A 72,089-nucleotide genomic window follows, 5' to 3' on the forward strand; every position below is an offset into this window, starting at 1 on the left:
CTTAGTTCATTAACGAAAATAATGGAGAAAGTGATAAAATTTCAAATTATTGAATTCTTTGACTGACATGGGATAATAGAAGACCACCAATTTGGATTTCAGAAAAATAAATGTACTGATGATGCTCTAATCCATTTCTCAAATTCTGTGGCAGATTTGTTAAATAAGGGAAAGAAAACTCTTGCGGTTTTCCTTGATCTAGCCAAGGCTTTCGATACTGTGGCTCACAACCAACTACTAAATAAACTGGATCGAGCAGGAATCAGAGGTACAACTCTGAGATTGTTCCATAGCTACCTTGCACATAGATCACAAATTCTCACACTTGATGACTGTGTGAGTGATCTGCCTCTCTCCGGTTATGGTCTCCCTCAGGGAACAGTCTTATCACCAATCTTATTCCTTCTTTATGTAAATGAGATACTCAGATTAGACCTGAATTCTCATTTGTGTGGTATTCTCATTTGCTGACGATACTGTGCTGTTGTTTGGAGAGAGCACCTGGCATAGAGTATGGAGCCGCCTCCAGAGGCATCTCCACTCTGAAGAAATGGTTAGATGTTAACTCCCTAAGCTTAAATATTAAAAAAAACAAAATATATCGCCTTTTCAAGAAATATCTCTGGACATGAAGAGACAAATTGTTCACTTAAATTGCATTTAAATTGTAATTTATTAGACGATGCTCCCTGTAGATGTCCTGAGATTGAAAGGACTAGTCAAATAAATATTTGGGTTTGATAATCGAGAGGGATTCAAGTGGAGAAGGCATATTGAATACCTATGCCATAAACTAAGGTTTGTCTCCTATAATTTTTATAAGTTGAGGTCGATACTTGATTTATCAAAGTTGAGAATGCTTTATTTTGCAATTGTACAATCTCTATTAAATTATGGCTTAGCAGTTTGGGGTGGTACTTATGACACTCTTTTGTTACCACTATTCATTATACAGAAAATGATCATAAAAACCATATTAAATAAACCCATATTGTTCCCCTCAAAAATTGCCTTCAGTGAATTGAGAGTCATGTCAATCCGTCAACTCTATGTGCTTAGCATATTTAAATATTTCAATAAACATAGAAGCTCATTTTCAAGAATCAATGTAACTCATAGAACAAGATACAATCTACATAGATATGTTACTTATGATTCGAATTTAACGGTTATTCGTAAGCAGCTGGTATACATCGCTCCAAAGATTGTAAACTGCATCCCGAACGAGCTCATCGGTGTACCTATTAAGTTTGTACCAATAAATATTAAAAACTGGATACTTCACAACTATTATTTCCATCTTAATATTTTATGAGTTCAAAATTTTTTTCAGCTTTTAAAACTATTCATTATTGTCTGGATTAATTCACAATTAATAGCATTTATTTGAAATATAATTACCATTGTTTGAATAAGAATATTCCATTTTAAGTTATTAGCTTAAGATTTAGAAACAGTTACGGTAAGTCTCTACTCCTACTGGCGAACAAGTGTTTCACTTATGCCAGTAGTTCTTCACCTCCAGCCGTATTTTACAGATAGATGATATAGATATTTAGAATAATAACTATTGTTTTTTTTTTTTTTTGATTGTCACATCTTTGTAAAGTTTTTGTGTTTTGGTGAAATAAATTGAATTGAATTTCTCTTTATGTTTAAATGTTTATATGTTGCGCATTTACAGCGAAACGCAGCAATAGATTTTCATAAAATTTGACAGGTATGCTCTTTTTTAAATTGCGCGTCGACGTATATAGAAGGTTCTTGGAAATGTTGAATTTCAAGAATAATATAAAAGGAAAAGGAGCCTCCTTCATACGCCAATATCATAGTGAGGTCCACGTTATAATGGCAGTGGATAAAGATGGAAGAATAGCGATGCCGATTCTCTGCATTGATTAATTATATTTCTACACTATCAAAAACATAATTGGCAACGTTGTGGACCTAAAAAAGGATAGTACCACCGTCTATGTCGAATGATAGATAAGGATAGCAAAACCAAAGTTGATCAAATACTGTCATTATAACGTGGACCTCACTATAGAGTAAAAATCAGACTATAGAATTATTCATCATAAATCAGCTGTCGATTGGATTATAAATTGCATGCCATGACGCATGCAATGCAATATCTCAATGTAACTTGGTAAAAAAATCAGCTGCTGTGTGGACTATTAATTACATGCCTCATTGAATGCAATTTTTATGCACTATTAAATGAACTATTGATTGCATGCAATTAATAACTAAAATAACATAGTATTGTCTCTCGACCTTTCTCTGCTTTGAACTCTGGCTGACCTGTTGCCAGGAGGCCCATGTCTTGGAGGAGATTAGCTTTTGATTTTTGCATTTTTGATACCCCAACACCAACAGCCATTAGCCGTTTTCACACCGATATCTCGCCGACACTACATACGGAGTGATCCGTGGTCTAGTGGATAGAGTGCTTGCGTAGCAGCATAGAGATCCCGGGTTCAAACCCTCTCATTAGGTACCAAAAATTTATTAACTAGATCACTCCTGTGTCATCGGATGTTCACGTTAAACTGTCGGTCCCGGCTGAAGTATGACAGTCGTAAGGCCCATTGACGGCTTAAATTATATATTCAGGCGGTGGGACCTTCCCGCAAGGTACTCCCCACCAACAAAAGCCATACGAATTCACTTTACTACATACAGACAGGATTTACTCTGATGGACAATATAAGAGGAGGCTGTGGTTTATACCTGCGCGAGGTCTACTGTTCACAGAACTACTAGTTATAGTAGAAAACATTCTATTCCGTAATTTCAAACTTTTTGCCGCTCTAGATTACTAGAGCTACCTGGTGGGTGGGGATGAAGGTAGATGTTGGAGTTGCGCGCGCAGTTTTTTAGTTGGCTTCACTTTGAAACCCTTGCCTGTTCATTCCTGCTCTGCTTTTTCGTTCAGTTTCGTGTTTCGGTATCAACAATCCACGTGTTGTGTAGGTTATTAGCGGTGTGCTGTGCAATTTATTCACGTGTGTGTGTTTCAAGGTAGCAGTCAACAATACAAACTACTTTAGCTGGATGCTAATTACGGAGTTTCAAGCAGGTAAATAATTAACAGCTTTATTATTCTCGTGCTATTTTTGTATTCAAAACAAGCATGGGTTTTGTTTCTTGTGTGAGATAATCATTGTTGAGTTGAATTATGTAGTGTATTGCATCACCCATATTGCAAATTAAACTTTGACTTTATTGTTGTATCGGGTTTATTATTGAATTGACTTTATTATTGATGGGGTTATCATGCATCCTAATATTATAATATTTAAAGCTATGTGTATCTATAACTTTAATTATATGTGCAAAAAATATGAATTTCTAGTTGCATAAAAATAAAAAATTCAACAGCGGTATACAGTAACTTTACTTGAATGATCCAAAGAGAACCGAAGAACAAAGTTGACGTAATTTTATGGTTGTTAAATTTTATTTTCAATTGTTTCATTTTTATGCAATTGATTCAAAGTGAAGAAATTGTTGAGCGAATCTTGTATTTGTCTAGACCGCTTCCAGCCCAGATAAAAAACAGTAGATTGTTCTAATTTAGGTTATATCCATATTCACATCCACATTGTTTTCACATCAGTAAGTTTATATTATTTTTATATTTCCAATTACAGTATGGAGATTTTGTACGCTTTGTAAAATATATTATTTGTGTATCGTAATTATAATCAAACGTAAGTTATGGTATAATCAAAAACAGTAGGCTACCATAAAATTATTGTTTTACATTGTGTCCGACGCACAAAAGCCGGTTAAATTTTAATCGTGGTCAATCCAACGAGAACCAATTTAGAGAAGCTGTCTTTTCAAAAACGCCTTCTCTGATTGGCTCTTTTGATTCTATTAATCTTATTTCTTTATTTATCACATTGTGTACAAATTAAAATTAATTTATCCGGCTTTTTTGCAACCGGCACTTTGGCCCGGTTGAATTTTAACCGTGATTAATTCCACAAGAACCATTCAGAGAAGTCGTATTTTCAAAAACTTCTGATTGGTTCGTGTGAAGTTAATCACGGTTAAAATTTAACCGGGTTTTGTGCAACCGGGCCAAATTGAGGGGACTGAAAAGAGTATGCTTATTACCGGTTTATAAACCGGCAATAAACTGTTTTTTAAATACCGTACTGCAGCTTGATTGGTTTTTAATTATCTTTATTGATACAATAACATAATGATATTGGTTGAATTTATCGTTAAGGTTGGATATTCATTAAATAAATATCAGCGCAGCCTATATTAATATTGTTATTATCTTATAACAACAGCTGTATCATTTTAACCATGAAGTGGTCATAGTCTAGTCTAGCCAGTCTACGCTGGCTGTGTAAATCAGAGGCCCAGGATTTGAATCCTGGTCGTCTAGGATATTTTTTCTCTGTTAATACTCCTGTTATTTAGGATGGACATTTCATCGTTGATCCCGGTTGCCTATAAATAATCTTTAGGCCTAAGTAATCTCAGAGACCCTGATATTGATCAGGTATATAATAATTGTAACCTGATTACTCTGATACCAAACCTGGAAAAGTCAGGTCATTTGGCGTTTTTTTAAAACTATTTGGAGCTTGTGTTGAGCATTTTGAGAAAACGATGTTGCCTCTATAAAATCTTAAAAGTTGAAAAATAATTCTCTCAAAAAAATTCTAATTTTTAATCTTCGATTCCATAAATTTCTGTTTTCCATTCAACATTTTGGAATTTAGAAACTCTGTTATCCACATTATGCTATGATATTAATTTGATATCTATTGTAACTTCAATTTTAATAAAAGGCCATCTGAAAAAACAAACCAATTCAATATGTTTCTGTCTTTTTAGTTGAATTTCTGTTTTAGTTGCAAAACTCTTTTCCATATTCAGCCTAATTAATTGTTTGAATATTACTTACTCTATAGACCTAAAACAAGTTGAGACTTGGACTAGATATCGGTGTGCAAAATTTTCAATATTTTTATTCAAACCCTTTTCATATAAAACGACAGGATAGGCCTATTCATATTACATTCAACAACACAGTCAATGCACTGTTGTCAATTTAAATATACTATCACAGAATAGATGTACTACAGTATAGCTAGTAATGTATACTGTGATACTATCTAGTCATATTATAGTGAGGTCCACGTTATAATGACAGTAGTTGATTAACTCTGATGTTTCTATATTTGTGTATCATTCCACAAAGCAGGTAGTAATATCCCTTTCTAGCTCGGCAACTATGCCAAATCTGTTTTTGACAATGTAGAAATATAATTAATAAAGACAGAGAATTGGCAATTCTGTTCTCCTATCTTTATTCACTGTCATTATAACGTGGACCTCACTGTAGGTGCTTGCATTAATGCACAATTTGGCAGCACGTACATTTTTTGTCAGAGTATAAATATTTTCTATATTATTATTACACTCTTATCCACCGTACTTCTCCATCCATAAATTTTATTTTTTTCCAACACACTGATCTGTTCCTATTTTTTTATTTTTTCAGAAAAAAATTAAATTATTAATTTTGTATTCTCAATTTGATTTACGTTACCACCTCATTATGTTTCCCCTTTTTAATTAAAATTCATTTTATTATTTCCCCGTTCCATTCTGCCTCTTCTTCACATAACCCATTTCAGCTCGTGAAATATTCATTGATGGTTGTTCTGTGTAGCCTATAGGTTCATTCATATTCCGTTTACTATGAGAGTTCAAAGTGCTTGTCAAAAATAATAGTAAGCCGAACAATAGCCGGCCTGTTTGACATATTGATTCTCGATGACGTCACAGCACATCCGTCTTGGGGGCACTGGTTTCTGACAATTGGAAAAGTGATAAGACTGTAGCGTGCAATCGATCTTGGCCGAAAACGATGTTTGCGTTCGGTAAACTGATACCTACTCAATGTTGACGACCTTGACATGACGTATGTCGTGACAAAATGCCCACATCCATGTGAAAATCACCGCTGAAAATATAAAATGATGATGCTTGAAAGGTTGTTAAAATAACTGTCATACGATCACATTATACATGAAAAGCATATTACGCTCCTGTGTGTAGGTTGTACACCAAACATCATATAAATACTGTATCTATAGTAAAGAAAATATAGTAGGAGCAAAAATAAAAATTGAAACAAGTTTATTCTACTCCAAAATATATGTAGAGGCTGCAGTATGAAGAGATGGTTTAAAAAGAGCCCAAAGTTATTTATTTATTTATCACATTGTGTACAATTACTTAACATGAGGAAAGGCACAACAGGTTCATGCCCAAAACTGTCCAATTTCCATTTTTTACTATACTGTCCAAATCAAAATGTTGGTTATGTCACTTTCACTTTTCAAAATACAATTACAATACTCAGATAAACGAGCAAATTTTTAATCAAATAGATACCATAGATATTAGGGGTTTTCACAATGTTGGAGTTAGCTGGCTAAGTCGAGCTATTCACTATATCCAGCTATTTGCTAAGTCTGTGTTAACTCAAAGCTATAGTGGTACGTTAGAAAAAAATTAATAGACGAGATAGCAGATAGCGCAGGTTTGAGTCCGATAACTCTAGCTATCTCTGTTAAAACGGCAGCTATATGTTTATAATCTTACTTTTGAGTTATAATAAACCGAGTCACACAAAATTATCCGCTTGGATCGCTACTGGAGTTAGATGGGATCGCTACTGGTTTTAGATGGGGCGTTCACAATCCAGAGTTATCAAATAGCACTTTAGCTGGCTAAAACAACATTGTGAAACCCCTAATATATTCCGAGCTCGGGATTTAGCTAAGTCCTAGACTTTAAACAGCTGGAGTCAGAATCAGAAAATTGGCTTTCCAAAACGGTGCGTAGTCGCAGTCATTGTCATAGTCACGTTTGAATTAAATTTCGAAAAACTAGAAAATTGAACACAAAATAAAATAAAGAGAAAATAGTGTAAAGTTTCAGCTATTTTGAATAATTTAGGAATGTCTAATTTCGTCAAGGAAAAACGTTTCCAATTATAGAAATGTAAAGATAAAAACTACGACTACTGTTATAAAAGCTGCGACTACGCCCCGTTTTGGAAAGCCAATTTTCTGACTCCAGCTGTTTAAAGTCTAGGTGCAGGTTGCACAACAGCCGGTCAAGTTTTAACCGTGATTAATTCCACGAGAACCAATCAGAGAAGCCGTATCTTCAAAAACGCATTCTCTGATTGGTTCTCGTGAAATTAATCACGGTTAAAATTTAACCGGCTGTTGTGCAACCGGGCCTAGAACTTAGCTAAATCCCGAGCACGGGAACCGGCCCCTAGAGTCTAGAATCAAAAAATCTAGAACAGTAACTTGATAAGTATTCAAAAAGTATAAATTTTGAATGAAACTAGAAATTTTTGAGCTAAAAACTTCACACTCTACAGAAAACCACATTAAATATACCATGATATATGGGAATGTTATAATGATGGGAAGAGCATAAAGCTCAAAAAGGGAGTTTCAGAAAGTAGTTACTGTGCTTTCAGGAAGCATGATACTTTCAAAAATAGTAGATACTTTCAGAAATAGTAGATACTTTTAGAAATAGTAGATACTTTCAGAAAGTATTGTTCTGTGCAGTCCATTACTTGGCATAGGTACTTGACTCCAACTTATATTATGTTGAATGTCAGTGATGTAGAGATGATTTTTGAGTCCTTCTAGTCGATAGTCGAATGTTCTTTATTGTACTGTTCTTGGTTGGAAACCAGACTACAGTAAACCGGTCAGGTATTCTGAGAATTGGACTTCGTACACCTACCTGCCAGAGGGGTGTTTGATTGTTTGTCAAACAAACTATAGATGCTATTGTAAAGATTTGGTTTATATATACACACAAAGCAACATTTTTTGCAGGACGATACCTGTGTATTGTCTGAGAACCGTATGTATAGGCTCACAGTCCATTTTTGAGAGACGGTAGTTTTGTTGGAATATGGAGTCTGACATTTTTGGGAAATATGAAGTCTCACAGTAATTTTGTTGGATTCTGTATCTTTTCAATTTATGCCATTAATTATAAATACTATTCAACGGTTTTCTGTTATCTTGATAATAATTCGATGTTTTTGGGGAATTTTAATTCAATTGTCAATGATTTTGGGAATTCGCATGTTTTTGTATACGGTATATATTCGCATGTTTTTGTAGTTGAATATTGAAATGGATGCTAAATGTAGAGAAAAATCAATCTGTGATGTAAATTCGTATTATTAACTGAAAATTCAATGAAGAACTAATAATTGAAATAAAGTTCCAAATATAATTTTGTTTACTTTTCTGGATACCTTTTTCACCTTCTCAAGGATTGAAAGTTTTCCTAGTACATGGGTAACCATAGTTGGAAAAACCCTTCAATCCTCCACCTTTTTTTCGCACAATATTTTCTTTATTTTGTTTTATTGTGATTGTTGTTGTTTGCATGTATTGTTTTTGTTAATTTGTGTAAAACTCGTATGTGGGAAATTGAAATTGAAAAATTCACATAATACAAATATTGTAATAGAAAGGTTGAAATCCGCTACAATCGTAAATGGTATTGCACATCTCAAAAATAGTTTACAACTGTTATTAAGAGTGTTTACAAGTGTTAAACTGTTTACAAGGAAACAGCGTCATTGTATTAGTTTTTGAAGCTCTTTGATGTTGAAAATAAAATTTGAAAATAGAAAAGTTGAAAAGTTTCAAAAATGTTGAAAAATAGAAAAGTTTCAAAAATGTTGAAAAATAGAAAAGAAAATAAAAGTCGAAAATAAAATTATCAGAAAGATATCCTCTTTTAGGTAGTTGAGAGTTGTGTGGTCACTCGCACCTTGCAACCCTGTTATTATTTCCCCCATTCAAAAATGATTATCTGTTGAAAATGAAATTATCTCAACGAAATCATTTTAGATCTACACCTTTTCCAATTTCATTTCATTTCATTTATTTATCGTCACATTACATCAATTTTTGAGTAACACTCATTTGACTGGTGACATGTCAATACTAGAACAAAATTATATTTAAAAGACTTAGTTCTAACTTCTTGAAAGTAAAATAAATAAATACACTCTATGATGTATCTCATCAAATTCACATGGAAATGAAAGTCACAAAAAGTTAAGTTACACTCTACAGCCCCTTTTCACAAATTAAAATTCGGCAGCAGAGTATAGGACTTTCTCTACAACTAGCATTTTTCTGGCTGTTTGTTTGAATTTGTTTATTGAGAAATTTTATTTGAGAAAGTATCAATTGTATTTGAGAATAGTCACTTGTAATTGAGAGAATGTCAGATGTAAATGAGAATAGTCTATTGTATTTGGGAAGTCATCACAAATGTAATTGAGAGTAGTGAGTTGTATTTGAGAAATCGTCAAATGTAAATGAGAAGATATCGATTGAAAATGAGAAATTTTTTCAATTGACATGTGGCTCTTCTGTAGCTTACTGTTGCCTACAGGCTTGATCTGAGCAGAAAAGGATACTCTACTACGTAAACAGTAATCCAATTACTACCATAGGCTTTGCATGAAGGCAAATTAATATTTTCAATGATGAAATTATTTCCCCTGTACTGTTTACGAATGATTAATTAGTATCATTTCCATGTATGTATTGGTAACACGACTTTTTTCTCCAAACATTTTGTGAAATATTGCACTGGATGAAGATCGAATTATCTATGTTCAAGGCGCAATTGAACTTTATCATCAATCAATTGAATTCCTTGATCAAGCAATTCTTCAATGGATTTTGCGGCACGAGAATAATTTCTTATTTAAAAACTAAACGTTTTATTGGAATATTAAATATATTATCATATTATTTTTTATGAGTACAGTTATGAAAAATATAAGTACTGGAAGCACTGGTTTTTTAAAATCATTTCCCAATTACAACTGACAACTTCTCGATTTCAAATCGTATGTTCTCAAATTGAAATGATAGTTTCTCGAATAAAATTCACTATTCTCAACTACAAGTGACGACTTCTCAAATACAATTGACTATTCTCATTTACATCTGACGTTTTCTCAAATACAAATGACTATTCTCAATTACAATAATTGATACTTTCTCAAATACAGTTGGAAAAGGTGTAGTTTATGTGCTACAGTATAAGGATACCTCCTACGGATAGTATAATGGGCCTTATATATTATATTATATACTATCTGCCTTGGACACTCCCATTCTACAACCACATATTTTTCTTCCAATTCCTAGAAATGTTGGACCTGACCATTTATAATATCCGGGCTTTCAAAAGCTATTATCTCCCGATAAGATGACAGGGCATGCCACGTTCAGAGCTCCACGAATTATGAATCTGCAACCTTCCCTGGTTTCTGTAATCTGTAATCTAAAACCTTCCCCTGTTGTTGATACAGTTTTTCTTGTCCACCAAGCTTTGGAGATTGGAGAAGCAGTTCACATTGGAAGAATATTGGAGAACTCCTCAATTTCTAAAATTTGAGTTGGCTATTATTCAGTTATTGGAAGGTGATTTGAAATTTAAAAAGTATTTTAACAACCAAATTGAACAATCTCAGGATGTTTTCTCATTGTGGGAGATTGGCAGTAGAATAGTTGACCACGTGAGTCAACAAAATTAAATTTTGTCCACACCTTTAAAGACTAACCTCTCCATACAAGACTTCTCAGTTATTTGCTGTCTGCTCGTCAGAGACGGAGAAATAGACGACGTAAATCTATTTTTATCCGTTTTACTGGCCTAGCTTCCCCTATGACCAACTATTTAGGGTAGGGATTCTAGTGCATAGTTCATAGGCCTGCCTCATTGCATCTCACTCTATATCTCTCTTTATTTCTATCTTCAGCTCTCTCTGCCAATTTAGGAAAAGGCTGTAATTCGTGGATTGTCGGTGGGTTGAATGTTGAATTGGCGCGCGAAAGTGTTTTATTGTTTTATGTTCTTGACAATCAGCAGTAATTTTATTGCCTGTCTCTTTCCGGTTGGGCCGGAAGTCACTTGAATTCCAGAGCGAGTCAGTTGACACGTGTAAAAATGGTTTGCAGCCAGCTATGAATGTGAACTGTTATTTTACACTCCTATTCATTCATTTTCATTCAGATGTGAGGAGACTGTTGTGGCGTAATCTGTAGTACTTTTACAATATTGTACCTCGTATCTAACAAGTATGTATTGGATCATCTATATAAATAAAAATTGAGCCACAAATTTTGACATTCAATAACTTTTTTATGTGTGCACCGAATTCGATGATTTGTTTTTAGTTGTGTTCGTTATGTTCAGGACCAGGTTTATGGCCTAACAAATTTATAATCCGACTTCAGGACTCTTTCCTACGGTCCTTTAAAGTTTACATGTAATCCTTATGGGAGACGATTTGTGAGCTGGCCACACACAGAAATAAAAATCAGCTGTTCATTTGCGTCATCCAACAACCGTCGATAGATCTGTTTTTCAATTTTCTTTCTACTGATTCACAAAATTTCAATTCTTGATAATTCCGCGGCACGAACGACGTCCAAACTTGGGTCGTAGAACTCGAAATGCTGTAAATTTAGAATATGCACGGGAAATCAGCAGCTAGGAGATATGCCATTCAATTTCCCAGCAAGCTGCATTCAACTATATCTAAAAATACAAACTGCTGTACAACTAAGCACATAGGAAGTCCATATTGAGATGTAAAATACTGATTGTTGGATAATTTTCATAAAAATATAGTGCATCAGATTAAGCTAAGACTAAGCACACCTGAGGAGGCGCGGCTTGGTGATACAAAGTGTTGATCTTATGGAGATTGCCTTATCACACCGTTCCACGCCATCCCCGATCAGTGTGTGTGAGTTGTTCCATTCAAACCAATAAGCAAGATGCTCCTGGATGCAGAATGCCGCATTGCGCCGCGTGTGCATCCAGCTAAAGTTTGTCGTGAGATGCATTAACTATTTGGCGGTACGAAGTTTGCCGGGCCAGCTAGTAGGAAATAGTTTTCTATCATTGTTTATTCTGAATTTATAAGACTGTTTCTTATGAACTTATGACGATACGTTTATTTGAAATCAATATTATAGATGGATCGGCAGCCCTTGATATGAGCTGCACCAATATCTCGTTACTGAGAACAGGTATTCTTACTGTATTTCGGTTTTTAAAAAGAGAGAAAAATTAATGATACAATACAGTTGGTAAAGTACTGGTGAATTCAGTTGATTTTCATAGTTGAGACAGAATGCAGACCAATTGATATATTAATAGATTAAAATGAAAAAAGTATTGTCCAATAAGAATAATTATCGTACATTATCTCTCTTCTGATCTGAATATTATCGACTTTGATACTTTACTTTGGAAATTCTCGATAAATGAATTAAGTGCATAACTCTGTCTGAGTCTAATTGATAAGGAAAAGTGATAACGCGGAAAGACAGGAAACTCATTACTTTCATTCAATGGCACTGCTGTCCTAGTGTCGAATTATTTCTAGCCAATGTTTATTTATGTCTTCTTCATGAAATTTAAATCATTTTTATGAGACGTATTTCCTGTTGAACTTGAACCTAGACTAGACTATACGAAATCACCTAATTAAGTTCGTTAAAAATAGTATGAATTCGTGGGATTAATCAGATAGGATTCTACTTTGATTAATGTACAATTAAAAATGATAATTTTTGAAAGTTTGTTTATTCTTGAGGTGGTTAAAGAACGTCAAACCAAAATTGTATTAATATAAAATTATGTGCAATTCTAGAATATAAGACAATATTTATGTTTTTGAATGGACTGTATATTATTATTTTCATAAATTTTCTATCAACTCACTTTCGTACATGTAAGTTGAGATAAGTTTCATGTCTGTAAACTACACATTTTTTTGTAACATAATTTTCGACCACTTTCCTACTATTTCAACTAGAGGCTTGAAACTTCCAGGATAGGTCAGAACCTGCTGATGACAATACATTCTTTAATTATTTTTATTGAAATTCGCAATTACTAAACTGAATTAATTGGATATGTTTATCTTTGCTACTATTGGTCACAGATTCTTCTTCTGAATAATGTTCACATAAAAATTCAAATTCAAATTTATTCATTCCTTGTACAATATTACAAAAATAATCAATATGACATGTTCAATGTATAAATACAAAAAATTAAAGTACAAGAGAATGTAAAGCTCTCAAGACATGAGTCCGTTCGTGAACTTGATTAAGAAATATTATATTAACTTTAATAGCTAGAAAGTAAAATATAACAAGAATAAAAAAAATAGAATGAAATACAGTTGAATGTAAGTATACTATTGAAATATAAGTATAACAATGTTCACAGTGAAGTTGTGCAGGATAAAAGACGTAAACAAGGATGATTATTCTCACTTGTTTGTTTGTAGAACACATGATATCATCAAAAATCCATGCTCTTGTCGAGATTCGAACAGAAGACTCCGGCATCAATTTTTAACCCTTATTCTTATACAGTAGTTGATAGGGCCTTATGTATAAAACTATGAGCTATCGCAATCCAAATTTGTATCAATAAATCACACTATCGTTGAATGAATATCAAATATATAATTGTCTTTATAAAATAACACATTATAAAATAGGATATCTTGATGCATTGATACTATGTTCTAGTAATACTGTAGCAGAGCCAACTGATACAACTTATCTTATCAAGTTAACTGAACATATCAAGTTAACTGAACTTATCAAGTCAAACTGAACATGCATTTACAAAAAATGGTCAGAATGAATTCTTTCTCCATTTCAAATGTGACGGTTTACTGACTACATTTTGTGGGATATGCTTCAATTGTAGGGAGAGGGTGAACCCTTTTTTTGCAAGAAACCTGTTTCAAGGTAAAGCACATGTTCTCTCTCTCTCTCTCCCTACCTTTCTCTCTTTACCTCTATCTCACCTGTGCTTGGTTCGGTTTAGACAGACGTCTGTCGCTTTCTTGACACGCAGATTCGCCTACACATTTTGCTATTCTTGATTGCCTTTTTCGATCAAGCAGATGTTGATTCGTTTCTTGTTCATATCAACAATATGGGATCGGATTGATATTTCGAACTTGTTTCAGCTGCTACTTCTTGACGATAATAAATTTATCTTTTGTTGTTGTTGTTGCTCTTCTTCTGCTGCTGCTGCTGCTGCTGCTGCTTCTTCTTCTTCTTTTTCTTCTTCTTCTTCTTCTTCTTCTTTTTCTTCTTCTTCTTCTTCTTCTTCTTCTTCTTCTTCTTCTTCCCACAACATCATAGAATCGATTCAAAACTTATAATTGAATTCTTTCATGCTCATTTTCGTTCATTTTTCTTTCATGAAACAACATATAGTTATAATCTGGCTAGAACCAGCACTTGGGGCCGCTATAATTTGTTTCGGCGCAAACAGCTTGTAAATCGTCCCAATACTACGTCCTCAGTGGTTGTCATTAGTTCTGAAAATTTTTTAATGTAGTTATAGGGTATAGTTTGATTTTAAACTCCATTGAAACCTGACCAATTCATCTCAAATTTCAAGCTTTTTTGAAAGATTTGAAGTGGCTTTTCGCTCAAGTTGCAAACAGCTTGTAAATCGTCCCAATACTACGTCCTCAATGGTTGTCATTATTTCTGAAAATTTTTTAATGTAGTTATACGGTATATTTTGTTTTTGAACTCCATTGAACCTGACCAATTCATCTCAAATTTCAAGCGGTTTTGAAAGATTTGAAGTGGCTTTATGCTCAAGTTGTATTATGTTGAGGTATTGAAATGAAGGTACACGACAATCACTCACGGACTTCAGTAAGTAATACACACGTATTAATTATTGTTTGTACAAATGTTTAGTGCTCTTCTAGTTTTGTTTATATTTGCCTCATCTGTCACTTCTTCTCGATAATCAACTTTCATTGATTGTCTTGTCACTTGATACGATGCAACGACCTTGGAAGTGAAAGATAGTGCTGCACTATTTTAATCACATTGTGCGACCTTGAATTGAATATCATTCTGTTTGACTAGTAATAATTGTTACCTCAGTTTATCTAGGTGAGCACGTCTTGTTTCAGATGTACTTATTTTTTGATTTCATTATTGCTCCTAAAATAAAATTATCTCACGTAAAAAATATGTTGGAAAATTAGATATAGGACTAGTATAGTAACATAGAGAAAATATAATTTTTAGATATGCATATTTAGATAAATGAATGTTTTTTAGATATACTGTTGAGAAAATTTTTATTTTATTTTTTATTTTTATTTATTTATTTGCCATATATACAAGATTTATACAATTACAAATCCACATAATAATTGGGTACATCATACAGAAATTCAGAATATACTCTATTCTAGAAATAATAAAAATAAATTAGATATAACATAACTGAAATCCCAGTTGTATTCATTTTACCGGCAGTAATTGCTAGCAGAGACATGTGTCTGATCGCTAGCAATGAGTTCAGTTCAAATCATTGAAAGATTTTTTCTTATTTTTTCTTCTTGACTGAAACACAAAAAAATAGCTTTGTTGAAAATAATTATTTGCACTATTCGCCTTTTGTAGTAACTCTTGTGTATGACCTTCAAATCAAAAGTTTAATGAGATTCCTATGATAAAAATACAAAATAAATGTTCAAACAATTGAAAAATCAGACAACCCGCCAGAAATTTTTCTGTTTTTTCAACCTAATTCTTTGGTTTATTTCGAAACGTTAATTACTGTACCATATTATTATCTACTGTATAATTTATTCTATACTGTCGGCCTATACTATACATTTCATTATAATACTGCACTAAATTTGTTTTATTTTGAAGAATTAATTATCTCATAATACTCTACTGTCCACATTCTTAATTTCTCGATTTATCTTGTGGAATTACCTAATTATCTTCACTGCATCGGTTCCCAGTTTAGTATATTGAGAATGAATTGTCTGTATGCACCTTTATAATATCATAGCATGGTAATGAATAACTTTTTAAAGTTCTAACTTTCCTGTCACCCATCTAAACACGAAGTCGAGTACTCGTGACTCAACATAACGGTTCCTCTCTGAACCATTCTCAACTTTCTCTAATAAAACATATTATTCATAAATGATCTTTTGCCAACTTTTTTACTATAAGTGAGGTCCACGCCATAAAGTCAGTACTTAACAACATTAGTGTTGTTGTCCTTGTCTGTCATTAGACAAAACAGATGGCTCTTTTCTTCTATAGCTCCACAACGAATCTAGATTGCTTTTGGACCATGTAGAAGCATAATTAATAACCAAAATATTCAATCTCAATTTTAAAAATCTGGTGTGCCGCACCCACATAACTTTCCTTGTCGTTATGAAAATTTATCACCTGACGCTAGTGTACTCGCGCATCTCAAGTCTACTATTCAAAGATATGAGACAGCTGGTGATAGGTCAATAACGCTGGAAACACACGAGGTCTGCTATTTTTTCATAGTGAATGATTTAATAACCAACAGTTTGCAATTTAATAATCACATTTTCTCGGATTTCAAGCTTATTTTCAATTCTAGGTGGAAATGTTACTGGACATTAATAACAGAGATTTTCATGTTCAATCTTTTCCACTTGAAATTTTTTGTTCAAATTGTATAATTATGAAGGCTGATAATTGAGAATCTAAAATCAAACTTTGCATAGATGGGGCAAAACTCCTGAAATTTTTACAGATATAGGACTTGTTGCAGTTGATAGAGCTTATCGATGACTATTCCAGGTATAAATTTGATCAAAATTGTTTGAGTCGTTTTCGAGAAAATCGCGAAAACCCCTGTTTTTGACAACATTTTCACCATTTTAGCCGCCATCTTGGATTGCATTTGATCGAAATTATTCGTGTCGGATCCTTATAGTGTAAGGACCTTACGTTCCAAATTTCAAGTCATTCCGTTTCAGTCATTCTGGGAAATGAGATATCGTGTACACAGACGCACATACAGTCACTCACTCTCTCTCACACACACACACACACAACACACACACACACACACACACACCACACACACACACACACACCACACACACACACACACACACACACACCACACACACACACACACACACACACACACACATACATACAGACCAATACCCAAAAACCATTTTTTCGGACTCAGGGGACCTTGAAACGTATAGAAATTTAGAAATTGGGGTACCTTAATTTTTTTCGGAAAGCAATACTTTCCTTACCTATGGTAATAGGGCAAGGAAAGTAAAAATGTATAATAATTGAATGATTGAAAAATATAGTTTCTCGAATAGAATATAATATTGATTATTGTTATCATTAATAACAAGAATGAACTAGTAATATTGTATCAGATATAAGATGTCGGTCCCGGCTGCCAAAAAAGCAGTCGTTAGGTCATGTGAGAGGCCCTGAAATTGATCAGGTGCGACCTGAAAACTCTGACACCAGACCTAAACCAGCCAGGTTACTCTATATTATATTATTATCGGATATACAGAGAATACTATCCACTATAGAAGACAGTGGTAACTCATAGAATCGACAACGTTGTTCCACTGACAATATAGCGTGGACCATGTCTATAGGAACATCAAACTGAAAACTTCAACCTCTTTTAAAAATACTGCAATTCTTAGTAAGTTTTCAACTGTTTATTTTTTAAATAAAGGAAAAATGTACTTTACAGTATTCTTCTACGTATGGTACTGTTGGCAGAGATATTATGGATAGTTTTTAATTAACGATGATTTGCTAGAAAAGTTTTTGTTCAAATTCATACCATGCAATCATAAAAAGCGTGTGATGTATACACTATTCATTACTGTATCGCTACTGTAAAGACCTGGAAATCGTTTCATGAGATCAATTCTGTATTAAACTAGTATATTCTTCCTTCTTCATGTCTTCATTCAAGTATCTCTTCTACTCTTTATCCTTTTTTGTTTCTCTTTGCTTTCTCAATTCCTCTCCATCCATCTCTCATATCTTCTTCTCCCACTTCTTCTGTTTTCTTCTTCTTTCTCCTTCTCATCCTCGTTTTTCTTGATTTCCACTCACCAACTCCTCATCGTCCCCTCCTCTTACACAAAACATTTTTATATTTTCTCCAATCTCTCCTTTATTCTCCTCCATTTTACCTACACCTTCTCATTATCTCCTAATACTCTCATACCTCAGTCTTACATTTTTTCCTCTACATCCTGCTTCCTTCTTCAACTCCTCATCCATCACCCTCTCTCCTTATCCTCTCCTTATTATTTTTTCTCCTCCCCTTCTTCTTCCTTCTCTTCTTCACTTCTTCTCCTTCTTCCTCCTCCTCTCCTTATTCTGTTATTTTTCTTCTCCTTCCTCTCCCTCCTCTAATTCCTCCTCCTCTCTGTTTCTCTTCTTCTTAGTATAAATGACAGTTGTATAGTATAAATTGGAAATGGGACAGTTTTGTGCCTTTCCTCATGTTAATTATTTGTACACAATGTGATGAATAAATAAATAAATAAATTCTTCTTCTTTTTGTCTTCAACTGTTTTTATATATTGTAGAATATAATTCGTTAGTGAATTTAAATTAGCTGTAAATAACTAATAGTGAGTAGGTTTTTGATTTTGTATTCAAATTTTTCAAATAAGCGCAGTATTTCTTGAGTTTTTAATTTATTGTGATGTATTCTGTGATTCATTTAGAGTATAAATTCAACCTTAAAAATTCAAAATATTCAAATCATTATTCCTGGACTGAAAATCAAGCGACGAAGCAGTGTGTGATTACATAACCTTAACTTTTGGACAGCATTAACATTTTATCAAAATCTTTGGAGAGAAATAGTACAGGCTCAGCCTAGTTTTTCCTCCAATGTCATAATTGTATTATGATTATAGTGTTTTATACAATAAATGAATAAAAATGAGTAAATCGCTCCTCCTCCTCCTCCACTCCTCCACCTACCACTCCTCCTCATCCTCCTCCACCACCCACTCCCGACCCCCAACTTCCGTGTCAGCTGTCTGACGTAATAGAGACGAAAATTGCACTGCTGCCGTACAATGTTGACTATTATATTTATAGTGGTTTGTGCGCATATATAGCGTGCTAAACAGCTGTTTGACTTGGTTGCTTTAGATCGAGGGAACACTCGGTACAACTTTGGGGCAGTCTTCTAGACGACTTTGCCTACTAGACTGGAAAGACTATAAACAGCTAATACTCTTTTAACATGCAACTATCATTGCCTCATAATTGCTGTAGAAGTGCAAACTATACTCCGTGCGAATTTACTTGGAGGAATTTGCGGTGCGAAAAATGGAGGGAGATCAGCCAATAGCAGTGATGGATTGAGTCATAGGTGGAAGCGCAGTTGTCAATTTGTCGAATAGAGTCAGTCGAGTCTGTGATTGCAGAGAGGAAACTTCCTAAGTTCAAAATGCGCGCTTGAATACTCACTGGAACAATATTAGAGAACGCTGGCCGGTGCACAACGGTAACATAGCCGCCGTTGTATCCCTGCCGCTGTATGCTTTCTCTGCTGCGCATGTCCATCCCAAGTCAGAAGTAATTCTGAACAGAGTATAATATACTATTTATATACTCTCGGCTGCCTGGTTCCCTAGTTGTCGTATATAGTAATAGAGAGAGGTCCGTCAAATGCAGATTTAGATCGAGATGTTAAATATAATTGACCGAGCGAAGTGAGGTCTAAGATTCAAGTCGACGGTTTGGCATTTCTCTTAATGTTTAAATGTTTATATGTTGCGCATTTACGGCGAAACGCGGTAGTAGATTTTCATGAAATCTGATAGGTATGTTCCTTTTTTAATTGCGCGTCGACTTATATACAAGGTTTTTGGAAATTTGCATTTCTAGGATAATATGAAAGGAAAAAGGAGCCTCCTTTATACGTCAATATTAGAGTGAAAATCAGACTATAGAATTATTCATCAAAAATCAGCTGTCTAGTGGACTATAATACTACCATTCCAAAAACATCGAACATCTTGAAAATTTATGTTTCCATCAACGTTAGTAGACAGTTGACTGACTATAATACTATCCGTTCAAAAACATCGAACATCTTGAAAATTGTATCTTTCCATCAACGTTGTAGACAGTTGCAGCCAGACCTGATAACAGCGCCCACACTCACATTCCGGGACGACACGTCACGGTACGATAGGACAGAAAGCTCTATATTTATTTAGGATTTTTTCTAGACATTTTAAATTGATAAATTATTTATTAATTTTTGAGAAAACATAACAACAGGTCAATGTAGCTTACTGAGCGCGAGGTCTACTGTTCACAAAACTACTAGTAGATGAAGATTTAGATACTCAGGGCCGGTTTCCGAGCTCGGGATTTAGCTAAGTTCAAGACTTTAAACAGCTGGAGTCCGCTTTCAGCAACAGCTGGAAATTGGCTTTCCAAAACGGGGCGTAGTCGCAGTTTTTGTAACAGTAGTCTCAGTTTTTATTTTCTCATTTCTATAATTATTGGAAACGTTATTCCTTGACGAAATGATGCATCATTCCTAAATAATTCAAAATAGCTGAAACTTTACATTATTTTCTCTTTATTTTTTTTCTATTCAATTTTCTAGTTTTTCGAAATTTAATTCAATATTGTGACTATGACAATGAATACGACTACCCGTTTCGGAAAGCCATTTTCTGACTAGCTGTTTATTTATTTATTTATTTATATTTATATTGCCAATTCATAAATTAATTATATTCATATATTACAAAATTTTCATAATTTGACCAATTTTAAAATATAAAAACAATAAACATAATTTCATTTTGTAAACAAAATATTATAAACTAAATAAAATAAGAATAATATATGATTTTACTCTTAAATAAATATTTTTAAAACTAGGCATCACCAGCAAAAAGAAAAAACTCTTTGCCCGCTGGTGAGAGATGCAAAATAACGAAAAAAAAATAAAACAAATAATATTTCGAAAATAATTCTAAAAATTTAGGTTTAAATTCAACCGATAATAAACAATTACAATAGAATCAGCAAAAATCAAACAAAACATTCCAAAGAGCAGAAAAAAACAGAGATCAAAAAACAAAAATGAATAACTATTTAAATGCTATGCTTGATAAGGAAAAGAAATACTCCCTCTTAATCCACTCTTTCATGGTTTTTTATTAATTTTTAAATTTAAATCAAAAGGTATTTCATTGATCAGTTTACTGCTCGTATAAATAAGCTGCCTTCTGATCAATGAAAGTTTTGTAGGATAACTTTGTATTTCTCTATTACAGCTGGTCTGAAATGATAAAGGTTCTTGTTCAGCTTTGGGAAGATACTTTTATTTTTCATTAGGTACTTTAACAGAACTTTGATATAGAGTTGTCTCACGGTAAAAACATCAAAATCTTTGAAAATTAGATTTGTTGGGTATAACCTTGGTTTGTTTAAGATGGTCTTTATTATATTTTTCTGAATGATGAAGAGATTTTCCATGTGCACATCATATGCAGCACCCCATATTACTAAACCATATTGTAAAACTGATTGAACAATGGAATGATAAACAGTTTTAAGTGATTTAAATTCAGTATTTTGTTTAATTATGGAATTTATAAGAAATATATTTTAGTTTTTTACACAGAAAAGAAATGTGAGGCTGCCATTTCAAGTTTTCATCAATTATTACTCCAAGATATTTAGTATTATTCACTTTTTCTATTTCTGGGCAGTTACATATTTGAAGATTTGAGCAAAGTGAATGCAGTCTCAGCTTGAAATGGTTTTCTGGTTTTCCTGTGAATTTGGTGAAAAAGTTATGTATTTTGTTTTATTTATATTTAAACTCATGGTGTTTTATGTCAAGCCATCTTTTTACTGTCAATAGATCACTTTCTGCATTACTAAACAAGCTCCGCCAATCAGCACTATAAAGATTATTGCTGTATCGTCGGCAAATGACACAATCCTGCCATTTTTCAATTTTAATTTCAAAAGATCATTAACATAGATGAGGAATAAACAGGGGATAAGACTGTACCCTGAGATAGGCCATAAGAATTGAGGTTTAAGGTGCTTTTCTGTGAATTTAAGTACAATATTGGGATCTATCCTGTAAATAGCTTTTGAATAAATCTAAAGTAATTCCCCTTATTCCTATTTTTTGTAATTTCTTGAAAAGGGTTTCATGTGGTATTGTATCGAAAGCTTTGATAAGTCTAAAATATTGACATGGTTTTATTTCTGTTGTTTAATTACTACTAATCTGTTTAAAGTCTAGAACTTAGCTAAATCCCGAGCTCAGAAACCGGCCCTTTATAAGTTTAAGGAACTTATCAACCAATAAAATAAATAGAAGCGGCTTACATTGTAAGTTTTTACTTGTTTCGATTTTCATTATAATCTAGAGAAGTTCTGAAACTGAGGAGAGGAGATTTGATGGTAGGTAGTAGGGGGGGGGAGGGTCCATACTGGGGGAATCATGTGGGTAAACCCTAACATAGAGAAACCATATTCGTTCATCTCGGGCCCTACAGTGAGGTCCATGTTATAATGGCAGTCGAGAAAGATAGCAGAACAACGTTGCCGATCCTATGTCTTGTCAATGCCTTCTATTCACGGTAACTGATACAGGTTTATTGATGTAATATCAACTGTTCATTCTCGTTTGAAAATAAACAATTATATTTTATTAAGCAAGAAATTATTTTTTACAATAATTCCATAATGAATTTTCATTGACCGAGCGAAGTGAGGTCTAAGATTCAAGTCGACGGTTTCGCATTTCTCTTTATTTATGTTTATATGTTTTCAAGTTTTTATTTATGTTCCGCATTTACGGCGAAACACAGCAATAGATTTTCATGAAATTTGACAGGTATGTTCCTTTTTAATTTCGCGTCGACGTTCATACAAGGTTTTTGGAAATTTTACATTTCAAGGATAATATAAAAGGAAAAGGAGCGTCCTCCATACGCCAATATTAAAGTAAAAATCAGACTATAGAATTGTTCATCATAAATCTGATGTCGAGGGGATGCAATGACGCATGCAATTCAATATCTCAATGTAACTTATTGAAAACACAGCTGTTGTGTGGACTATTAATTGCATGCAGTGAGGCATGCAATTGATAACTTGAAGTAGCATAGTATTTTCCCGACTTTTCTCTGCTTTCAACGCGGTAAGTTTTAGATGATAGCAGCATAGCTGTTTACATAAAATTATTAGCATTGTCGATACAACAACCCAAACAGCCATTAGTCGTTTATACACCGATATCTCGCCGACACGACAGGACAGGACAGAATTTACTCTGATGGACAGTATTAGAGGAGACTGTGGCTTATAACTGCGCGAGGTCTTCTGTTCAGAACTACTAGTAATTGAGATGAAGAATATTGTTTTAATCAATTATTAATTCCACATTGTTAAAAGACGATCTGGCAACAAAGCGAAGCGAGAAAGAGATAGCGCTATCCGCTTTGTTGAATGATAGACAATGATAGCAATACCATTGCTAATCAAACACTGCCATTATAACGTGGACCTCACTATAGTAAAAGTAGAGTTTCTTTTCCTGGAAACATATCCTGGAAATAGTATATTTATTTCGCACCTAGGGCCGAAAATGAGACTTTTTCATCGTAATGCTCGAAACCTGTTTTCAAGTCCGAGGCCGTAGGCCGAGGACTAGAAAAGATTGAGAGCCGGAAAAACATTTTTCGCCACACTGCACAGAAAGCAGCTGTTTTCCAGTCCCTACGTAGATCTGAAAGACCTTGTTTGCAGACGACGTCAGAAAAGGGTTTCTTTTCCGGGCTAGGCCAGAAAGTTGTCTCTTTCCAGCCGCTCATGGAAGTAGTTAATAAGTCATCCGCTAGATCGGGCGAGTGGCCACTTTCATCATCAGCTGAAGTAGCCATGATTTCAGTTCCAGTTCCGAATCAAACAAATTCGCTTCGCAACCAGTTTTATTCAATTATTTATTGTTGATTAGTGCATTCCGAATTTTCAAAAATGCTTGAAGATGACTGTGGTATTCCAAGTGAAATTTTAAAAGAATCTGAAATCCGGACTGCAAATCTTCTACCACTAAATCAAGAGATAGGTACGATAGCTTAACGAGTATTCTTTATTTTGTATTCTTTATTTATTCTGTCAGCAATACCTGTAGTGTGGCGAAAAATATCGTTCGCACCATGGGCAAAATGTTTTTCCAGCTCTCAATCTTTTCTAGTCCTCGGCCTATGGCCTCGGACTTGAAAACCGATTTCGAGCTGGAAAAATCTCATTTTCTGCTCTAGGTGCGAAATATACTATTGCTCATGGTGCGAACGCTATTTTTCGCCACACAGAAAAATAAACAATATATTATTATATATGAGAATAATTTTTTATTAAGCACTTCTGAAAGCAAAAGTGATGGTCATAGCTGTAGCAAATCTGAGGTAATCTGAATATCAGGAAATTGTCCAGGTATTTTTATTTTTTATTCTGATTTGTCTAAATAACCTAAAAGATTATGTTCAATTATGTGGGAGGTTGAGTTTATACTTTTTTATTCTTCCAAATGACAATAAGATGATATTATTATAAATGTTTCGAATAATAAACACGAATAATTAAAAGTTTTTTGATCAGCTGTTTTAGCACACTTGAAATTTAGCGACCGGAAAGAGTACTCTTTCTGGCCTTAGCCGGAAGGAAACCTGTTCTGACGTCAGACGAGAGTCGTCTGCAAACAATGTCTTTCAGATCTACTTAGGGACTGGAAAACAGCTGCTTTCTGTGCAGTGTGGCGAAAATTTGTTTTAGAGCAGATTTTTGTTGGGTGGAAATTGTTTGATTTATTATTGAATGTTGATGCAGTGAATGTAATTGTTGTTGTAATTACATGTACGGGAATTAACTTATTAACAATATTTACTAATATTGCTCCTACAAATGAGTACCTATAGTGAGGTCCACGTTTTAATGACAGTGGAGAAAGATAGGAGAACAGCGTTACCGAGTCTCTGTCTTGCCACTGCCTTCTATAGAGGGATAGCTGATACCGGTATATCTGATGTAATATTAACTGTTCATTCTTGTTGAAAATGATCAATTATATTTCATTTATAATGAAAATATATTTTTCAGTGATTAGATAATAGGCTACATTTTTATAATTGAGATGAAATATTTAATCAATTATATTTCTACATTGTTACAAAATTATCTGTCAATGTTGCGGAGCTAAAAAAGGATGGCGCTATCTGCTTTGTTGAATGATGGGCAGGGATAGCATCACCAATTTTAATCGAATGCTGCCATTATAACGTAGACTTCACTATAGTTTTCAATCCATCTTTGCAAAAATGTAAGTTATTTGATAGCAAAAAGTTTTAAATGTTTTCGAACAAATTATGATCTGTTGAATATTATTTAATGAATAGTGAGAGAAACTTTTTCCAGTTAATTCTCATGTTTAAAATCCGGATGGTTACAGATTTCTTAATACTAGTCATTCACACTTAGTCAGTGTGCAGTCATCATCCTTATTCTATAAAATGATTCAACTATACTAAAACATTGCTTTCAGAGATTACATGCAGTTGGTGATCATTGGCTCAAGTGTAAAGTCCAACATTAACGTGTCAATTGTATTGGGATTATTATCAATATTTTGTCTTTTTCGCAGGTGGTGGTTGATATATTACATTCCAGGAAAAAATCGATCATATAACATGAGTTTAAGGCCGTCACGTGATCCTGATCTTCTTGATTTAATAAGAAGTCTAAAAGAGATTCCCAGTTATTGGGATCCATTACACCAAGAATTACAGGAAGTTGAATGGAGTGATGCAATATTCAACAGCAAATACCTTCTACCTAACCGATACAAACAACGAGCATCACAAAATTGTGCCATTTCAGCTGCGAGATTCTTCCTCAATTGGTACATTGGCAGGTCAACAACTAATGAACATTTATTAAACGCATTTCTGGCATTAGCTTCGTATGCAAGATACGATGGTGTTCATGTGATAAGTGACAAGTGTTTCTCTGCAGAAGCTGCCGAAGGTAGATGCTTCACAGACTTTCCAGAAGTCACTAAACTCACAACTGTCAGTGTCAGCTATTCTACTGGAGCAAAACATATCCAGATCAAACACTCACGGCAGCGAGTGGATGCGAACACAACAAAAGACTGGTATGACAAGTTATGGAATGTTATTGATGCTGATCCTGGGCAAGATAGGCAACAGGTCGCCAAATTGAATGAGGTGCTCAATTATTTGTTCTTTGTGTCATTGAATACATTCAGGTTGTTGCAGAAACCTATAGGTAGCCTAGAAAACCATATTCCTGCATTTGTGACAGACAAGTTTGTCTATTTTTGGTCTCCAACTTCGAATCTCTTTTCTGAGCCTACCCCTCCACCCATCAGCACAGGAGAGGGGACCAATAATTATGGTTTCAATCGCAACTTCAACAACTCAATTACCTATCTGGCATGGCTTGTTGAGAGCTACATCTCCCCAAAATCCCAGCATCGGCAGCTGGTGCAAGGCATTCTGAACGCAGGTTGTCTTATGACCTTTGCTGGAACAGGAATCGGACTCATCCATTGGCTCAAGGAAGCTGCAAAAGCACATTCCATGTCCGAAGAGATACTCATTCAATATTTTGAAGTAGACATCTTTCAAACTGCAGTTGATGCCGTCAAAAAATTTCTGCAAAATGTGGACAAAAAGCAGCAGACCTGGCCATGGGCTCGCATCTTCTGTGATGGTGCCTACTACAGTCTGTCCATTCGCAAATATCCAGATTTAGCAGTTGCCCTCGCCACCTGCAAGTCCAATGCTCGCCAGACAGATCCCATGTGGAACTACGCACAATTCAAGGATGTTAAGAGAGGTATATCTTTTGAAAGGGACGTCGAGTATGGAAGATCGGTGTATAAGCTCATCTCCAAGATAAACCGCCAAAATCGATAATTGATTTTTAAATCTATCATCAATTTTCGATGTTTTGAAGAAGTGTCACCTTTGAACTGCAGTGAATTGAGGTGTTTTTTTTAAGAAGTACTAATGGTCTCATTTGAATAGGAATGCTCAATTTCTTATTGGTAGATTGTTTTTTTACAAAAAATCTTGATTTATCAGTAAAGGGATTTAAATATTTTTTTAAAGTAATTGAAAAGAAGTACAAGAAATTTGTTAGTTTCAAATCAAAGGGATTTTGAGAATGTTTCAGTTATTGAATGCTTGATTTTGGAAAAAATTGCAAAACCTGTTGAGTAAGGAGAATGATCGATCAATAATTGTGTCATGGGAGGTCATCTCTGAAGTTAATCCCCAATTAGTTTTTAAAGCATTCCTCAATTTAATGTAATGAAGAAGTGCAACCTTTGAGGTGCGGACGTGTTGTTCAAGAATATGGTCCTATTTGAAGAGTTTTGTTCGATTTTTGTTGTTAAAATGTATTCTAGAAAAAATCGTTATTTTCGCAGCAATGTGATTTTGACAATGTTTCAGTCATTTTAGGAGTTTTATTTCATTAAAAATTATGATATCTGTTCGAAAAGTTACTATTGATTATTATTATTATTATTGTTTAATTATGCTTTATATGATTTGAGAATATTTCCAAGATTGAGGTGTTTGATTTGATAAGTTGGTTATGATTTGTATGTTAGATTTTTCATCGGTAGAAGGTATTCTAATGGACATTTTTCAATTTTATATCAGAAGCTATTTCATTTTGAAAATATTGCAGTCAAATTTATAATGATCATCATTATAAGATTAAAAAATAAATGCATTATGATTTGAATTATTATTCTGTGGTTTATTCCATCTACAATTCCCGAAAGTTGAAGAATGATTATTGCTCTCATATTTTTCTCTGTCATCCAAAGTACCATATCAAATGGCATTCGGGCCAAATAGGTCTGCTTGGACTGTAGTCAGCTAGCTCCATCCCAAACACAATAAATTTATTTCTCCTATGATTGTAATTAGAAGAACAATCACAGTAGAGAAGAACCTGAATAAAAAATCATTTTGAAATTTACAAAATTGCATGTTTTATGGTTCTGAGAGCTTTAAAGATGTTTTTAATTGAAACTTTCAGAGTTTAATATCAACTTGGTCATCAGAAACACTTTGCGCGTAACACGATTCGATTTTCGTGTAACTGGCTGTAAGCGGATGATGAGTTGCTTCAGCCTTATTAGATAATTTAGGTAAGGTTTCTAGGACACTAATTAAATCTAATGAATTGAACTTATATTTAATGGTCCATTAGATTTAATAAGTGTCCCAGTAACCGGGCCATAGCATTATTAGATGAGAGTAGATGATTTGATTGTATTCGTGATATTGCATTGCAATATTTATATTACAGTATGTCAAATACAAAATGAATTTAAATAAATACAAAGCAATAATTATTATTTCGTTCATGTACACGACTTAAATATTATTTATTCATTGATAACATCCTCCCGCCTTAGCTGTGAAGCAAGAGGTCATGATTATTCATAGGGATAGACGACATTTATTTCACTTGTTACTCGACTTATTGCAACTTATGCTAATATATCTAGGAAAGCTTTAGAAATATTGATTATCTAAATAATCATATTTATTTATAGATATGAATGAAAAATTGGGACAATTTTTTCAGGATTATTTTTCCTTGGGCCAAAAATAACTTTACAGGATGTGGTCATCAGATAATATAATTCCAAAAACAAACTGGGAGAGTGGTTATAATTTTATTATATTATCAGCACCATAGCTGTGAGACTGAGGATGTGAAGAAATTGAAATAATTCATCATTGACAGTCCTGTAAGTTTAATATAGAGGAGTTTCAACTTCAATAATTAATTAATTTATTATTTATCTACAATATTATAAAAGAAAGAATTGGTTTATTCATGTACGGGATAGGAAATACACAATTGACGCATCATCACTTATGAACTGATTAACTTGCAAATTTTACTTAAATTCAGAATTTACCGAGACTGGTTATAGGCTTATTTCCATTCTCAATAATCATTCAATTTCAATTTAATAATTTTAACAAATTTCTATGATTCAAAGTTTACGCAATGGTAAAATCCCAACCAAACAGTCCTTTCTTTAAAAATGATTCCGTGGCGTAATTGGTTGCACGCGCGGTTCATGAATGAAAAGTTGCGGGTTCGAGACGAACAAACTTATTTTTTGCCGATAATTTTCAACTTAAATGAATATTATTTACGTATTTCTGACAAAATCATGAATAATACTTTACTTTTTTTGTTTCCTGGGCACAAGGAGAATGAATTTTACAACACAAAATTTACCCCGGTGCAAAGCACGGGTTACCTGCTAGTAAATTTTTCAAATTCGTTCCTTTTTATAGTAATTCAATTCATTCATAGTAATCAACACTTAGTGGCTTGAAAAACGCTCTGCAAATGTAACTTTTTTCTCATTAATCATCAAGACTATAACTAGAGGTTATGTTTTCTTGATCCATTCTGAGTGCTTTGTATTAACACACTTTTTTTATGTATTTGAACACGACATGCAGTCGATTATTAAGTAAATATTAATAGTATATTTCGCACCTAGGGCCGAAAATGAGACTTTTCTGGCTCGAAATTGGTTTTCAAGTCCGAGGCCGTAGGCCGAGGACTAGAAAAGATTGAGAGACGGAAACATTTTTGCCTGTGGTGCGAACGCTATTTTTCGCCACACAAAAAATAAGTTTTCATTTGTGCGTAAATGCGTCGTCGACCACGACAGGGTGAGGATCTCAGTTTGGATGGATTTCAAATTGTTTAAATAACCTAAAAGATTATGTTCAATTATGTTCTAATGTTTTATGTTTTAATTTTATGATTCTATGTTTAAATGGGAGGTTGAGTTTATACTTTTTTATTCTTTCAAATGGCAATAAGATGATATTAGTATGAATGTTTTGATTTTGAATAATAAACACAAATAATGAAAAGTTTTTTTATCAGCTGTTTTAGCAGACTAACTTGGACAATCTGAATGTCAACAATGCTTGTCATCGTCGACTGCGAAAGTTGAGGTTAGAAGTTCTATCCTACTCTGAAAATAGAATTTGAATAGTTTTTAATATAACTTATTTATATTCCATTCATCCAAATAAAATGATGGTATCTTATTGCTGAATACTTTTTTCAATTCTAGAAGCATATATACAGATTTCGTTTCATAAACTATTTTGTAAACATGTTCACATCAAATCAGAATCAGCTGACTTCAAGGTTATTTTACAGCCCTAGGGCCGTAAAAATTTTACCGGCCTGGTCAGAAAACAATCACTTTCGGCCTCCATATGACGCACGAAAACCAGCTCATTACATCCAAGTGGGGTGAAATAGTATATTTCGCACCTAGGGTCGAAAATGTACGTTTTCCGGCTCGAGATCGCGGTTTTCAAGTTCGAGACGAAGTCGAGAACTTGAAGCGTTCGAGAGCCGGAAAAACATTTTTGCCCGTGTTGCGAACGCTATTTTTCGCCACACCAAAAAAAAAACTTCCCAATATTTATAAGAAATTGAAAAATTAATAAAATTCAAACAGCCTATTTTGATAGTTTGAATCTTGGTTATGACAACTTTTACTGTCAATTAATTTCAATATTACTAATTAATAATTTACAATAGTGACCATATTTTTATACTATTAATATTTCGAATAATTGTTTGAATTTTTATAGCTCGCGCTTTGCGCCCGGTGCAATATCTCATGGATAGATGGATGAATAGAATTTTCATTACTATTTTGAAATAATGTGATGAAAAAATTAATATAATTGCATATTTCACAGTTTTGTCTCAAAATATATCTAAAAAGTTGATTGAAATTTAAATTATGGTAACTAATATAAAAAATAGCTGATAAAAGTCGAAATTCATCGACAAAAAAAATGTCATTGACCGAGATTCGAACCTAGATCGTGTTTGTTATTCACTGAGCTTTGAGAGTTCTTTTGTATTACGCCTTTATGCTCTCGGCTATTGCGTATTGTTGAACGAAAAGGCCTGACTGATAACTCTTAGCATACACGTAATACTGTAAACTAGACTTCTAAAAAAGTTTACTTCACTCCTAAAAAGCGTACAACCTTTGACTATAGAAAGAAGGTTGTTCTTTCTATAGAAGAAGGTTCTTTCTATAGTCAAAGGTACAACAGACTTTGGCTCATGACTTATATTATTAAAATTAATATTATTATCTGTTTCACAATAAAATTTTCACTCTGAGTTAAGTTAGGTAACGTATGTAGGCTACTATAATATAGTGTATAGCGGCATATTAATTTGAAGCCGGTTTGCCGGCATTTTCACAACAAAATATTGCTCTGAAATCATAGAGAAAACATTCGAAGATTCATTCTTGAGTGGGCCTAATGTTTTCTCTATATGGTTCAATATTAAAGAAAAATTATCTAAAAGTTTTAATAATGAATTACGGAAAAATTACTAGGATTTTTTTAGTCAAGGCTGAGTTTCACCAGTAGGCTTACCTTAAACTTCAGATCTCTGCTGTATTTTCTTGTTATTATAGTTGATTGTATTGCATTAAGAAGTGGAATTCGATAATAAAAAAGAAACAATTATTACTCTACCTCACTTTTAAATATTGATACAATTATTGTACTTTGATTTCAAATTCGATTCTTCACTTTTAAATACTTGCGATACGTACCTTTCTGACAATGGACAATGCAGCCATTGTATTCATTGTTTGATATCAAAAACACAATAATAAATATTAAATTATTAAACAGTAATTTATAAAATATATTATAGACATAATACCGCGATTCACGATACATAATTATATAGATTATTACAGTCGTTATGAGATTATCTCTCTATGATTTTTGTGAGATCGGACACGATCAGCTGTTATTCAAGGTCATTTTACAGCCCTAGGGCCGTAAAGTTTTACCGGCCTGGTCGGAAAACAATCACTTTCGGCCTCCATATGACGCACGTAAACCAGCTCATTACATCCAAGTGTGGCGAAAAAACTTTTACTTACTGACTGAAGTATACTTTCAATCGTCTAACAGTGACTGTTGAAAATGATCGCTAGACGATCTAAAGTACTTCAGTCAGTAAGTAAAAGTTTTTAATATTCACTTAATAATCGACTGCATGTCGTGTTCAAATACATAAAAAAAGTGTTACTATAATTAGATTACAAATTGGGGTACTGCATTGATTTATAATTAACATTATAAATTATACATTATCATTTATAGCTTATGAAGTGATAAACATAACACAACCTATTTTTGGACAATTTCTATCCACATTTGGGGAAGGAACAGTTTTGGGACAAGAACAAGCCTGTTGCTCATTTCCCAATCATTCATGGTTGAGAATGATATTGTATCTAACGATGTATAAATAAATAATTAAATTCATTGATGATAGCTCACGATCGATAGATCCATTTTACATAGCAATAAGGCATAGAAACAAAGTAAATTGTTTCGTAAAACAATGCCCTATTTAAATATTGAAAACCAGGTCAATACAGTACTGCTACTTCTCAATTGATAACACATAAGGAGCATTAACTCGAACAAAAATGTTTACTTGCCTTTTGAAGAATTGTTATAATTTTTCCTGCAATGTGTTAAGTTTATTGCTCATCCGGTTATTATCGCAATTGTAATTGTTGACAAAATGAGCTGTAAATGCCATCGTAATCGTAAAAGTAAAGTATTGTATGCGATAACAAAGTTTAGGCATGAATTGGCTTGAAAGACTTACACGGTATCATTATGACACTTAACAGTTCTATAAATCGTTGCATATAAGCAAGTAGACTACTTACAGTAGTTTACTAGTCTTAAGTAGTTCTCAAAGATTATTATTAGTAGCTGCATTAATAAATTAATACTAGAAGCTTACTTTACTACTGGGACAATATTACTATCAATCTACAATTATAGAGAAAAGATGGAGAGAAAAATCTCTAATATATTTACTACATTAAAGCTGTAACTTGTAAAATAAAAATCTCAATGTAGATGAATTTTCATTTTTGTCTATGCTACACCAACTGAAGTTGTTATTTATTGGTACTACAGTTATACAAATCATACATCCATACGCTTTATTACTCACTAGTATTATTTATAGAAATACTTATAGTCAGTAGGCTATGATATATTTCAGTATGCTTTCATTCATATTTATAGCCAGTAGGATGATGATGAGAGATGAGGGGAAATATCTAGACTACTATTTAGGGAGGGTTCCGAACCAACGGCATTAGCCTTTAACAACGTTTAAACGTTTTTCTTTCCTAGCCCTATTACCATAGGTAAGGAAACTATTGCTTTCCGAAAAAAATTAAGGTACCCAATTTCTAAATTTCTATACGTTTCCAGGTCCCCTGAGTCCATAAAAGTGGTTTTTGGGTATTGGTCTGTATTTGTGTGTGTGTGTGTGTGTATGTGTGCCAGTTTACACTATATGTCATCCCCCAATTAACGGGATGACTTGAAATTTGGAACTTAAGGTCCTTACAATGTGAGGATCCGACACGAACAATTTCGATCAAATGCAATTCATGATGGCGGCTAAAATGTCAAAAATGTTGTCAAAAACAGGGGTTTTCGCGATTTTCTCGAAAATGGCTCCAACGATTTTATCAATATTCAATAGTCAATATAGTTATCAATAGTCATTGATAAGCTCTATCAACTGCCAAAAGTCCCATATCTGTAAAAATTTCAGGAGTTCCGTCCCATCTATGCAAAGTTCGACTTTAGATTCCCAATTATCAGGCTTCAGATACAATATAAACAAAAAATTTCAAGTGGAAAAGATTGAATATGAAAATCTCTGTTATTAGGCCTAATGTCCAGTAACATTTCCACCTAGAATTGAAAATAAGCTTGAAATCCGAGAAAATGTGATTATTAAATTGCAAACTGTTGGCAACTGTTGGTTCTATTAAATCATTCACTACGAAGAGATAGCAGACCTCGTGTGTTTCCAGCGTTATTGACCTATCACCAGCTGTCTTATCTTTGAATAGTAGACTTGAGATGTTGAGATGCGCGAGTACACTAGCGTCAGGTGATCAATTTTCATAATGGCAAGGAAAGTTGTGTGAGTGCGCCACACCATATTTTTTAAGTGTATGAAGACAAAATAATGCTTTGCGGTTTGCGCATAAAGTATGAGCATTTTTTTGCTCAGACGCAATGTACTTATCAAAAATTACTGCTTGGGTTTTGGGAAAATTAGTACATTGCACACGTATATCTAGGGTATAGATTATGATATTGTTGCATTTATTGAAATGTGTTACGTTCCGGGTTTAAACGAATAGCTAAATTATCTGTGTTTAATAGATTAAACCATATATACACTTAGATGGATGATGCATATGGACATAAAACTATAATAAGCTGGACCAAAGAAAAAGGGGAAAATATTCTTATCCTTTTTGGTTGGACCAACCAGTATTATAGTGAGATCCACGTTATAATGGCAGTATTTGATTGGTATTGCTATCCTTGTCTATCATTCGACAAAACAGATAGCGCTATCATTTTATATCTCTGCAACGTTGCAAGATCGTTACGAGTGTAGAAAGTAGAAATCATATTATATTAAGCGAGCAATTTCTGTATTTTTATATATTTATATCTGGTTATTTATGTTCAACGGATCTCGTAAACGGCTCTAACGATTTTCACGAAAATTTGGAACATAGTAGGTTTATGATATAAAAATTCGATTGCACTAGGTCTTATCCTTGGGAAAACTCGCTGAACGACATTAAAAGGCTAATTCATCCTTGGCTGAAACTGCTGTGGATAGTAAAAAAGTCAGTGAGCGAGTGAGTATGTGAAAAATCAAAAGATCGCATCCCCGAAATTCATAAGATGAATTCGCTGAACGACATTGAAAGGATAATTCATCCTTGGCGGAAACAGCTGTGGATAGTAAAAAAGTGAGTGAGCGAGTATGTGAAAAATCAAAATATCGCATCCCCGAAATTCATAAGATGACATATAGCCAGCTGTGAATATAAACACGATCATTTTAGAGAATTGTGCTCTGTTTATCAATAAATAAAAATAACGAGCGAAGCTCGGTGCACCGATATTATGTAATTCATCAACAACAACAACACCATATTTAATCAATCTCAATTATTAAGAAAATGTATCATTTAACCATTGAAAAATATATTTTCATGACGAATGAAATATAACTTAATTGATTATTTTAGACAAGAATGAACAGTTAATATTACATCAGATATACTGGTATCAGCTGTCCTCTATAGAAGGCAGTAACAAGTTAGAGAATCGGCCATGCTGTTCGGCATATATTTCACCTATTTCTATTATTCAACCTTCACTGCCATTACAACGTGGACACAATAACAATCTTGAATCAGCTGTTGATGCCTACTCAGCATCGCGCTGATCCATGATCTTTGATCCACAATGAACTTTGTTGGTGCAATTCAACCTAAAATACTATCTTCGGTGAATTTCATTACATTCCCTACTTTTTCAATAATTTATTAATATCGGGGCACCGAGCTTCGCTCGTTATTTTTATTTATTGATAAACAGAACACAATTATCTAAAATGATCGTGTTTATATTCACAGCTGGCTATTTATGTCATCTTATGAATTTCGAGGATGCGATATTTTGATTTTTCACATACTCACTCGCTCACTCACTTTTTTACTATCCACAGCTGTTTCCGCCAAGGATGAATTATCCTTTCAATGTCGTTCAGCGAGTTTTCCCAAGGATGAGACCTAGTGCAATCGAATTTTTATATCATTAACCTACTATGTTCCAAATTTCGTGAAAATCGTTGGAGCCGTTTTCGACATCCGTTGAACATAAATAACCAGGTATATAAATACAGAAGTTGCTTGCTTAATATAATAGGATTGATCAAGCCTGAAGAGCCTCTCTCATGATACTTTTTATGTTTTGTAAAAGGGAAACAGTTGACATTTGGAAATATTTGACGTTAATAATAACTATAACTGGGCAAACTTCGTAATTTGTGTTAATTTACAAATAATAATAAATTCGTAAATTTGAACTACTTATTGAAACAGGATTATGTAGTGCTTCCAATCTAAAAAATATCAAGTGTATGTACATCCCACTGTTAGCTATCGCCGTTTTACAAGATCTCAAAATTAACTTACATGAAACGGGTCCCAGAACAAATTTATTTCATTTCGGTGATAAACTCGTTGAATGCGGATCCACTCAATGTAGCATTTGGTGTTCAGTTTTATTTTTGCGATTTTTAACTTTAACTTCCGACTCGAGTGTGCATCTTGACACATGCAATAATCTATCTGGCACTCTGCCCTATTTCCCTAAATATCACTCAAATTTAGAAAGTATCACTGAACCTTAAATTGCCTTTTGCGCATTTGCGGTTTCCGTTTTTAGAAAGATCGACAGACTTGAAATGTGCTGAAAATAAACCAACGTCGTCTATCATTTCAAAACGAAATGGATTTTTGCATCAGATTTTTTTGGTCCTGCAAGCTATGCAGCTTGGCTTTCAGTTCTACCTTGAACATTTTTTCAAACGTCCGGTTTCTGAAATATCGATCAACTTTCATTGCAAATCTTTTGTCACATTCGAATTTCGGATATAAAATTATTATATATATTGTTTATTTATTTATTCATCCATAGACAGTTGGTGGAAACAACAGGCATTTGCCCAAATTCGCTTTTAAGCTTAATTCAAAATAAACAGTCCTGAGGTTATGTGAAGTTCATTATTTGATTCACACAAAATCCAACTGTGATATGAGTTTGTGAGGTACATAGACAATATCATGCCATATTTGCTCATGAGGCAATATCTTCAAGTGGAAATTTCACTGGACTTTAGCACTTTAGCAAACTTGTGTCAGGTAAAACATAATGACGGCTCCACAAGTAACTTATATAAAAATAACTAGCTTACCCGGCGAATATCGTACCGCCAAAAAGTTATCTCATGTCACACTTGACTTTATTTGGTGAATCATGAAATTTATCTGACAATCAATATTTTCATTTACATCTAAATATGGACTTCCTATGTGCTTAGTAATGCAGCATTTATTATTCCGAAAACATATTCTTCTCAATCAATTGGTAGTAATATCTATCAGTAAAGTGTTGAATTAAAAAAAATAGAAAGGTTAAATCAGTGTTTCAAAGATGAATTTAATGTTTTCATAGTTGTTGATTGTCAATAGATAGACAAACTACCGTTTTAATACCAGTACACAATTTATCTGTTTATTACAGCTGGTAACTTTAGATGCTAAATCATATTATCACAATATGATCTTAAATCAAGATCATATTTCCGTTCTTCGGTAGGCGCTTGGCCGAAAATTTCGAAAACATGGGTCTGTAAAATGGATTAATAATTGATAATTATTAGCCCCCCATATTGAAATTTCTGGTCAGAAACCATCCCCAATATTCACACAACGTATCCCCAAAGTTTCATATCGTTCTGTCAAGTAGTTTTTACGTCTATAGGGAACAAACAAACAAACTAACACACAAACATACATTCATTTTTATATATGTTTTTTATATATATTCATTTTTATATATAAAGTGTGGATGGAAAAAAATCAAGACAATGGATTGGAAAACCTCCAGATTTCAAATAGGTTGAAATTTCTCAAGCGGTAGGCCTCAAGGGAAATTTTCCAGGATTTACTGTTACTAAAGGAGTTGCATTCAAGTTTGATTTGAATCAAGTTAAAGGTGCGTACAGACTTTCGCTCTGCTCCGCAACCAAACGTCACTCCAGCAGAGCAATTGATGATCGACCGGTGAGCAAGAGTGGTTCGACCGGGGAACGCGAGAAGAGCTGACATCTTCCTTCATTCATGATGGGTGCGACTGCAGAGCGGAGGTGGAGCGACTGCAGTGCGATGGAGGAACGAGGGCGGAGCGTGCTCGGTGCGGGTTGGAGGCGCGTATATGTGTACACAGCTTAGTAGTGGCAAGCACAGGTTGAAGCTTGCAAATCACTGAAACTTGTGTATTGGAATAGCTGAAGCTTTATACGGTTTTCCAGTACGGTATTCTAGTTCGTAGATACGTTTCATTAATTTGATATTCGAGAATAGACTAGAGCAGTATGAAAATATACTGTTTTTTATAATTATTGTTGAATTATGATTTCAATTTTAAAAATTGACTGTCAATTTTTACAATGTCATTTTCAAGAAACTATCCAATTTTGAGTCCAGCATCTCTAGTGAGTTCTACATTATTATGTCATCATTTGATTAGCATTGATATTGTTATCTTTGTCTATCATTCGTCATAGCAGATAGCGCTATCCTCTTCTAGCTCCGCAGCGTTGCTAGATAGTTTCTTCACAATGTAGAAGTATACCGTAATCAAAGAATATTATTATGATTTATTAATAAATAATTGAAAAGTATATTTTCTTGAGGGATAAAATATAATTGATTATTTTTTAACAAGAATGTATAGATGATATTACATTAAATATACCGGAATCAGCTATCTTCTATAGAAGGCAGTGGCAAGGCGGAGAGAATCGGCAACAATGTGTCCTATCTTATCCACTGACATTATAGCGTGGACCTTACTGTATAGTTTTGCGATCTCGTCTTATCGATATTCTGACTTGAATCTTTCAAGACTCGAGATTTCGCCTTTTAGTCGACGTCATAATTCGACAAAAGAACTGGGACAACTTTATTTATCACTTGGCTAGTGTAACCAATGAAAAGTTGTGACACATGTCATAACAATCAGCTTCAATATTCGAAAAAAATTCGACCAATTTGAAGAACTGTACCGTTATTTTTGAGATAACAAACTATTTTTGAGAGAGAACGTTGATCAGAAATCTTGAAGTAAAAAGTTTCTGCCTAAACGTTTTAACTGATCAACTAGTTAACAAGTTTCAGTTGAATAATGAATAGTAAACTATCTAGTTAACTAGTTGATTTAGTCAACTGTTAACTTGAGTTGTTCAAATGCAACTGTTTGTCACATTTATCTTGCCATTCACGTTTCAGTTGAATAATGAATAGAAAACTATCTAGTTAGCTAGTTAATTTAGTCAACGGTTAACTTGAGTTATTCAAATGCAACTGTTTGTCACAGTTATCTTGACATTGAATCTTTCTGTTATCTTGAACTTCTGTTGTGGTCTTGGCTTCAGATTTTGACATTGACCTTATGATGATTCAGTGTTTTTTCTGTAAATTCCGCAATAGTTTGATTGTTATTTGCAGCAATCTGGTAAAAACATAATAAGATAAGAGTAATGTGTAGATGTCACATGTTTTGGGGTCTGCAAACAGACTAATTGGTCTAATTGAAGTTTTAATTCTAATTGGAAGTTTTACGTTTTGGTGGATACGTTCACAAAAAAGTCGTGAAATTGCTAACAGTGATTGAATATACGTACCATGGTGGATATTATTCACGGATCGAGAAAATACGGGTCTTATATATACCATATTTGAAATACTTGGGCGTGTCTACTCTCGGCCAATGAGAGTCGAGCTCAACCTTCATTAGTCAACTGCTAATGGCCAATCGTAGGGCTTCTTCAACTACACTATGGGCCGGTTTCCGAGCTCGGGATCTATAAGTTCTGGACTTACAGAGTCCAGGACTAAAATAAGCTCTCGGGTCTAAATTGACTTTCTGAGTCACGATTTTATCTTCTAAACTCCGGGGTCTATTAAGTTCTCGACTTATTTGAGTCCAGGACTTTAACCCAATAAACATGAGGGAAATTCACAATATTTTGCTGTTGTATTGTTGGCATTAATAGCAAAACGGAAACAGCTGATTGCAGCGGGATAATTCAAATGAGCATGCTCTCCAAACTATTTTGTAAAAATACGTTTCGATTTCTTTGTAAACCTATTCAAAGCAAAACCTTTGAAAGGTGAATGAATAAACATTTCATTTCACGTTATGCTATTATTGATCATTTATCCTAACCAGTGATTTTGAAATAAAATTTTCATTAGGCTATTGAGTTTGAAAACGTATTTGTTTTGAAAAAAAAACTGGAAGAATAATTTATTATTGTTATATTATTATTATTAATATGTTAAATATGACATTGATTAATAACATTCAGATTGGAATATAAATTCCAAGGCAATCCTTGTATTATTTTTCTTGAATCTTTTTAGGTTATGTCAGTCATAAAATAAGGTTAGTTTTTTACGCATAATTCTGATACAATTTTATTCTAAAATGAACTTTCAAACTATAAATTATGAATTTAGATGGACTAATTCAAATAATTTAGGTATTCCATAACAACTATTTGGCTTTTTATCTACTCCAAAACAATAACTGAATCGTGTTTGCTCAGTTAAGTCTAGAACTTGAATTTAAACCCTACCCCAGTCGAGGGTTTAAAACCACGCTGTTTCAAGTCCTGGACTCAACGATTTTTGATAAATCCTTGACTCGGAAAGAGGCGAGAATCTAATTCAAGTCCTGGACTTAAAAGCCCTTCACTCAGAAAGCGAAATTATAAACTCCAGGGTCTAACGTGATCTCTAAACTCCAGGGTCTATTTGAGTCCTCGACTACATTAACGCTCTGACTCGGAAAGCCAATTTTCTGACTCCAGAGTTTAAAGCCGGTTAAAGTCTAGAACTTAGCTAAATCCCGAGCTCGGAAACCGGCCCTATAATTTTATAATCTGCTGCTCAAATTTCCACTTCAATAGAGATTGATAATGGGGTAACAACCGTAACAAGCTCGAATATTGGATATTTTATTTGGATTTTCGTTTAATAATAAATATCAAATTTTTTTTTATAAATTAGTGGATTTGACAATATCAAGTGGTTTCCATTCAACAAAAAAATGTACAATAATTTAATTGTACCGTATTATCGTCCCTCAAGCATTATTGATGCACTATCCATTATGTAATTAACCAATCTAAACAAAAAATTCTGAGAATGAAAATAGAGAAGCATTTTACTCTCCTCCAAACAAAGAATACAAGCATCACTTTGCTCGAAATCTATGCTATAAGTTAAATGACAAGTCCAACGTAAAACATTTGCACTAATATTGAAAAACTCGTACGAAATCCTGCACTTGTTAAATGTTTCAACCTTGAAAAGAAAAACGAGACATGAGAAATAGCCTTAACTCTTACCAATGACAAATTAGGTCCGTTTTTACTCGGATTGGAAGCATAAGTTACTAACTCGAGTTTTAGCCTACTAGTTTTTACAGAATCTGGAGCTATAATAGATCCAGTTATAGCTTATTGATATTCCACATTATATCTATACTTGGCTTTTTTTGAACATACACACACAATCGTTGATTCGTTTACTGATATAGCCTATCCATGAATGAGTGAGGAAAAACAAAGAATGATAGCAATCAGCAAATAATTCCAGGACATTAACTCTACGCCATAAAAAGTATGGCGCCAGTCTGCTGTTAATTGAAGTACAAAGTCCGGTATTTTCAACAGGTTAGCTCGCGGTAGGTTATTTACAGTAGAATGGAACTCAATCACATGGAACTGAATGCATGAGTTGAATTACAAATGTTATGTAAGCTGAGTTGAGGTGACAGTGTGCGGAGTTGAGGCTTGTGTAAATGAGCAATTAAATATGTAGATATTTATGTTATAAATGTAATATAAGCTGCTCGAGAACAGTGAAACTTCTTTATAGAATGCAGGCGCAGATCCACTTTTCCAAGTAGTGTTTGAAAAAAAGGTGAGGGTGCAGAAATAATTATCATGATCTTGGTATTTCAATTGACAAATAAAAAAAATTTGGATACTCACGATAATGTATTACAAAAAATCTTTCGTCAACCTTCTCATTACTCACGCACAAGTCTAGAGGTCATGTGGCTATCATCCTCAGCATTCGCTAAAATCGAGTCATCGAGTCATGCATACGAGTACTTCTGAAGCAATCCACAGACCAACAGATCCTAAGTTTCCTACGTTCACACAGAATATCACTGTTCAAATTATACAGTTCTATTAAAATAATTGATAGTTATCTTATCAGTAGTTAATAGAAGTTGGTTTACCTATCATTATTGGAGAAAGTTGCTGATTTCAGCATGTTTGCTCTCAGATATTTCTTGACGAGCAAGGACTATCTGTCTTTTGTGAGATTCACTTTTAACTATCAGCTTTCCTCATAAAGAATACAAACGTTCCTATTCAACTAATTCTAACAGTTTTGAGATGAATATTACTATAGTGTGATAGTCGAGAGCACTATGAATCTGGTGAGGTAGGTAATAGAATCATTTTTCATGATTGTTCAAAGACATGACAAATCCACCCCTTTTACAGGAGGTTAGTTGTTGATGCAATGAAAATAAATGAATAGAAATAAAGAGATATTTGAAATAACAAATCATTTTTGAAACTTGAAAGTGTAGTAAGCATCCGAAACTGGTTGTTTTTAATTCAAATCAAAAATCAAATTCATTTTGTCAAATTGAAAACAATACAATGTAGACCTTTCCTTTCATTTTTCCTTCGTCCTGGTACCCCCAGAAGAAGGGAGTTTATTATAGAAAATATAACAAACAAAAATGAAAAATACACTTATAAAAATAAATCTTACAAACAAAACAAATGAAGAATAATAAAAAATGCAAGAATGACAAACGATAAGAAAATTCCTTTTCAGTAGAAAATTTTAAATATTATAAACCAGACAAAATATAAATTCTCCAAAACCTTCTAAAGAAGGTTTGACTGGAGGAGTCAAGTTTTACATTACATTAAAAAAACCCATATAAATAGTACATTGATATAATCAATCAGTGATCCCAAAATAATAATTTTCAATTCATATCATATCAAAAGAAAAATAGTTGTCAATCTTGAGTTGAAAAAAAATTAATTGATACATTGATAATAATTCATTTAATTGTATTGTGTAACAATATGTAGCAATAAAATAATAAAACAATGGGATTTCAGTTGTTGCTTATCACAAACAATAATACACAAGAAAAAAATATAAAAAAGAAAGAATTTATGAAGATCATTCGAATTCACTCAAATTATATAACAGGAAGTGTTTCATCTTATTTTTAACAATTGAAATTCTATCCAGACCAATTAAATCATCTGGCAAATCATTGAAAATAGTTGGTACAAGATAACTAAGTTCACATTTACCATGATAAGTATTATTGTATTCGGGCACAATGAACCTCTTATAAATGCAGCACCTTGTCTTCGCTCATGCAAAATTCTACTTGACATTTTATAATTATTTAATAAGATACCATATCTGAAAAGCTCGTTTACAGGAAGAATGCTATATTTTTTAAACAAATTTGGCTTAGGGTAACTCTCTTGTTTTGAATGAACTATTTTCAGCAAGGAATTTTGTAATCTCTTAACTCTATCAATTTCATAGCCACTTGCATTACCCCAAACATTGACACCGTATCTTACTACGGATTCAGCTAGGGCTTTATAAACAACTATGAATCATAAAAATTATAGACAAGCAAGAAATACATAATAAGATTCCAATAACATATAAACTCTTAAAAATAACTTGTATTCTATCTGACAAAGCCAGCAAAATCTAGGTTTGTGCGCTGGCATAGGTACATAGTACTAAAATGATAGAGTTAGTAAGGAAAAATGTAAAACACTTTTATGTTCACAAAAATATAAATGTTAGAGAGCGAGAGAAAAAGAAAAAAGGAAGAGAAAGAAGGATGAAAGGCGAAAGAAGGATGTAAGGAGGAAGAGAAAGAAAAGAAACATTGAAAAGTATATGAATCAGAAGGTACAGAAGTTTTCAATTACTACAAGATATTGAATTCACCCTGCAATTTTATCCAATCCTCTATTACTTGCAAAGTTGACTTAATTTGTTATTTTGTATTGAAAGTTTTCAAAAGGGAATTATGATGGTATTATTTTACAAATGAAAATAATAATAATAATTTATTTGACCGAAAACAAACATTGTACAAAAAAATTGAAATAAAATAACATAACTGGTGTAGCAAACACCCACGCATGCACAATACATGTTTATCATCATAGTCTAAATGAAGCCCCAAAGGTAATCCTGTGTGGAATAAAGATTTTGTATTGAAAGTTTTCAAAAGGGAATTATGATGGTATTATTTCACAAATGAAAATAAAGAGGTCTATCCCAAATTACAAAACTTCTAAGATTTATATAAACAGAACTAAGTAGGAAACCAGGAAGAAATTTGTAGACGCAGCTAAGCGGAGTGAATTCTTTTATCGCGGAAAAAAGCCTACAGTTAGAATGGTCTATTTATGAAAGGGTGGTAGTAGCCGAATAGTGAGTGGCGCATATAATATCGATCAATTCCTCAGCCTTGGACACAGTCCGCTCAGCAGTGAGTGTTTTAGCAGCTCTGAAGCACGCCATAGAACGTTAGAAGCGGGTTGGGTGAGGCGCCAAACTAATCACTCAGTCGAGTCCGACTCTGGCCGAGAAGGATCACGACTTCCGTCAAGGGTGGTTCAGGAATTATTCAATGAAGACAAGAGTCAAGGACTCTTAGAGTCGCTAAGAGTCGAGGACTTGAATCTATGTTCTAGGAGAATCACGCTCTTGAGTCAAGGGTGGTTCAGAAATTATTCGATGAAAGTTAGACAAATATAGAGTCGCTAAGAGTCGAGGACTTGAATCTAGGTTCTAGGAGAATCACGCTCTTGAGTCAATGGTGGTTCAGATTTAGGAGGTGAATGCACTTGGCGGAAATGAATACAAAGAGTCAAGAAGTTGAATCGTGGAGAATTACGGCCTTGAATCAAGGGTGGTCCAGGTGTAGAAGGTAAAAATACTAGACTCTAGACAAAAATAAATGCAAAGAGTCGAGGGCTTGAATCAATGACAGTCAGACTCTTTAGTCACGGATTGGGAGTTTCTAAATATTGAGGTCTGTGCAATTGTTGAGTCGAAGCTGACTCGAGTCGAGGAGGATCTTGCCCTAGAATCAAGGATGGTGTAGGAATTTAATATATTGGACAAAATTATAAACTCGCAATGAGTCGAAAACTTGAATCGAGGAGAATCATGCATGCACATGAAGTCAAGGGTTGTTTGGAATTCAATATACACGTATTAGACAAATATAAATGAAGCGAGTTGAGGGATTGAATCAAGGAGAATGTAGTTGAGGGTGGTTCAGATTTAGGTGAACATACTAGACGGAAATAAATGCAGGGAATCGAGGTGAATTACGGCCTTGATTCAAAGGTAGCAGACTTAGGAGGTAAAGATAGCACACTAGACGAAATAAATGCATCGAGTCTAAGCCTTGAATCTAGGATAATCATACCCTTGAGTCCCGGATTTGGGGGTTTCTATTTTTTAAAGAGTGATCTGTGCAATCGTTGAGGCGTGAGAAGAATTATGCCCTCGGCTGTGATTTTAAAATCGACTCAAGGGAAGTCACAGGAGCTTCTTAGTCAAGTCCGTCTGACGGTGATAGCCGTCACTTTAGAATGAGAGTGACACTCCCAAGGAAGAAAATTGTCAAAATGGCGAATTGAAGCAGCAAAAACTTGAGTAGTCTCAGGAAAGTGTTGGATTGTATTAATGAGAAGAAAAGTAAAGAAACTGGAAGAAGAAAAATAAAGAAGGAGGAGAAGGTGAAAAATAAAGAAGAAGAAGCAGTAGAATAAGAAGAGGGACGTGAAGTCTAGGAAAATAAGAAGAGAGAAAAGATAGATAAGGATAATTAAATAATTTTGAAAGGAGAAGGGAGATGAGAAGTGTAGGAAAAGAAGAGGAGAGAAGAGATTGATGAGGAAAAATAAAGAAATTCAAGCAAAAATATAAGTACGGTGAACGTAGTTGTCGCCTTGCATTAAAAATTACTCCCATTTCCATTCAAAAAATGTCTTTCCAATGTAACTGATTCCATAGAACCCCTTGTTTTTTATAGTCTGTACTGGAAACAGTTGCGAATAAAAACTTGGCTGCATCCGGTGTGTGAACGATATCCTATTAATTATTCATGGTTTGCGTGTGGCTACTTCCAGTGGTCTATAGTTATCAACTTGCAGTGCATTCAATAAAGCCAATAATTAAAAACTGGTAGCAACTCAGTTGTGAGCAGGTGGTGATATTGTAGGATTGCCGGTGGAATATAAAGTTCTGCCCCCTGGAATCGAAACTCAGAACTACGGAACGGATGAAAAATGTCGGGCAATTTACACATAGGAAGAAGAGAGACAGTTAGATGGTGAGAGTGCATGTGTGAGTATGAAGAGAGAGCGAGAGAGAGAGATGTGGAATAACTTCCCATTACAAGGGCTCTAGTTGATGCTTGATTGGTCTTATTAGTTGATAGTAAGCAACATTTATGGGATATTCCATAGGCCTGTAGAGTGAATAATCAGTACACAAATAATAAATAAATTTAAATACAAACAAGCAAGCAAATAAAATGTGCAAATATCCGAAATACAATAGAAAATTTACTGCAAACACTGTATAAAGAAAATATTTTTTTAGAAATCAACCTATATTACTGCTAAAAAAATGTGGTGTTATAAAATGTACTACAAAATGACTATAACATTTCAAATCAGATCCACATTATTTATGGTTTAGTAAAATATACCAAATTTATTCAACTCAAAATCAAGAGTAATGAGACCCTGTACCTGCTGCCATCTACCGACAGATATCAGAAAACATTGCTGAGTGTTGTTGACCAATCAGAAGAGAGTGTAGACGGAGCTTCCTTGAAGGTGCCTGTTTAGTAGGCTTGGTCTAAATCGGGATCTCGCTTGTTATTGGCTCGTCGTATTCGTCACTATGTTCGTTTATTAATGCATCTTCAATCTCATTTTCTTTTTAATGTTGTCTATTTCATTGAATCTCCTGATCCTATTTTGAATTCTATCTTTTTCAATTCTTAATATTCTATTTATATATCTTGATCCTTTGTGAAGATTTCCAAAGTATGATTATCAAAATTTTATTTACAATGCAAATGACACAAATGTAATAAAATTGGTATATAAAATAATATGGTGCTATTTTTCTTCCAAATTTATAGGTGTAGAACTCCAAGATAACGTTAGAATTTCACGTGTACAATTTTTATAAAAATTTAGTTTAAAATAAACATTGAATAAGATAAAACAATAACAAAATAAAATCAAAACATTTTAAATGCTAATTTGTATTTTTCTTTTACAGATCGGCAGTAATTGGGTCGGAGTTTTTACATAAGGTGAGCTTGAAAATTGTTTTAAAAATGTAATCTAGTTTCAAATTATTCAAACATTTAGTTATCCTAATAATTACCATTTTTAAACAGAAGTAAACTTCAGTGTAACCTGGTTATTGCAACCTCGGTCATCACGGAAATAACGTAATTTATTTATAAGTCCCATCAAACTATAAAGCATAGAGTAAAGTTACTGATTAATCTAGATACCTAGATTATTTGTCTCTGTTCAATGTAATTTACATTGTGAAAACCTCGTATTAAACGTCAGTAAATTATAAAATCTCTTATATAACATAGGTTAGGCAGTGCTGCATTCTGCCGTGAAAAGTTGAGGCTTGTTACGCACTGTATTTTTTCAGTTTTCATTGAGTTTGTGAATTAGCATTAGTATTTCACATTGAGTTTGTGAATTTATAAAGTATTTTTGTGAATTTGAACAGTGCATTGTGTAGAGCTAGACCGGATCTCTCAGATGAAACGACTGGATCTTTGAGTAGTGGTGAATATTGAAAAAAATTATATTTTACAGTTTTTCAAGGTTAAATTTATGAACAGTTTTATTCTATTTACTGACCGTTTTATCTTGTCTGCTTATCTCATTGAAGTTGGACAATCATTTCTCTCGGGTTTCGTAGCCAGCAGTGTCAGAAATTTCTTTTTCGTCATATTTATCAATTATATCTCGCTCCATTCTTCCCAATTCTAAATTCTAATTTATTTTTTGTCTTCTTTATCAATTATCTCCCCAATTATTCTAAATACATTAATTGTGAACGCTATTTCGGTTATACTTCTGTCTTCTAATCGTGTCCTATCTTTTCAGTAAACATTGTATATACTGAACCTATTATTCTTTCTTAACAAAAACGTTGTTCTCAATAAACAAAGCTATGTGCTATAGGATTTGATAAAGAAAATCTTTCGTTGGATTGGATTACACTAAAATATGATTATGTTACAATACCATTGAAGTTAAAATTGAAACTATGGAGCTATGAAAATATGTTCGAGTTCTATGTTTCTTTCTTCGAAAAATTCAAAACAGAAAACAACACTAGCTCTGAGAACATTATAAAGGAAGAAATAAGTGCGCTCTATATTACATCAATTATATCTGAGCAGAATAGTAAAATTAGGAACTGGGCAAAGAAAATGAAGAATTGAAAGGACAACTACAGAAGCAGAGTGTTGATTGAGAATATTAGAAGAGGAAATAATCTAATATTCTTTGGTGTCAATGAGGCAGATGGTGAAAAATTAACACAATTGATAAAGAAAACTTTGAATATTTGTAATGAGGTGTTGAATTTTGAACTCAAGGCGGGTGATATTAATTTGGTAAAGAGGATTGGCATGAAAAATGGGATATAATTTCTTATTCTCAGTATAGGTGTGGGGAGGCAGATTCTATGATGTGGTTGAGAGTATACAGTGTGTCCAAAGCTGGGTTTGTGCGTAAATGCCGTCGTCGACCACAACTGGGAGAGAATCTCAGATTGGGTAGATTTCAATTTGTCTATATAACATAAAGGATTATGTTCAATTATGTTTTAATGGGGCAGGTTGAGCTTATACTTTTAAATGGCAATATGATGATATTATTTGAAATGTTTCAATACTTTAATAATAAAGACAAATAATGAAAAGTTATTTGATCAGCTGTTTTAGCACACTTTAAATTTGGACAATATGAATGTCAACAATGCTTGTCGTCGACTGCGGAAATTTACGCCGAAACGAAAATGCACCTTTAGGTAATATTGTCTCCCATCATACACCCCGAAACATGCTTTGCTTCTGGAGACCGGAGTCTATTTTAAAACTTTTTTTATTGTGTCACTCTGATATAGCGTCATTAAATGTGCGGTCCCTTAAATAACGTTATAAGCAAGTTCCATTGTATTAATCTTTAAAAATTGAGTTGGATGCATTGTTACGGACAAGATTTGATACAGTGATCATGAAACAAAATTCCTTTGTCATTGGATACATATTTTCGCTGTATGTGTTGGCGACTTCATATTTTTTATTGAAGCTTTGAGTTCATAAATCAGTTTTAAACCCACCTTTCATATGAAAGTTTCGATTTAATAATCAGTATTTGATTTAAACCCACCTTTTATAATTGACCGAGCGAAGTGAGGTCTAAGATTCAAGTCGACGGTTTGGCATTTCTCTTAATGTTTAAATGTTTATATGTTGCACATTTACGGCGAAACGCGGTAATAGATTTTCATGAAATTTGACATGTATGTTCCTTTTTTAATTGCACGTCGACGTATATACAAGGTTTTTGGAAATCTTGCATTTCAAGGATAATATAAAAGGAAAAAGGAGCCTCCTTCATACGCCAATATTAGAGTAAAAATCAGACTATAGGATATTATTCATTATAAATCAGCTGACAAGCTGATTTGGTTGATTTACACAGATGTGTGAAGAAGCCTGTCTATAGCTGTATTTCCATAAGGTCTATAGTTTCAATCAGGTACTTCTCATCCACAAGTACCTGATTGAAACTATGGAAATACAGCAATAGACTGGCTTCTCCACACATCTGTGTAATCACTTGCCAGCTGATTTATGATGAATAATTCTATAGTCTGATTTTTACTCTTATATTGGCGTATGAAGGAGTCTCCTTTTTCCTTTTATATTATCCTTGAAATGCAACATTTCCAAAAACCTTGTATAAATACGTCGACGCGCAATTAAAAAAGGAACATACCTCTCAAATTTCATGAAAATCTATTACCGCGTTTCGCCGTAAATGCACAACATATAAACATAAAAACATTGAGAGAAATGCCAAACCGTCAACTTGAATCTTAGACCTCTCTTCGCTCGGTCAATTATGTGAATTTACAAACCTAATTCTGATTTTCAACTCCATATTAGAAACTGACTAGCGATGATTTCTGATGAGACGAAATCTTGGAACCAGGAAAACACCGCTAATATATTCTTTTATTACACCAACAGAGCCATTTTGCAATGAAGCAAAAAATCACTCGCCTCATTCATGTGGTCTGTCTATCTCATCCATGTGAATTACCCAACAAAATTCCGACGTCTCGTGATAGTATATGATTATCTCGTGATGAAAACTTTATCCCACTACAGGCAGACTCTTTTTAAACTGTCAGCATTAGTTGAATGGAAAGCGTTGACGTCATTCATTTTGAATGCTGACAGTTTGAAATAAATTTGACTCTAGTGAGATTCATTTTTATCTGTCAGTATTGTTAATGATTGTTAATATTGTTGCCTCCATTCAACAAAAGATGACAGTTTGAAGTGGATCTCACTATGACATCCTTCCCTTCCCACGCATCATGTTGTTAGCAGATGGTCTTTTAGGTTATGTTTTTTTTTATTGTACTCCCACAACCTACTGAACGAAACCAGCGAAGAACGAACGACCTCAGACAACAATTTTGAATGATCGTCGGTCTCCGAAAAACATTGGCACAAACCTCATTAGAATACTCGATTTGTTTTTGTCTTTTTTCGACCGTTCTGTATCGTTGCAAATCGTTATTCTGTTCGTCGTCTTTGGATTAACTACTTTTGATGTTGGTTGAGACTGAATGTTTCTGTAGGGTTGAAAAGAGAAACAATGATCTGTTGAGAATAATATTTCTGGCGAAGTTCGGTGGATTGCTTGTAGAGCTCTGAAATCAACAAAGTTTGGTTTTCACTTTTCACAAAGTTTCTAAAGAGAAGATGATTCAATGATGAATCAACAAAGTTTGGTTTTCACTTTTTACAAAGTTTCTAAAGAGAAGATGATTAAATGATGCATGGTAGAGGAGATAGTTTGAAAAAGACAGTTCATTTATTCATCAATCTATGTATTTACTCATACAATATATTCAATTCGAGTAAAAACAACAGGCATTAGCTCAAAACAGTTGAGTTGAAGAAGAAGAAGAAGAAGAAGAAGAAGAAGAAGAAGAAGAAGAAGAAGAAGAAAAAGAAGAAGAAGAAGAAGAAGAAGAAGAAGAAGAAGAAGAAGAAGAAAAAGAAGAAGAAGAAGAAGAAGAAGAAGAAGAAGAAGAGAAGAAGAAGAAGAAGAAGAAGGAAAAGATAGAGAAGAAGAAGATGATGATGAAGAAGGAGAAGATGATGATGAAAAATGAGATTATGATAATGACGATGATGAAAAAGTAGATTATGGTGATGAAAAAGAATATGATGACGATGTTGATGAAGAAGAAGAAGAAGAAGAAAAAGATAGAGAAGAAGAAAAAGTAGAAGAAGATGATGATGAAGAAGGAGAAGATGATGATGAAAAATGAGATTATGATAATGACGATGATGAAAAAGTAGATTATGGTAATGAAAAATAATATGATGACGATGTTGATGAAGGAGGAGGAGGAGGAGAAGAAGAAGAAGAAGAAGAAAAAGAAGAAGAAGAAGGAGAAGAAGAGAAGAAATTGTAAAAAGAATACCGTAATTGAAGCCGTATTTCAAAAGTATTGTAAGAATGTTGTCAGGGAAGAAACACCAGTGACGATAGAATGTAATATTTATATTCCTTACTCACTGGGAAACACCAAGCTCTAACAACAGCAAACATATTTTTGATTGATTCCTGTTTTTGGTTTTTGCCTGTGATTAGTTGATGAAATTGTGCTTGGCTAAGAACAGTCTTTTGGATCGTTTATAAAACTTTAAGAGGAGACGTTATAGTAAAGAAATGAATGAGGAGTAGGAAGAACGAGGAAAAGAAAAGATAAAGAATAACAAGAACTTCACAGATTACAGAATTAGTACAATGACAAAGCTTGATATATTTCTTGTATAAAAAATGTGCTGGATTTATAGTAGGGCTATTGAACAAATCAAGGTATTTGTCGTATGAAAATTCTAGTGGTCGCTGGTTTTAAAGTACAGTATTTTTATCAAGGAATTTGTCGTACGAAAATTCTAGGCCTGCGTCAATCGAATGAAATATAAGAATTTACTTTATTCGCGGGTCATTAAACCTGAATGCAGTAATTTAGCTGTATTATTGACAGTAATGAGAAACAATGCTCATTGAAAACAAGCCAGCTATAGTTGTTGCTAGCTAAAACAATGCCGAATGAATTCTTAAACAAGGACAAACTCTTGCCAGAGTGGCGTGTGATAATTCAATGCAACAACACTGCAATACTGGGACTAGATCATTCTACTGAATTTCAATTGTTTGCCATTCTAATGCAAATGTCATTAATTTGCGCCAAATGTAATTGGAACACCTGTCCGAGTTGAAAGTATGCTAATTTCCGTTCAGGCTGGTGATTGTGATCTATGAGTCATATGTCCACAGTATTATATTAATGTTGAACTAGATGAATTTTGTTGTTTGAGGCATGCCTCATTCGAATCTCAGGACTCTGATGATACCACCTTATGTGGTATCAACCTTCGTGGTAGAGTGGACATTACTGTCCAAACTTCGCCACGTCAACAAATAAAAAAGTCATTATATTCTATTTATGTAGATCCCCTTCAGAGTGAAAAATTGATAATTTTTTCGCCACACTTGGATGTAATGAGCTGGTTTACGTGCGTCATATGGAGGCCGAAAGTGATTGTTTTCCGACCAGGCCGGTAAAACTTTACGGCCCTAGGGCTGTAAAATGACCTTGAATAACAGCTGATCGTGTCCGATCTCACAAAAATCATAGAGAGATAATCTCATAATGACTGTATTAATCTATATAATTATGTATCGTGAATCGCGGTATTATGTCTATAATAAAATATTTTATAAATTACTGTTTCATAATTTAATATTTATTATTGTGTTTTTGTTATCAAACAATAGAATACGATGATATATCTCCATAGCCTCAACAATATAATGTTGGCTACATTGTCCATTGTCAGAAAGGTACGTATCGCAAGTATTTAAAAGTGAAGAATCGAATTTGAATTCAAAGTACAATAATTGTATCAATATTTAAAAGTGAGGTAGAGTAATAATTGTTTCTTTTTATTATCGAATTCCACTTCTTAATGCAATACAATCAACAATAATAATAAGCAAATACAGCACAGATCTGAAGTTTAAGGTAAGCCTACTGGTGAAACTCAGCCTTGACTGAAAAATTCCTAGTAATTTTTCCGTAATTCATTATTAAAACTTTTAGATAATTTTTCTTCAATATTAAACCATATAGAGAAAATATTAGGCCCACTCAAGATTCAATCTTCGAATGTTTTCTCTATGATTTAACTATTTTCAGAGCAATATTTGTTGTGAAAATGCCAGCAAACCGGCTTCAAATTTGCGCTATACTCTATTATTATAGTAGCCTACATAGCCTACGTTATCTGACTTAATTCAGAGTGAAAATTTTATTGTGAGACAGATAATAATATTAATTTTAATAATATAAGTCATGAGCCAAAGTCTGTTGTACGGTACGCTTTTTAGTAGTGAAGTAAACTTTTTAGAAGTCTAGTATTACAGTATTACGTGTATGCTAAGGGTTATCAGTCAGGCCCCAACGTTCAACAGTACGGAATGGCCGAGAGCGTAAAGGCGTAATACATCAGTCAGAACTCAAAGCTCAGTGAATAACAAACATGATCTAGGTTCGAATCTCGGTCAATGACTTTTTTTTGTCGATGAATTTCGACTTTTATTACCTATTTTTCATATTAGTTACCGTAATTTAAATTTCAATCAATTTTTTAGATATATTTTTAGACAAAACTGTGAAATATGCAATTATATTAATTTTTTCATCACATTATTTCAAAATGGTAATGAAAATTCTATTCATCCATCTATCCATGATATTGCACCGGGCGCAAAGCTCGCGCCTAATATTAATAGTATAAAAATATGGTCATTATTGTAAATTATTAATTAGTAATATTGAAATTAATTGACAGTAAAAGTTGTCATAACCAAGATTCAAACTATCCAAACTATCAAAATAGGCTGTTTGAATTTTATTAAGTTTTTTTTGGGTGTGGCGAAAAATAGCGTTTGCACCATGGGCAAAAATGTATTTCCGGCTCTCAATCTTTTCTAGTCCTCGGCCTACGGCCTCGGACTTAAAAACCGATTTCGAGCCGGAAATATCTCATTTTCGGCCCTAGGTGCGAAATATACTATTACTCCTTTAGAAAAAATCTGAATAATTTTCGAGCTTGTGTGGGTGCAATTTTCAGTCAACCTGCAACATTTATGCTTTGAGGCACAGAAACATCTGGATAATTTTTTAATTAGTTGGTACAACTTTCATTCAACTTGCAACATTATTGTTCATTGAGGCATGCATCTTTCGACTCTCAGAATGTTGATATTTCAACATGTACATGCGCAAATTGAAAATATATATCTGACGATTGAATAATTTTGGTAGTATTGTTATTTGATCTTATGAATATTCAGATAAATCTAAAAAGAATTTGATCCCTTTATAAAATTTCAAAAATTAGTGATTTACACTCAATTGAAGTTGATAACCGGCTTAAATCGCCTTTGCACATTGAAAATATATCTGACAATTGAATAATTCTGGTATTATTGTGGGCAATTTCCATTTCATTTATTCATAGACAATAGATATACAATGCAGGTAAAAACAACAGGCATTCGCCGAAAACTGCTTTAAACCTTAATTTGGAATACATAGTTTAGAGGTTATGTAAATCCTATGTTTGTCTTTTAAGTATGAATAAATTGTTTTTTGATGAGTGATAGTAGCTTGACCTAGATTTTGATTTGGACTGTAGTATAGATTTTAAAAGGGACAGTTTTGGGCATAAGCCTGTTGTGCCTCCTCATATAACTGTAAAAATAATTGTACGACTGAGAAAATGAATAAATAAATATAAACTATAAATTCAATCTTTTGTTACAAATTTTCTTTGCTTTTACACTTCAGAGCAAAGCTCGGTCCCCCGATATTGATAACTTAATTCACACACAATTTTGAGTCCAAAAATGTATGTACTACAATAATTTTGAATTTATCAGATTAATTAATTTCAAAATACAAATCCAAACAAAAATCTTCCTTCACTATCACAAAAAATATTAAAAATTTCACTTAAATTCACAAATTATACTCATATTAAAATTCTAAACATTACAAAACATTGTAATTTCAATTACAACATCTGTGGCTTTCCTTGTGGCATGCCTTTTCGAAGATACTAAATTAGGATAAGAGGCATGCCCCAGTGTGTTGCAACAACTGAATCTTGCAATATTAGTCTCCAAGGAATGGATACTCCAACGAATCTTCCAATACTGCAACATACTTGTTGAATAATTTGTTGAACAGCTGACAGCACAATACCGCATAAAACAACTCTCTCCACTATTGTAGAATTCACTTCAAATTGTCATTATTCCTTTCGAACATAATATGAGTGCTTCCCATTGAATCAATGCTGACAGATGAAGTGAGTCTCAGTTGAGAGGTTGTTTCATTAATGAGAGGTGTTGAATTGTATTTGTTTTTGTGTGTGTGTGTGTATGTGTGAGTGTGTTGGTGAAAAGTCCCAAGGTCATCTAGTCTGATTGTTAGCGAAATAGTGCCGCAGTAGGAAGGGTGGATACCAAGAGAGGTTCGAAGACAAAGAGCAATCAAAAGAGGCGTCGAAGAGATAGAAACGGGATCAAAAGAAAATAATTAGTTTGTTGTATCAATATTGGTCGTGGAATGAGAAGGAATGGGGGAAGGGAGAGAGAGAGAGAGAGTGATTAAATTGGATTTCTTTATTTATGTGAATTATGAGAGAGAGAGAGAGAGAGAGAGAGAGAGAGAGAGAGAGAGAGAAGAGAAAGCAATGACTGTTGGATGGGTGGTATTGGTTGGGGATGTGAATAGTCTATAGGTATAATGTATGTTGAAGATATTCTATTGGTTGCAGAATAGAGTATTGAGATGAAACAAATATACTGTTCGATCTAGTGATTGGAATTGTGAAAGATTCTAGATCAGGGCTCTCCAACCTACGGCCCGCGGGCCACATCCGGCCCGCGGATAGATCTTGTCCGGCCCGCCGGGAGTTATTGCATTGGATTTTTTAAAATATATATTTATATACATTTCTGACAACAACTGTGAGTTCAGTACTCTTCTCTTACTAGCCACTCCATTTCTTAATAAGTGTAAAATTAGCTGTAAACAAGCAGCTTTTTGGATCTACCTTGAGCAGACATTTGTGTGAGTAGACATTTTCAAAAATGAAGTTTGTTAAATCCAAATACAGATCTTCCTTGTCAGATGAACATTTGAAATCAATTTTAATGATCGGAACCACAAAGATCCTAAATGGGCGGACATTTCAAGTGGAAAGCAAATGCAATCTTCTCACTAAAAATAAGTATTCTCTTTTAGCTTGGTAACTTTTTGTAAATTCGTGTATTGTCAAGTTGTCTTATTACTATTAAAAAGGTATTACTATTTTATTAACTTGCTAGATTCATGAATTGTCAAGTTCTCTTATGGCCTTTTTACTTTTTACTCTTTGACCTTTTGACTTCGTATTAAAATAAAATGAATTGGCTTGTTTCTTCCTGTGTTTTTATCAAACCTTCTTGAAACTTCTTATATTATTTTAATTGAAATATAATAATTTTACACCCCTCAAACCCCCCGTCGTGTGTGTACCCACAGGTCAAATTCCACGTACATCCTTGTTATTGGCCCTCTAAGCCTCCCAAGAATTAACAATGTGGCCCTTGGATAAAATAGGTTGGAGACCCCTGTTCTAGATTGAAGACGTAATGGAGATCTCCATTTATCTCCAAAGATCTGGAAATGAAGCAAGATGAGATGTTAACAGAAACAAAATAAAGCGTATATTTCAAATGAAAGAAACAGATTTCATGAGAGAGATTGCGTTCTTAGGTGTTTTGCAATTTGAGAGAAAAATAGTTTATTCTAACAGTAGCGAAAGGTCTAGTACCTAATTAAGATGATTTTAAGAGTCAAACAAGATTTTTACAGCGAGTTTTCATACATAAAATCTTTTTTTCCCTAACATAAAATTCCGTATATAACAATATATGTATAAGTACTAAAATAATACTTCAAAGACAAGTTTTTACTTTCCTTGCCCTATTACCATAGGTAAGGAAAGTATTGCTTTCCGAAAAAAAATTAAGGTACCCCAATTTCCAAATTTCTATACGTTTCAAGGTCCCCTGAGTCCGAAAAAGTGGTTTTTGGGTATTGGTCTGTATGTGTGTGTGTGTATGTGTATATGTGTGTATGTATGTGTATATGTGTGTGTGTGTGTGTGTGTGTGTGTGTGTGTGTGTGTGTGTGTGTGTATGAGTGTATATGCGTCTGTGTACACGATATCTCATCTCCCAATTAACGGAATGACTTGAAATTTGGAACTCTAGGTCCTTACAATATAAGGATCCGACACGAACAATTTTGATCTGATGCAATTCAAGATGGCGGATAAAATGGTAAAAATGTTGTCAAAAACAAGGTTTTTCGCGATTTTATCGAAAACGGCTCCAACGATTTTGATCAAATTTATACATAAAATAGTCATTGATAAGCTCTATCAACTGCCACAAGTCCCATATCTGTAAAAATTTCAGGAGCTACGCCCAATCTAGGTAAAGTTTGATTTTAGATTCCCAATTATCAGGCTTTAGATACAATTTAAACAAAAAATTCCAAATGGAAAAGATTGAGCATGAAAATATCTACAATTAATGTTCAGTAACATTTTCACGTAAAATTTAAAATAAGCTCGAAATTCGAGAAAATGTTATTATTTCAATTGCAAACTGTTGGCAACTGTTGATTCTATTAAATCATTCACTATGAAGAGATAGCAGACCTCATGTGTCTCCAGCGTTATAGTCCTGTCACCAGCTGGCTTAGATCTTTGAATAGTAGACTTGAGATGCTCGGAACACTAGCGTCAGGTGATAAATTTTCATAACGGCAAGGAAAGTTGTGTGAGTGCGCCACACCAGATTTTTACAGTGAGTTTTCATACATGAAATCTTTTTTTCCCCTAACATAAAATTCCGTATATAACAATATGTGTATAAGTACTAAAATAATACTTCAAAGATATGTTTTGATATTAATTTATTTTCACTAAAATATGTTGACAGTAACTTATCAAGTTGAATTAGTATATTGTAATTCTAATGACATTTCATGGCTTATTTTCATGACATTTCAAATGGCATGGCTCACTCCAGATGAAATAGTCCTATTTGGAGAGAAGAAGAAGCAAAAATTAAAAAAATAATAAAATGATGAAAAGCGATAAACATAGCCCACTATGTAGTAGAAGAAAAAGCAACTGAAGTAAACTGTGGTGATATTGGTATTGATCAGGTTCAGGGGTTAGGAAATCAAATGGATATTTTTGCTGAGGGGAAATAGGACAACGGAAACTTGTCAGCTAATTCAGTTCGACTGGAAATACTCCCACACAGTGCAGGAAGAGATAATTTGATGAAAGAAAAAGGTAGTAATGAAGATGGGAAATGAGAGAGTAGTAGGGAAAGAAAGGAAGATAGGAAAATAATAAAATCAAGAAGAAGAAGAAAAAGAAGAAGAAAAGGGTTGGAAACAACGTTGACACTGCAGTTAATGGGGCAGTGGAGTGTGACCTTCAAACTGTCCCACATCAAAGTTCAAGGTCACTTCCTATCTTTCAACGGAATTAAACAAAGTGATAACAGAGCTTGTTCAAGTTTCATGTAACATTTTCATGATTCAACTTAATGAATTGCAAATAGGGTACTTAGATACCGTACTTAATACAGGATATCAGTTGTAGTGAATTACTCAACTAATTGAAGCTTCTCCTGTTGGAAAATCATTTTCCAAATAAATTAGTTTCAATTTGAAAATTCGTTTCTTTTAGGCTGAAAAGAATAATTCTTGATTGATTTTCAAACAATGGTGTTCTACTAGATTATGGAATTTTCCTAAATTCTACATATTCATGTGAACTTTGAAATCCGTATTCGTATTCATTCCATGATCGTATTCTATCTATTCTTAATATATTCTTAGTTGATAAATCTTTTGGACTTAAAATTGGATTAAAATCATGAAGTGTAAAGATAACCTATTTTTGGACAATTTCTATCTAAATTTGGGAAAGGAACAGTTTTGGGCTTTAGGCCTGTTGTTTCTTTCCCAATCATCCACAGTTGAGAATTATATTGTATCTATCAATGTATAAATAAATAAATATCTTTATTTTTTTTGTTTCATAAAATTGTAAAATTAAGAGTTAATAAATATGATTTGATTTGATTTGATTCCCCCTCTTTTATGCTTTACTACTCTCTCATTCTTCCATTGAGTTTCCAAACTCAAGATCTGCTCTGTAGTAGCCTCTAAGAGTTTTTTCTATTGAGAAGTATTGAATATTAATAGGATAGGTAGGTATTTAATGGTAGGATGCATTTTAATGAAGTTATCAAGCATAATTTTGATGTATTCTAAAACCCACACTGATACATTGTTGAATTCCACCTACCCACTGATTTATGGCGTTTTCTTCAGGATTTTATTTTCCTTCAAACTTCATCATCATCATCAACATCATCATTTTCATTCATCATCATCATAATCATGAACCTCGTTATCATTATGCGGATGATCGATCCTGTGATACTGATAAAAATTGAACATAAATTATAAAAAAAAACAGTAAGTTGTAATCCCTCTAAAACAGGAATGCCAAAATTATGCGGATGATCGATCCTGTGATACTGATAAACATTGAACATAAATTATAAAAAAAAACAGTAAGTTGTAATCCCTCTAAAACAGGAATGCCAAAAATGTTGTAGAACTAGGAATTTGAATGATAATTGTTTTAAAACGATGTAGAGAATGTTGAAAAGCTGTAACTGAATCACCTTGATAGGATAATATTCAAAAGAGCATTCACTCCTCACACCTACAGCAACCTCTATTCCAAATACGGCACAATATCTCTACTTGAAGCTTATTTATAGACTGCATATTATGACATAACCAGTACCGCTATAGCAGATTTATCTTTATAAAAACTTCCTGTAGACACAACAGTGAGGCTAAAAATAATAATTGAGTGATAATTTATTCGGTAGCACGTTTTTTCTGAATTCTATCACCACTCGGCCAAATTATGATAAATTATACCGTTGAAATTTCGCATTATAATAATCTGGTTATCGATATGCGGTTTGTTGATACAAGTATAGAAATATTTCAACACATTCGAGTACCTGAGGTAATTTGAAATGTTAATGATACGTTGAAAGTATGAAAGTCGTAAAAACTTTTATGTTGCATGTTTTATCTGTGAGTTTTAACCAGGAGGTAATTAAAGAAGATATATGTTTATTTTTATAGGAGATATATCTTGTAAAACGGGCTGAGATTAATTTGAAGGAACGTAGTAATTAGGTAGCTGATAGTTAACAGCTAATGAAACTGAAGACAGGGTGGAGTCGCTTACGTTCAAGACAAATTAATTTTCTTCCAGTCAGATTAACATGGAAATTGATCTACAAGCAAGCTGAACTGGACGGACCCCTTATTATCCAATTAGAGAAGATGTGATCAGCCAATTTTCAATAAGTTAGCGTCGCTGAGATTGGTTTTTGTAATTTGTGAGAGTGAAGTTTGTTTTGTTAGAGTTTTGTTTGTCACATATCAAATTCAAAGTTTCAAAATATAAAGTGATTCCAACAGAAATGCTGTAGATGAAGCTAGGATTAGAAAGGAAGAATTCATGCCCAGTTCGGAGTTGAGTAAGGGCAATAAGGAATCTAGAAAAAATAAAAAAAATATCGGAAAATGACAATACTCTGTACAAATTAACTTCTGACTTGAGGCTGTGCAAAGGCTAAAAATAAACATTCTACTCGTGATATTTTTCAAAGTTTTTCAATTTGTATATCATCAAGCTATCAAAATGAAAATGTTTTCACAGGAAAACATTTTTTTTCTGGTCATTACTTTTTGAGATATGAGCACCTAAAGTTTGAATTTTTGGGACAGAACATTTCAAATTCGGTAAGAGATAAGTCCATGACATTTAGAGGATAGACTCGTCATGTTAGTTTTTGGTTTTTGATCTAGTGAAACTAAAATTTTCTGAAAATATCAATTTTTAATATAGTTATCTAATTTACTAAAAATAACTTTTAGTTGAGTTATTTTTGGTAAATTGAATAACTTTTTCAAAAATTGATATTTTTAGCAAATTTTTGTTTTAATAGGTCAACAATACCATGAAAAATCTATCCTCTAAATGTCATGGACTTATCTCTTACCGAATTTGAAATGTTCTGTCTCAAAAATTTAAACTTTTGGCGCTCATATCTCAAAAAGTAATGATTAGAAAAAAAAATGTTTTCCTGAGATAACTTTTTCATTTTGATAGCTTGATGATATAAAAATCGAAAAACTTCGAAAAATATCACGAGTAGAAAGTTTATTTTTAGCCTTTGCACAGCCTTAATGAACAATTGAACCAATTGTATAAACAGTAAAGGAACAAGATACAAGCATTTCTACTGTTTGTCCAAATTTTTATATGTTCGTTCCTTGTGCGTAAAATGTTTGATAATTGTCGAAAATTTGCTAAGTGTTAAACTCTTAAAAAATAAATTATTCTCAAACTATAACTTAAAATTTGCTAAGTGTTAACCTAGCTTTTAACCAAACAATTGAATAGGATAAGTAAGAGAAGCAAACATTACAATACAATACAATACAATACAAATAAATTTTATTTCCATTAATATACAAATAAACAATCAATAAAATGTACATAATATTAAAAAATACAATATATGAAATTAACTACAAATATAAATAAATAAATTGCATTTTTTCGGAAATTAACCTACTCAACTGTGGGAAACCCATGTTCTAGAGCAGGTGTAGTAGTAATACAATCAAATTTAGAGTGGGGGTGCAAATACTTTGGGTAAGTGAGCTCACATATTGTTCGAAATTATGTTTTCTATAGACTATTATGTCTTCCAGTTGTTGTGATCCAGTTTTTAACGGCGCATTTAAATTTTCTTGAGTTTTCTATTATCTTGATGTGTACAGGAAGTAAATTGTGGAGTTTTGGTGCTAGGTGGTTGTCACATTTTGAAGAGATTTTTAATTTTTAGTGAATCCAACAGTGAAAAATATTTAAAAAATAAAAACTATTTAGTATAAAATAAATTGATTATTTTTTCAGAGTACAATAATCACAACACAGGAAAATCAACAAGTCATTAATTGAACAGCTTGTAATCAACGCGTTGTTGATTTCAGTATTTTGTTTTCAGTGTACCTTGCACTATTGATTTAACTGTTGAAGTGATCTTTGATCCAATATTAACTTCCTGGATGCCTCAATTTGAAGCATTTTCGAATGCATTGGCAACTTTTCGATTGCTGAATTGTGAAATAATCAGAATGCAACTCACATGTGGGATTGCGTAATACAAAATAAAAACACGATATAGATCAATGGTCTTGGAACACTCAAAAACCAATAATCGTAACACTAAAAACGTGTCATTTAATGAAGGTATATTTATGTATACAATGTACTGTATATTAATAGAGTATTGTCACGTGCCAAATAATCGCATCTTGTCTATTTTCTCTCGCTCTCTCTCTCCCTCTCTCGGTATTGTAACATACATAAATAAAGAACTCTAATCTAATGTCTCTCTCTCTCTCTCTCGATCTATCTATCTATCTCTTTCTCTCTTTGAGTATCTCGGGGAGGAGCATTTGACCGAAAATTTGGGTCAGACAAATTGGAAACTGTACAAGTCCGCTTTGAAAAGAAGTTGTCCCAATTAATGAGTCTTTTCTTGGCTGGTGTTTTCATTCATATCTTTCTACTATTATACCTTGAGAATCTAGTCTGTCTAGAGTCTAGACTCAAGATAAAGTATTAAGCTCGGGGGTGAGGACGTCTTAACAATTTCGAGTATTTTCAGAAGAAGAAGAAGAAAACGAGATGATGAAAGAAGATGGAGGATAAGAGAGAAAGATGAAGTAGAAAACTGAAAATAAAACGAATGAGAAGATGACAAAGAAGAAGAAGAAGAGAACAGAGAAAAAAGATAATTATGAGAGAAGATGGAAAAATGAACAGAAGATTAGAGATTACAGTTCTTTTTATGTGTTACAATATTTACTGGCTTATACACTAATTTACATTTAATGATGGTATTGCTAATAATTATTCAACGAATTTTTCAAAGTAAAAAAAATTAATGAGAATAAAGATTGAATGCAATATCGATAATAAAATATTGTGATGTAACTCCATGTTACAATATTAACTGGCTTATACACAAATTTACATTTAATGACGGTATTGCTAATTATTCAACGAATTTTTCAAAGTATAAAAAAAAATTATTTATTTATTTATTAGGTTAGCACAAAGAATACAATGATCGGAAAAAACAGGCTATTGCCCAAAACTTTTTCAATTTCCTAATTTAGTTTCAAATTTTCCAAATATACATAGGTTATGTCCATTTCAATTTTTACACCAAATCACAATCTGAGAATATAGATTAGAATAAAACAAACAATTTTAAATTCGGATAGATTGATAGTAAAACTTTCGTAAAAACATGAAACAAACTTTAAATTCACAAAAGAATAAAACCACTTAAATTTTGAGCTCGAAAATATCACGTTCACCTTAGCTAGGCTACATAACAGCTAAATAATGAGAATAAAGATTGAATACAATACGATAATATGTATAATAATATTGTGATGTAACTTCATAAATCGGCGGTGTTTCAACAAATAATTTATTGTCGATTCTCTGAAAATTATATAAAATAATATCCTTCCCATCAACACACGACCGGGTGAAGAAGAAGAAGAAGAAGAAGAAGAAGAAGAAGAAGAAGAAGAAGAAGAAAGAGAAAACATGTAAAAGTTAAGAAGAATAAGAAGGAGAAATAGAAAAAGCAGGAAGGATGAAAGTAAAAGAAAAATGTAACTAATAAGGAGAAAAACTAGAGAAAAAAGTATATTGAAGACGTAGAAAAATATCTGATACCTTATACTGTACACTGTTTTTGGTGTAGGCTACCTGACGGTAATCTAATACAAAAGACAAAATTTTGCCTATTAATCACATAACGAGGAAGTCAAGGAGACATCCGTCATCAGAAAAGGTTAAAACACTGGGGTTAACGATTCCCCTCCTTTTATGGAAAACAAAAAAAATGAACAATTTCGCAGAAAATTGCTCACGACACTACATAGGCTACTGCTGTGGTTCTACGTATACGTCATATACTTCTGATAAGCAAGCATGTTATGATAATCATACTACTCTTGAACTTTCTAAAACTGTGTATTGATCGAGTAGTAGTGGAAGTTAGAAAAACTATTCATTCCATTAACCTTTGACTTATTACTACGATTCATAAAAGCCAAACGTGATCAGGCTTATGACAGAAAAATTTTGATTGATATTCAAAATTCTGTTAGCTTTATTATGTACAGTGATTGCAACAGTTTAATGTGTTTGAGGTTAGTTTCTTGTTTTTTTATTATTTATTTCCGTTTTATTCTTTTCTATCTTTTGCTCTATTTTCTCCCTGTATTTGCTTTTTCTCTCCTTTTCATTAGTTTTCGTCTTTCTCCGCGATGTTTTTCAGTCATTTTACAGGACAGTAGAGTTTAGGGTAGTATTTTGATAAAAGTTGATAAAGTTTTGTTTTCTTCCTCCAAGTTTTTCTGTTTTTAACATTTTGTTCCTTTTTCCATCCTCTATTTTTCCACTATTCCTTCTATAAGGGACTTAGACCCTTCTATTAAATTTAATATAATCTGTTTCCTTATATTTTATTCTCTCATTCTTCTGCTCAATTTTTCTACTATTGTATTTGCTTTTTCCCTTTCCATCTATTGTTTTATTATGCGTACTACTGTACATTATCAGTTTTTACCTTCTAGCCCCCCAAGTCTTTCGTTTCATTATAATATCCTGGTTTGTCCTCTATGATTATTAGTTTCGTCTTCTTCTTTTTTTCTTCATCTTCTTCTTCTTCTTCTTCTTCTTCTTCTTCTACTCAACTTTTTTTATAATTTTTTATTCTCTCTCTCTCTCCCATTTCCTAATTATTTATGTATTTGTTAATCCAACTATTCTCATCTCTCTATTTGTTTCGACACATTCTCTTTTCAATCTCCTCCACTATCTCCTCTCCCTCTCCCACTGATCCCCTCCTTTTACACTCTTTGCTTTTGCCCTACTCTTGTCTCTCCTCAACCTCCCATAAATCGCTTTCCCCCTCTCCCTCAATTTTCAATCGTCGATTGATTTCGTTGTGAATTATGCGATTTTTAGCCTAATTGATAAATCTCTCACAGTATTCGCGTTGACTCTCGACTAGATTAGTCGATGAGGTGCTTGTATTTTGTTCAGAGTGTTTTTGGTTTTCAAGTTTTGTTAATTTTATTGGAAAATTCTCTTATTTCGGTGAGTGTTTACTTTATATAGAAAATGTTCTACAGATTTGAATTAGATATATATATTTTTGCGGGGTGTTATTGTTAGTTTCATCACATAACCATTGGTTTTTATAGTTACTGTAAGTTTCATCTGTGCTTTCTAGTGGTCGCTGTTCAAGCAAAAATAATGAAAAGTAATTATTCTTAAATCTAGTCATGGGAACTTATTTCTTTGCGCACAGTACATTTGTCACATTTATATTTTCTTTACAATTTTCTTCTTTCATTATATTTTTATTTTGAATTTGTATTTCAAATTGTATTGTTTGTTTTTTTGTGACAAATAAAGTCTCTATTCTATCATATTATTATAATGATGAAAAGTGTTTGTAACTTAATGAAATTTCACTTTCTTTAAATATTCTGCTACTAAGTAGAGTCGACCCAATTGAATTTACTTGATTTTTCTTGAGAATCCAATCCAATACTCTCCAATTTTGTTTCAAAGAATTGTGTGTTATTCTCCCCATTTAACAAAAATAATTGGCACTAAGATCATTATTTACTATAAATATTTCTCCTCATTTAACAATAATTTGCACTAAAGATCATCATTCAATATAAATAGTTCTCCTCATTTAACAATAATTTGCACTAAAGGTGCAAATTCAATATAAATAGTTCTCATTTAACAATAATTTGCACTAAAAATCATCATTCACTATAAATAAATGTCCACATATAACAATAATTTGCAAAGAAAATCATCATTCAATATAAAGTATAAACAGACTAAAAATAAGAAAGCTTTGATATTGAAGTGTCAATCTATGGTACTTGTTTTGATTGGCATTGGACACCAGTGTTAATAATAGTCTTCACGTGAAGAGGTGAGAATAATGAAATTACTCTGAAATCTTTAGAAAACTATCAATATTCTTAGATGACTTGATGGAAGAAACATGTTGAAAAAGTAGTGCTTTTTTAATATTATGGTCAAAGCCTACGGCTTCTTAGTTAGGTCTCTCATTTGAAACTTGTTGAGAATTTTATGAACCCTTGAGATAATTTTACTACTGCAAAGATCTTTAAAGCCATTTTAAAGTTATTTGGAAAGCTTTTCACTTGGAACTCGTTGAAAGCTGAGATATTTTTATGAGTTCTTGAGATTGGAAACTGAGAGTTTTGTTCTTGAATTTGGCTTCTGTAATAATTGATCTCTTTGCTTTATGCTTGTTTAATTGAACCTGTTCACTGTTCATTCGAATCTCGTTGGGAATTGAGATATGTTAATGAGTTCTTGAGATAAGGAACTAAGATTTTTGGTCTTGAATTTGGCTTCTGTAATAATTGATCTCTTTGCTCCGTGCTTGTTCAATTGAACCTGTTCACTGTTTTATTTGAACAGTGAATCTTCTACAGATAGTTGAAGTTCTTAATCATAGTAGGTATTATTACAATAAAATTGAAGAAAAATAACAGGAAACCCCGAAATTCTCACTCAACTATATTTTAACATGTTGTTTCGGTTTTGGTGAAAATGTGAGTTCAATTTAGCTGTTCTCTGATGATATCCAATTATCCAAATATCCAATATCGTGATCGATGACCAGGTTTCCCCGGTTTTGATCGTGTCAAAAATTGAAACTGTATTTTACACATAGATGGAGGCTGGTCACAGACCAGCATAGTCATCATTGAAAAATCCTCTAAAGAATTAAAGCTCCTTCCAATGAGCCACCTTGATAGGGTTTTCTTGAACGCGGTAGGTGAGCCGCCCCTTCACTGAATGTGGCAGGCACATTTTGTATGAATTTCGAGTGAATAAAATATGATTTGATTTGAACATCTTGATTGCCAGCACCGGAAAACAATCTCTGATCTTAGACAGTCGACGGCATATCACTGTAATGATAATATCAATGTAGCATATTGTTTTGAGAAGTGAGTTGCTTGACTAGAATGAGTAATATTTTATTATATGTTTTGCGTTGAGTAGTCTTTTTTGTACCCCGTTGCGTATCATGTATTTTTGAGTATGTTGAATTGAGGTTAATTAAATTATAGAGGGGCTATTACAGACGCCTTGAACATTTGAACTTATATTCTCAACGAAACTATCAACCCAGGATGATTAATGACTGATCAAGTCTATAAAATAATACAAATCCAAACAAAAGACCTCCAAAACCATTTGATTAATGACCATGGGTTTGAAAAAAATATTGAAATTCCTATGAATTTTAAGTTAATTGTGATAAAAAATTCGAATTTATCTCCATATTTCATGATTACGTATTTTATTAATTTGGCTGTCAGATAATGTATGTCAATTCCTGAAGATGCTTCAAGAGACGCCTTGTAAATTATCTAAACTGGCCATTTATTTTCGATTTTATGCGAGTCGCATGTGGGGGCTACGTGATACTGTTGTTCCAAGTCAAGAACAATGTTAGTGTTATCTCTCAATTTTTCACAGTCGAAAAACTCACATTTACTGCATTGGATACGGCTTTTCTAATTTGAATGTTGGAGTAAATTGGTTGTTCCACAGTTCAGTACTTTCGACTATCGTATTTCTGTAGGTTTCTTGTAGGTAATACATAATTATTCTAACTAGTTTTTGAGTTATTTTCAGTGCTAGTCGTTTACTGTAATTAGTTTTTATGTGCGTGTGTGGAAACATCTACATTAATCAAGTAGTAAGTAGATCTTATTATAAGAGTTAAGCTGTTGCTCAATATATCTATTTGTAATTGAATATTTGTTTCTTTTTGAAGTGTAAATTGTTATTTTAATAAGTTTAAGTGCCTGTTGCACAACAGCTAGTTAATTTTTAAACGTGATTGATTCGGTATTAATCCGTGGATATTCTGTATTAAAAATATATCCATTTTTAATTGAAGATTTGTTTCTTTTTGAAGTGTAAATGATTGTTATTTTAATAAGTTAAAGTATCTGTTGCACAACAGCTAGTTAATTTTTAATCGTGATCAATTCCACGAGAACCAATCAGAGAAACCGTCTTATCAAAAAGGCCTCTGATTGGTTCTCGTGAAATTAATCACGGTTCAAATTTAACCGGCTTTTGTGCAACCGGGTCATAGTAGCTTAACCTAGAATTTGATTTGGATTGTAGTAAATTTGAAAAGTGACAGTTTTTGGCATAAGCCTATTGTGCGTTCTGATATAAGTAATAATAATTGTATGACTATAAAAATATTAAATAAAAATACTAAGAAATTGTCAAAAACAATATGATATGACAACAACAACAACTAACATCTTTTCAAATAACAACAACAAATACGATATAATAAACTGTTTATCAGATATTGACAAAGTTGTAACAACCGAAACCGGTCTTTCTAAGGCTGCATTTACACCAAAGTTATTAACAAAATGTTAATATCTTAATCCTGATAAATTCTATTATATTGAACATAACTTATCATACACATGATGAACGTATGTGTTTGTCAAGTTCCGTTCAATCAAATATAGTCTTCAAGGTGTAAACCCAGCTTTAGTATCAATAAATCTGTGGTTTTTGACAATTTCTTAGTATGAATTTCTTAATATGAATAATTAACACAATATCAACTTCTCAACTACACAAAAAGTGAAAAACTATAAAATATTATAAAAGAGTAGCCTATTTATAAATAGTATAAATAATAGTTGTTATAATATTTATAACTATTTTTTATAAGATAATTATAGAACGTTGAAGATACACGCAATTCATTATTGAAACTCAAGTATTATAAAAATATGTCGGGTTCATTGGGTACCAAACTTGAAACTTCCATTATAATCTATGATACAGTATTGATTAGTTGATATTTTCATCACTATTGATTAATTCTTTCAAGTCTTGAGTAGGCCTGAATGGGAATTTAAATCAAGCTAATAAAAACCTGTGCTGGCAGTATTATAAAAAATAATGGTATGAATACGGTAACGGTACAGTAATTTTATTTATCTCTTCAATCTAACTATTCCGACATTGTAATGGATCCTGCAGAATATAATTTGAAAACTATGCTTCATGTTTAAAATATGTACATAGGCTAAATCGTGGATCATTTAGCTGGGTGGAGCTGCAAAATATGCTTTGACCTTTCAGTTGCTGGTAACTAAGTATAGTTTTGAAACGTTGTAGTGGTGAATTTGAATCTTGCATTATTTCACTTTCTAAAAGGTGTAGGTAGCTTGAAAATGTAAGAAGCCATAAAAAAGCCGTTGAATAGTTTTTGTTTTGATATGCGTATAATTATAATTATGTACTTGACCACGTTTGAATCGATTACATTTTGTGGTTAGGCCTAATTTGTTCTGTTGGAGGCTCTTAAAATCAAAACAGAGTATGATTATGTTTTCCTCTGATAAAGAATCGAAAATAGGTTTTTATTGAGGAATAAATATGATCCCTGATTAATGACTTTTGCGTCTGATACCATACAGAAACAATAGCATATTAAGTAGATATTCCATGGTATAGGGCGTTTATGTCGCAACTTTTACTGTTATCTCAAGCCGATTACTGTTGATTATTGTCGAATTTTACTGTTTTGTTGGGGTGAGAGTGTATGAACGGCACAATATGAGAGACTACCAGCGTTACACAGCTTCACGGGAAAGAATTACATGAACTATTGGCTTTAGATAACAGTGAAAATTGCGACATAAACGCCCATGGGATATCTACTTATGCTACTGTTTCTCTATGCTAATACATACTATAAATAACATAAATGTAGTATATTCATAGAGTATTGTCCAAATGTTAGAAGTTAATCTAATGTCATCTATTTATGAAAGTATAATCATTACATTTTTTACCTATGTATGTTTCAATACTAAACAATAATGTGGTTCGGATAGAGAATAATATCGTGTTAATTTTTCTACTTGATCCATTCAATTTTGCTTTCTTTGGAAAACTAAAAGTTATACTAAGGTAGAAATTCATAATAAATAGAATCACTTGAAGATGTCACAATCACAATGTATGAAAAGTTGATTGATTATCTGAGAAACTACATCTGGTTGTTACACCATCATCAATTTCTCGTTAACTTTACTCTCTTGATGGAGCAGCAGGATTATATTGTACTTCGAGCCATGATTGGTTGTTAACTGAAAGGCCACGATTGGCCCGGCCAATGACAGCCCTCCAACTTGATAGGTCAGCCAGCTACCAATCAATCATATGGCTCCATTGTTGTGTATACATTCTACCAATCATATGGCTCCATTGTTGTGTATACATTCTGCGGCTATATGTTCAAGATTCTAGTCAACTAGAATAGTTATTTGTGCAACTAGTGCGCAAAGTGACAGTTTGCTGCACCGAAAGAAACGTTTACGCCCGAGCCGTAGGCGAGGGCGGAATGGTTTCTTGAGTGCAGCAGAGGAACTTTGCGCACGTATTCACATTAAGTTTTTCCTACAGTTACCATTGAATATGAAAAGTGGGTAATTATGGGTAAAATTGCCTGAAATGCATCAAATGTTTTTCTGTGTAATTTTATTATTAATAAAAACCAAAATCCTAAAGTCCTCGTTGCCCTTGGTTATAATATCTAATACTAATAATTAGCGCGTTGTGCTTCGTTGCACCTCTGCTCACTATAGCAGCCCAGTCACTGTTACCAACTTCATTTTGATTTTGCTGCACTGTTGCTCCATATAACCTACTAAGTATTTTGCGTTGCCATGTTGCAAATAGTGATTCTTTGCGTTCTGTAATCAGTGCAGCAATGGCCACTTTTCAACGTAGGAAACTTTAAACTGTAAAGTTTCTTTAACTTTTAACTGTAGGAAAAATATAAATAATGGTGTTGAACTACCAACCAATTTTTCACATTTTCAATTATGATGTGACAAATTCAAATCTTGAAGTTGAATATTAAACGACACTTTATTACTATAAAGTCTGACTGATTGGTTTTATAGTAACTAATTGTAACTATAGTAACTAACTGATTGACTTTTATTACTAAAAGTCTTTATTACTATAAACTCTGCTCATTGCGATTTGCAGCTGGCGATTGATCGACCCAATCTTACCGAATTCTCTCATAAACGTCCCATCTCATTCGATTCATTCTTTCTCTCTTACTTTCTATTTCCTCACCATATTACTATAAGCACATTATACTAAATACTATTATTTTTTATTCATAATGCTTCTCAGAATTGTTATTTACTGAGATTTAATGTTCAATAACTTGATAATTGGAAAGTTGATTTACTATTAATTCAAAATTGATCAATTTAAATTAGTTTATTGGTGA

The 72,089-nt window shown here is 33.1% G+C and overlaps 1 protein-coding gene across 1 annotated transcript; it reads left to right on the plus strand.

Annotated features, from left to right (window-relative positions):
* Positions 1–2,849: 2,849 nt before the first annotated feature.
* Positions 2,850–27,828, plus strand: LOC111060057. Its single transcript, XM_022347696.2, has 2 exons — positions 2,850–3,082; positions 25,684–27,828. The coding sequence occupies exon 2, from the start codon at positions 25,730–25,732 to the stop codon at positions 26,981–26,983; it is 1,254 nt and encodes a 417-aa protein (XP_022203388.2). The 5' UTR covers positions 2,850–3,082; positions 25,684–25,729; the 3' UTR covers positions 26,984–27,828.
* The last annotated feature ends 44,261 nt before the right edge of the window (positions 27,829–72,089 follow it).

The sequence above is a fragment of the Nilaparvata lugens genome, chromosome 6 (assembly GCF_014356525.2).
Source record: "Nilaparvata lugens isolate BPH chromosome 6, ASM1435652v1, whole genome shotgun sequence".
NCBI classification, from domain to species: Eukaryota; Metazoa; Arthropoda; class Insecta; order Hemiptera; family Delphacidae; genus Nilaparvata; species Nilaparvata lugens.

What these genes read in the sequence shown, in the direction of transcription:
- LOC111060057 (XM_022347696.2), top strand. Translation starts at nt 25,730, where the DNA reads ATGAGTTTAAGGCCGTCACGTGATCCTGATCTTCTTGATTTAATAAGA.